General features: G+C 41.9%; 1 protein-coding gene and 2 pseudogenes across 1 annotated transcript; 1 reads left to right on the forward strand and 2 right to left on the reverse strand.

Moving 5' to 3' along the window:
• Positions 1-3,558: 3,558 nt before the first annotated feature.
• Smad4 (SMAD family member 4) lies at positions 3,559-56,509 on the reverse strand. The gene is made up of 12 exons (XM_051163640.1): positions 56,363-56,509; positions 38,768-39,140; positions 35,966-36,140; positions 35,400-35,429; positions 24,652-24,864; positions 20,880-20,999; positions 20,667-20,783; positions 19,242-19,292; positions 12,203-12,386; positions 11,029-11,197; positions 5,209-5,347; positions 3,559-4,031 (listed from the first exon to the last, which is right to left on the reverse strand). Exons 2-12 carry the CDS (start codon positions 39,014-39,016, stop codon positions 3,820-3,822), a joined length of 1,659 nt encoding a protein of 552 aa, XP_051019597.1. The 5' UTR covers positions 39,017-39,140; positions 56,363-56,509; the 3' UTR covers positions 3,559-3,819.
• Positions 5,693-8,096, forward strand: LOC127204728 (40S ribosomal protein S7-like; annotated as a pseudogene).
• LOC127204840 (uncharacterized) lies at positions 22,971-23,065 on the reverse strand (annotated as a pseudogene).
• Positions 56,510-72,089: the final 15,580 nt, after the last annotated feature.

Consider the following 72,089-nt stretch of genomic DNA (forward strand, 5'->3'; position numbering starts at 1 on the left):
TGTCCTGGGTGAACTAATAACCTCACCCATCTGGTTCCCTTGCCTAAGCAGTTTGGAACAATCACTTTGAAAACACTAAGGAGAGGTACACTAACAAACCACTCAAGAAGTGGGAGCTGTCAGAAACAAAGTTGGGAGAGGAGGGCTAAAAACTAAAGCACAGGATTCAAAACCACAGCAGTCTTGGGCATTTAGAAAAGGCTATCCATCTAAGAAGCCCCAGAGGTCCACAGACAGGAGAGAAAGAGACCGATAGGGAGAGATAGAGAGAGAGAGAGAGAGAGAGAGAGAGAGAGAGAGAGAGACAGAGAGACAGAGAGACAGACAGATATAGATAGCTGGATAGATAGATAGAGAGAGAGAAAGAGAGAGAGAAATTGTATACCCAGTATATTCTGATTTGTATGTTAATAAGCTCCCGCCAATAATGGCTAATTTTTAAAAGTTTTACTGCTTAATAAGGCAAGATGATGAAAATTTTCATTCTTCAGTAACAGCAGATAAGCAGCAACCTCCCTGCACTGAAACAAAGGCTAGGTCAGAGGCTCTGCCAAGGACGCTGCCACGGATAAGGCCACTGGCTTTTTACATGCTTCTTGCTGCTTGGTTATTACAAGGAAACTGGAAAGGCTTGAGTAAGAGTCTCACAGCTGTTTCTGTATGATCGTGCAAAGATGGACTCGAGGGGCGATTCACAGGTCACGGTGTGTAGCAAGATGTAGTGCAACCGCTAACTTGCACAGGCCCCGTAAGAGCTGTTCCTTGACAGGTTTCATGTTCTCACTCATCTCAGTGACCTAACTTGCTACTTCACCACTCTACCATTAAATAAAAATAGCAATGAAGACAACAGCTACAGAAACTACCAAAAAGAACTCTGGCCAACTCCAAGCAATTAAAAAAAAAAAAATCTAATAAGTGACAATTAGCTGGTTCCTAGCAGACCAGCAGCAAATACATTTTACCTCCACAGACACTTCACAAGCATTTCAGGAAGACTCCTTCTCCAGACTGTAAAACCTACAAGTTTACTTTGCCTTCAAAGTTGCTAATACAAACCACACCATTCTCCACAAAACTGGATTTTTAACTTTGAAAGACAGCATAGCTAATCATGTGTTGCTGGTTTTCCAGGTGTGTTCCCTAAGCCAGCACATCCCACCTGTGAACCTGCACTGTTTACAGGAGCAATGACTTAGGGCAATACAGAAAGATGGCGTTTGTAGAAAAGCAAGTTCACGGCAGTGCTTTGTCGTCATCTTTGTACAGCAGGGCAGTAAAGTACAACAATTAAGTAGACTCTATCCCCGAAAAGAATCCACTTCCAAACGAATGAAGGCGATGCTGCCAAGGACTCCCTTTAATCATGCACAGAAAGGCACAGGACGAAAGTAGAATGGGTTTCAAACTGGGTGGGCCTACTTCATCTCCCCTCTTCCACTGAAATTTCATCTTAGGGGACTTTTGAGCTATGAATTACAGCAAACCACCCACAACCACACCCACATCATAATCAGACTCTAAGAACTACAGAGATGATTTTATCCCAAACGGACACAAAGTTTTTAAATTTCGGGAAGTTTTAAAGTCTTATTCATCAAAGATGGCAACGACTAAGGAACACAAAGAAACAGTTTAACTGAGCTGTCAGGAAGTCTAGACTCCTTAAAAGCATAGGACAGTCAAATTACAAAGATCATCAATAACTAGAAGTAAGTTCTATGGCTCTTAGTAAAAAACCAAGACAGGTGGCTTGGCTCTGAAGAGATACTTCCTGGCAAATATTCCCATGTACTTTATGAAGATGACTAAACATGGAAAACTCTCCATAAAGTAAAAAAGGAAGCATCAAGTTGGACCACTGCATGGTCAGATAACCTGGATTTTAAAAAATCTGTTATACTAAAACTCATTCTTCTCACTCCTATTCCCCATAGTGAAATGGATCTAAAGACAAACATTTCTAGAGAAAGTATCTTTTTATAATTCTGCCAGATACAACATTTTAAAAAATCACCAAACTTATACAGATAATTAGGTCTATAACAAAAGTATTTATAAGTACTTAAGAGTAGAAATGAGCTACAGAGAAGCTTTTTACAGAACGAGATGTGGGCTGACACTTCAGTCACAGCAGCGCTCAGCGGCTTCGAGCCTTCGGAGCCTTCTGAAGGAAGCAGGCCGCAGGGCTTGCTCATGACCGCCGGCACAAAGAACTGCTGTGCGCAAGTGTTGCCAGCACTCAAATGCCTACTGTGTTTTAAAATTCACAGAAAACTTTCAGAGCAAAGAGTAAAAACATCTCGATGAGGATCTTGATTTTATTCACACTATTTATCCCAGGCCTATTTTTTTGCCACAGTAAAATAAAAGTTCAAAAAATAACCAACTTTACACATGATACATAATGTACATGGAAAAGTCCTGGTAGAGGGTGAAGGGAAAACCAGAGCTGCACAATACAATTGGCTGTTGCCTGTCATTTAGTAGAAGGTGTCTTGCCACTGAGATTGGACTCAAAAGTGCAAAAGGAAAGCATTTTAAAAACCAAACCTAGAATTCAACTTTGTATGTTGAGACTCAGTTTTATTTACGCTGCTGACTAGGTAAAAAGTATACATGTTTAGTCTGTGGTACAGCCGATGTATCTGCAACTTTTCTACTTCAATCTCTATACAAAGTCACTGCCGACTGATCAATGATGCCAAAGGGCTTAGAATAACCAAAAGGTATAAAAAAGTGTGCAGTCTTGCCCCAAGACACAAAAACTGAATTTTAAACAATGTCAAAACATACATGATTTAAACAGTATATGAAAAAAAGTCACACATCAAATCAAGTACAAAAATATCCAAACTACCTATTACGAACGGCAATGTTTTCATTATTCTGCACAGTTCTGAACATAGACTAGTCATTATTCTAGCTGAAGCACTGCCTCCTCAGAGCCCTGGAGCATCAGGCAGGGCAACACTGCTTTTAGTGTTTTATAAATACAAACCTTCTCCCTGTGAACTAAGGGAAAGGCACTCCTCCCCTAGGCTTTTATAATCAACCCTGTGCCTAGAAATATAGAAGAATTCATCTACTGTTTAACAGGGCAAAAGTACACATCTTGATAATGGTCATTCATTAGGGATAAAAAAAAAAATCTAACTTCAAATGGCATTTCTTTGACTGGTAATTGTAAAGAATTGTCAATATGCACACAGATTAGTGTTTTGTCTTGGAAAAAAACCCTGAAGTCTGCAAGACAGTATGAATTTAATTCATCTTCACTGTTAAACTTGCAAAAAACATTCTGGATAAAAGGTTTTTAAAACAGAGTGAAGTTGCTTTTGGTAAAAGTGACTCGCCCACGTGTCACCTGAGCAGAGTGTGTTCCACGGTAACTTGCTCGCTAAGTAACAGGTGAGTTCACTTTCAGAACTTCTCAGTCTTAAAATCAGCAACACTGAATTTATTCTGCAGAGTAACACACCAGTGTCCTGTGTGTAAGGAGCTCTTACACACTTAAAGGGCTGACTTCCCAGCACTGGAATGACTCCGTCATACATAACAACCAGTGAAGATTTAGTAAGAATTGGTTCTTCCTGATCTTCAAGCTCTGAGTCATGCCTGAAAGTTCTAAAATAGAAAAAAAAAAAAAAAGTTTTAATTCAGTTTCTGTCTGCTAAGAGCAAGGCAGCAAACACATCTTTCAACCCTTTATGAAAAGACAGAGCAGAACAAAAATGCAATAGATCTTCAGATTATAAACACGAGTATATTTCATTGTCCACCATGCTGAAATGGTTAGCATGTCCACGGTGAGAGGTCTCAGTCTAAGGGCTGTGGGTCTGCAATGGGCATGGTGTGGAGGACTTCGTCCAGGAGCTGGAGAGCTCGGTGGAGGTGAATCTCAATCCAGCATGGCGTTTCTTTGATGCTCTGTCTTGGATAATCCGGGCCCCAGCCCTTCACAAAGCTCATCCTGAGTATACACAATCGCCGGAGGTCGTCTACACCAATGCCAGCAGCAGCAGACAGACCTACCAGAAGAAGCATGGAGCAGTCAGCAGCGGGCCCTCTCTCCCCATCCCCCACCACGCCGCCTTCTTTATTGTTTTTCTCCGCATGCAACTTCTTTGTCAAAAGTCAAAAGTAACTACAGATCTAAACCCATCAATGGGCACTGAAAACCTGGTCAAGACAGTTGGCATTCCACATATGTATTTTAACTATTAGAGAGCAAGTAAATTTCCACACTCCACCAATAATTCACCCATTTTCCTCTTTAGAAGCTGGGGGACAGGAATAAGAACGGACTTCTCTGTAGAAGACAGGGCATGGCCACGGTTCTAAGAATCTCTGCGTCTAACCTGCCATACTAGAGTAAGACATGACTGGTAATCAGATGTCATGTGCCTGGCCCCACACAGACCTCTCAGTTGACTTCTATCTGTCTCTCAGTTTTGAGATAATATGGGGGGAAGGAATAGATGAAAGTAAGAAATTCAATACTAGTCTGAATTCTTAAGGAGACAGAACATGTCTGTAATATTAAAACTAGTAAGCAGTTCAGATCCCCAATCTTTTTTAACTGAATTAGTGATTATGTCTTATATATACATAAGTTGTGAACTTCTAAACTTCTAAACTTGCATGTGCTATGGAAAGAACTACAGGCCACTGCAGGTTTCTTAGCCCGTGCGATTTGCTTCCCACACTGAAGAAGTTAAGAACGAATAGTTAGTTATGCCTTCAGGTGTGGAAGGTGGGTGCCATGTGTTTCCATCATAAAAGCCTATAGTCAGGAATTTAACTCTGCAGTAAAAAATTCCCCACCAGTGTGAAACCTGGCACAGTTCAATTTTACCCTAAGACTAAAAGTCTACAAGTTATACCTGCCACCTTCATTCAGCTCTCTGTGCTCAGCACACTGTGTCTAATGGAGGTGTCCACTTCTGAGCCTGGCTGGTGAGGCAACAAATTTAACAAGCAAAAAGGAGAAACTAAGTATAAAAAAACCCACTGATCCCCTAATGGAAACAGGATCCCATTTCAGGCGAAGTGAAACTATTACAGAAGAAAGGATTTTTTTACACATTCAGATGTTATAACCCAGTTAAAAAAAAATTTCTATTATTGCTTAAAAGAATCAACTGAGTGAACCAAGATTAAAAGCCACTATTACATTTTGCACAGAAAAATCAAAAGCAGACATACTGATCGCTGGAGCTATTCCACCTACGGACCCAGGACCAGGGATGTTTCCTGCCACAGCTGCTGCCTGGGCAGCAGCTGCTGCTTGTGCGGTGGCCGCCTGTTGTTGCATCTGCCGGTGACACTGCCGCAAATCAAAGACCTTTCAAAAGGAAAAGTTAAGTTTAATATGATCCACTCATCAAAAGCCAAAAGCAATATACCAACAATCAAGAACTCCATTTCCATTTGCCTCTTACAAGAAAAGAGCTAATTAGCAAGTTTTAAAATTCAAGGCTTTTCCAAAGTACCCAGGTTTGATCATCAGCGCCACATTACAATTCACACTGTGTAGCTGCAGTGCCAGGGGATTTGGTGTCCTCTGCTAGCTGCCAGGGGGCTCTAGACACTCATGTGGTGCAGACAGGTGGAAGCAAAGCACCCAAACACATACCTAAGTTTTCAAATGACATTTAAAAAATGTTTTCGCAGAGTGTACAGTTTGGAGATGAGCAAGAGGCACACCTCACTGTCTAGACAGATCCCTGTGGGCCAGCGGTGCCTAGCTTGTGAAGAGCTGCCCATCCGTGTCAAGTGAACACGTAAGGAAGCCCATCCTCTCACAGTCAGACCACCATGTTTTCCTTAAGCTGCAAGGGACAGAACTGAACATCTGGCCAACATCTTTGATGACGCTTGCAATATTAAAGTACAGCAAACTGCACTGTCACCATATAAGAAAACACCTAGATTATGTGTGAGAGTATACAGTGTGTATGTGAACGGCCATGACAGCCACAAGAGGCTGGTCAATCCCCTGGAGCCAGAGCTGCAGGCAGCCATGCGACGCCTCATGTGCGTCCTCTGAAGATCAACAAGCACTCTTAACATGGTCCTAAAGCACTTTGCCAACTGACCCGTATTTCTAATCCTCAATCTAGAAAACCAGTTTTAATGAAATCCAAATTACTGGGTTTTCTAAATAAATGAAACCTTTGATGTTTTATCTAAAGTTATCAATAGTCATCTAGGTTTAATCCTGACCCCTGATATGAATTTCATAGTTTTGTGTGTTTTACATTACCTATATGTAATCACTTTTTAAAACCCACCATTGTGATAAGAGTAACATATGTATTCTTTTGCAGGGGAAGGCCTCACTATGTAGTCCGAGCTAGTCTGGAACTCACTTGTGTAGGTTAGACTAGCCTGCAACTCTTCCTGCATCTGCCTCCCAAGACCTGGACTACAGGTGTGTACCACCATGCCTAGCCCACGGGTAATCTTATTTTCTAAACATAGGCTCAACAATGCTCAAGATTCCTCCCCACCATCAACCAAAGAATCTTCACATAAAGGCACAGTAGAATTATGTTGTAAGTGGTCACACATCCAACTGACGGCATAGTATACCAGCAGCATATATTAAAAGAAACTACAAAAATAAAAACTGACAACTTGAATCGGAAGATGAATAAAAACAATGCACCAGGGAACCTTTCTTCCATGATCATTCTTGTAACCGTACACTAAGACTGGGAAACAAAGTTTTCAGCTAAGCCATACAAAATTTATGAGACTGTACATTTGCTGGCTTCACACAATAAATGGTTGGCTACACACACAACATAGTCTCTCTTACAGAATGGGAAAATAAGTACAATCATTGACACGAAACCATCTTCATTTCAGAATCATCTACGCTGACAGAGCAGTTCAAAGAAAGCAAAGGTTGTAAGTGTTCTTTTTAGTACAGATACAAACAAGTATTTCTAACCCGCCACTCATAAGCTAACGAACAACTTCACTGTGCTCCCATTTATGCTCCTGTCTTCTATAGTTGCTCTTATGTATGTTTATTACAAACTCCTTACATAACACACACGAGTACAGCATCTTCAGTATACTACCTCTTTCAATCAAGAGACAAATTTTGCATTTCTCTGATAAGGCTCAATTATAATTCTGCATCAGCTTGAATTAACATCAGGAAATGGCCTGGAGGAGAAAGGAACACAGTGGTGTACTACTATGTACACCTGCGGATTAAAACTGCAGAAAGCACTTACTAAGTTACCTAGCCTAAAAGTAGAGATCCCAATATGGGACTGGTTTACAGTGCATTGCTTAAGAACACTTGTTATTCTTATGGATTCCCAGAACCCACGTGGTGGCTCACAACCATCTGTGATCCCATATCCAAGGAACTTGCCATTGTCTTCTGACCTCTGCAAGCACTAGGCACACATGTGACACACACACACACACACACATATATGCTGGTAAAACATTCATACATACAAAAAACTTTTACAAAGCCATAAAGTACAGATGTTGGAAATAAACTAAACTTAATGAATTCATAACACTTTCCAACCTAGCTCCACATAAACAACTTTTTTGTCTTAAAGCCTCTCCTGTCTCTTTCTAACCCGGTACTCCGTGAAGGGTGAAGGTGCTCAGCATCACTGCAGCCAAGGAAAATGAAGGTGGTGGTGATCAGAAGGCTATCATAATTTTTGTACGAGTTCCTCAGCTGAAATCTTTCCTGAAAATCCAAGTTGGGCTACTTCGTGAACTGGAGAAAAAGTTCAGTAGGAAGCATGTGGTTTTCATTGCTCAGAGGAGGATTCTGCCCAAGCCAACCTGGAAAAGCCACATGAAAAATAAGAAGCACCCAGAAGCCGCACCCTGATAGCAGAGCGTGACGCCATCCTTGGGGACTTGCTCTTCCCACGTGAAATTGTGGGTAGGAAGATCCGTGTCAAACTGGACGGTAGCGGCTCCTAAAGGGTCATTCAGACAAAGCACAGCAGAGCAACGTGGAGCACAAGGTGGAAACCTTTCCTGGTGTGTTTAAGAAGCTCACAGGCAAGGATGTTAACTTTGAATTTCCAGAGTTTCAGTTGTAAAGAAAAGGACTGAATAAAGTATCATTCATAGTAATTTTTTTTAAAGCATCTTCTGCTTCATCCGCCAATATGTGTGTTCAAAAGCAAATCAGATTCAATATTAGAAAAACTGCATATCCATTAGTGTTGTTAAAAAATAGATGAACTGAACCCTTCACATACTAGTGGAAATATATGGCTTTTGTAAAACTGGTCCAGCAGATTCTCCTAGACAGGGTTGCTATTGCTGTGATGAAATACCATCAACAAAAACAACTGGGGAGGAAAGGGTTTATTTCATTCACACTTCCATATCAAAAGCAGTAAGGCAAGAACTCAAGTCGGCAGGAACTGATGCTTACTAGCCTGGTCCCCATGGATAACTCTGAGAACCTAGGACCACCCCATTTATTGCAAAAATATGTGATTACCATAAAAACCTGCCCACACAATGAACTATCAAAAAAATTTACCAAAACTTTAAAACAATGATTAAGACTAGCCAAAAAGCAAAACCAACCCATCAACTGGTAATACAAAAAAAGAAACAAACAAAACCTCACAGCAAACAGCTAAAACCGAAGACAAAGTTACTACCACTTCCAAGACCGTAAGAGGGTAAAGACAGAAATCCACTTCTTTGTACTATGAAAAGGGACAACAGTCCAGTGTTCAGGGATACAACTAGGCATCTGCCAATGAGTCAAGCACCAGCTAAACAATTTGATAGTCAGTGCAGATGTGCCCTAGGGTGCAAATGTAGCCCATAGCTGCAAAGGTGCCAGAGAAACATGCTCAAGGGAATTCAATTCTGTGCATACACAGAGGAGGAAACTAAACTCCCCCAAAAGACAAAGTCTCGCTACCTCCTCGTTATACAATTTGGTTCTGAAATATGGATTCCTGTGGCAACAAACCACCCTATAGAGAAAAGTTAATGAAAGGGAAAAAAATTAAGATAAAGACAAAGAAACAATTCTTTCAAAATGAACTTGCCAATCAAATAAAACGAAGCACAAGTCATATAAATCCAATGACACTACCAGATTATACAAAGCCCTGGTGCGATTCTAGCATTCCATTAAACTGGGTGCAATGTCTTATGCTTGTAATCCCAGCACTCAGGCCGGGGCAGGAGTGGAGGGAAGAGGACCAACCTCAGCCACTAACAAGTATACCACTGTCCTGGGTGGCGTGAAAGCCTGCCTCAAAACAAAACACAAATAGTAACACAAACAATAAAACATAAAAATTCCTCGTAGAAAAGTTAAAAACTGTAAACATTTCTCTTTTAAAAGTCTTTTTTCCCCCCTAAAACAAGGTTTCTCTGTATAGCCTTGGCTATCCTAGTCTTGTGTTGTAGACCAGGCTAGCCCTGACCTCACAGAGATCTGCCTGCTTCTGCCTCCCAGAGTACTAGGAACTGCAAAAATTTCTGAGTATTCTATAAGCAAACTATGCAATGATACAACTGTTGTGAAATTATTCCACACCAAAAATTAATAAATAAAGTATGGAGAGAACAAAAGACTGGCAAAATCACATGTCAAGGACCACAGGAACATAGGAGTGGCAATTTTCTCTATACTTGGTATGTTTCTAAGCTTCAAAAAAGAGCCAGGTGGTGGTTCATATGCATACTTAGGAGTTCAAGACCAGGAAGGGCTACACAGTGAAACACCATCTCTAAAAAACCCTAGGCCACAGGTAACCTTAAAAAAAAAAAAAAGACGGGGTTTCTTTGTGTAGCCTTGGCTGTCCTAAACTTTGTAGACCAGGCTGGTCTTAAACTCACAATGATCCACCTGCCTCTGCCTCTCGAGTGCTGGGATTACAGGCATGCACCAAAATGCCCAGCTACAGGCATCCTTTAATTGAACTAAGTGAAATGATACAGAACATGTGTACAACTATGAAGCATTTCCATTTCTGTGCCGGAATTGGGCTACATTCTCTGTAACAGAAGCATTTCCTAAACTCCAGTGGTAAGATACAAACTCAGTCCTACCACTGTGACAGCTGACAAGGAAGGTGCTCCTAGTAGCTGAAAAATCTGAAATTGAAAATATATTTAAACTCATTGTACCTATTTCTCTCTTCTCAAAGGAGCATTTGTTAAAAATAAAATTGAGGCCGAGTGGTGGTGGCGCACACCTTTAACCCCAGCACTTGGGAGACAGTGGCTAGTGGAGCTCAGTGAGTTCAAGGCCAGCCTGGTCTACAAAGTGAGTTCAGGACAGCCAAGGATACACAGAGAAACCCTCCCTTGAAAAACCAAAATAAATAAATATTATTATTATTATTATTATTATTATTATTATTATTATTATTATTATTATTATTATCAACAACAATAATAAATAAAATTGAGGTGTGCTGAATATGTAACAATCAATTTTTTAAAAATCTCTGGTTTCTCAGCATCTTAATTTGCAGTTTTATGAAGGGCTGAGGACATAGCTCAGTAGTAGAGCATGTGCCTACCACTGAAAGAAAAGATTCCATCCCTTAAAAAATATTAACTTTATATCTGTCTTCTATAAACTCTTAAACACCAGCTAAAAGGAAATTCTAGTGTGATTTTCCACCAATTTCATGTTGGAGACTTCAGTCAATGTTTTCAAGAATCTATGTACCACTCTAAGCAACTTCACAAATCTCAAAACACTAGGACATAAAAGTAACCACAGAACTAGCCGGACGCTTACAGCAGTGAAGGTTCTACAGTCGAAACACATGCATATTTTGTTGCTGTGGTGCTTATTTGTTGAGACAGTGCTCACTGTGCAGCCAAGGCCGGCCACTCCCCTGCTCACATCACAAGATGGCCTCACCACCTCCGGCCACAGCATACCAACCTAAGACAGGTCTCCACTCCCCTCACCTCCACTTCCAGGCGTCAGCAACAGAGAGCCCGTGGCGTGTGAAATACTGCCACGCACGTGCCACTGACCTTTATATATGCACTTGGGTAGATCTTATGCACAGCGTCACCAGGTGCTCGTCCGGCTTCTCTGTCCAGGTAGTAGCTCTGCACAAAGACTGCATGGTCACTAAGGCACCTGACCCAGACGTCACCTTCACCCTTACACTCCAGCTGCACACCCTTGCCTATGTGCAACCTGAGGAAGAGAAGACAGAATTATACTTCATCTTAGTTATAAGAAGTTTTATTTCAGGTGCATAGCAATAATAAAGAATAAAAATATAATATAATGTCTAAAATAGCCATTGTTAACAGCTTTTATATTTCTTTTCCTTTTTGTATATTAAGAAATAAATACATTCACCTCTATGTAAACAAATGCAATACTTACTATATCAGCACACAAATTTTATTTAACCTTCACAAATCAATGAGGTAAACGCCATATTTTTTTTTTTTTCCAGACAAGGTTTCTCTTGGGTAGCCTTGGATGTCTTGGACTTGCTTTGTAGACCAGTCTGGCCTTGAACTCATAGCAATCTGCCTGCCTCTGCCTGAGTGCCAGGATCACAGGCGTGCATCACCACACCTAATTAAATTCTATAGTTTTAAAAAAGATTGTGTGTGTGTGTGTGTGTGTGTGTGTGTGTGTGTGTGTGTGTGTGCGCGCGCGCGCGTGCGTGTGTTGGAGGTGCCCATGAAGGGCTGAAGTAGCAGATCCCTTGGAGCTACAGTTACCAGCAGTTGTGGGGGCTGGGAACTGAACCTCACTCCTCTAGAAATATAACAAAGGTTTTTAACGATTGAGCTATCTCTCCAAACCCATATAATTTATACTTTTTATAAGGAAATTGAGTCTTATATGCTACATTGCCCAAATCAGGCCACTAACAACATACAACTATTTGAAATACATTTAAAATTCAACTGCTCAATCACATGAGCCATATTTTAAGTGTTCAAAAGCCACATGTGGCTAATAGCTGAGTGGAATAGCAAAGAAATCATAGCTATTATAAAACAAAGAAAACTTGCTGGTTTTTTGTAACTATATTTAGCAATAGCTACAATTAGAATGGACTGCTTTCAAGGTCTAAATATTGAAAATGACTTTTCCTCCTTTATATTTAAGACTCATACATATAAAACAATGACCTTGAATAAAAGTTAATGTACTATTCGTTTTTCTCACTAAGCATACCTTGCTCTCTCAATAGCTTCTGTCCTGTGCACATTGGAGAGCTGACCCAAGCAAAAGCGATCTCCTCCAGAAGGATCCACGTATCCATCCACAGTTACAATAGGGCAGCTTGAAGGAACCTTAAAGGTCTCTCCTACTTGAACATCCATTTCAAAGTAAGCAATAGAACACCAATACTCAGGAGCTACAGAACATAAATGAAAAAGAACATTCATCTACGAAACAGATATTAGGGAAGAAGGGACTTTTTCACCCCACTAAACAAGGATGAAGGGATGAAGGGGTAATGAAGCACACAAAAACTGTACGATGACAATGTAACACACTGAAAAAGTAGCGGCTCCCTATCTTATTTGCAGTACCTCTACCCTGACACTCTAAGGGCCAAGTCAACTGAGATTTAAAGAACATGAGAAATCAGACTCTAGCCAGGTGGTGGTGGCAAATACCTTTAATTCAAGCACTTGGGGGGCGGGGGGAGGCAGAGGTAGAGGCAGGCAGATCTCAATGAGGTAGGCCTGGTCTACAGAGTGAGCTCCAGAGCAGCCAGAGCTACACAAAGAAAAGAAACCCTGTCCCAAAAATCAAAATAAATAGATTAGATAGATAACATAGACAGACAGGCAGACAGACAGACAGGGCTCTAAAATAAAATGTTCTATCCTGACAGTTCAGGTGATTGCACATCTGTTGTCTGAATTTTCTTTTCTTTATTTTCTTATTAAATGTATTTTTTTTTACATATAAGTTGTCTGAATTTTCAATTTTAAAAAGTACACCAAGCCTAAGGCATGGTCTATGGTATGTTATTACAGACTCCTAATTAGAATAAAGTTATAAATCAGCCAACATATTCCTACTTACATTTATACTTATTATGCACAGTTATTTTACACAGATATTATTAACTGTCTGTCAAAAAAGGTCATTTGCCTAATGTACATAAACAGTAAGGTATATTTTTAGAAGTTATTTTAGTGAGTCAACTAGTACAATTTTAGCTCCGAACATTTTAAATGACTAGCTAGAGGTGGGAAAGAAAAAGACAATGCTTTGTTTGGATTGTCAATATAAACAGTAAACTATTTCTGATTTTGTTTGCATTATTAAAGAAAGTTCAAATACATGTAATTTGTTTGGTTTTCCTTTTATAATTTATTTAACAGATACATATAGAATATCTAGGAATTTTTGGTAGTATATACAAAACAAGCAAACAAGAGAGTTTACAGTCCCTCACAGAGATTCCTAATGCAGGTACAGGGGCAAATGAGCAGATGAACATGAGCAACACTGCTAAGAGAATTAGGGAGAGGAAGAGGAAGACAGGCAGTGGAGGAGGAGGTGGAGGAGGAGAAAGGGGAAACATTGTAGGACAGAAGATGGCTGGAAGAGCACTCCATCACAGAAAGCTGAGGGACATTCTATCTAAAAACTCAAGACCTGAATGAAAAGCCCTGTTTGTACCACAATGTGTTATAAAGTCTGTATAATCTGAATCAAACTGTCAGTGAGGCCAAACATAAAAGTAATGGGTGCGTGTGAAATAATCTCAGAAAGAACCACAGTTACTGCTCACACTTCTCATCCAGGTCTATAGTAAAAGAGCAAACATGCCGCAGGAAAATATGAAAAACATGCAGCTGGACAACAACAACAGAAAAACATCAACTTGAAGTCACAGGCAAGTAAGTAACAGCAGCAGTCAACAGGAAAGAGATACCTAGATACCCAACATCAATTCTCTGGAACGGTAAGCTATAGTCTCAAACTATGAGCCAACATGAACCCTTTCTTCCTTCACTTGCTTTCTTCAGGTATTGTCATGACAACAAGAGAAGGAAGCAGCTAGACTTTTCAGGTAGCAAACTGTCTTTGTCATTTTTTTTCACTTTGGAAGCTGCTAACCTGTACTTCCTGTTTACTCAGGTAATTAATTGTATTCCTTGTCAAGTCTGATGGGGTTGAAGACCAGATAGTTTAACTTTGCAGAACTCTGTCTAGCAACAGAGCCATGCCCAGTGAGGGGTCACTAGGCCGCATGAAGGCATGTCTGTGAAGCCAGCACTCGGGGAGGTAACACATGAGGACTGTGAGTGAGGCCAGCCTGGACCAGCTAGTTCCAGGCTATACAAGAAGACTGTGTCTAAAACACAAAAAAGGGGAGGATGGGATAGGGGTGGGGGGAAGTAAATGACTCAAAATGTTTAAATACTTTGTAATATCAATCCAATCAATTCATTGCAAATATAACTCTTCCTTCTTTCTTCTTCTTTTTTTTTTTTGAAACAGGGTTTCTCCGTGTAGCCTTGACTGTCCTGGAACTCACTCTGTAGACCAAACTGGCCTCGAACTCCAGAGATCCGCCTGCCTCTGCCTCCCCAGTGCTGGGACTGAGAGTTTGTGCTACCATCCAGCTGGAAATACAAGTCTTTAAATATATTTGTTTAGGACATATAAAATATATCTAAATGATTGCTTAAACACTAGTTTTGAAATATTTGTGAAATTATTTTCTATAGTTAAAAAACTTTTTTAAAAGATTTTTTTTTTTATTTTGTGAGTATGTTTGTCTACATGTATGTATGTGTACCACATGTGTGCAGAGCCCAAAGAGGCCAGAACAGAATCCCCGATCCCGACTACAGCTGTGAATGGTTGTGAGCTGCTACATGGGTACTGAGAATCAAACCCAGACTCTTCAGGTGAGTAGCCACTGCTCTCAACTGCTGACCTTCTCACCAGCCCCGAACAGTAAAAACCTTTAATGAAGGCATCATATTAAGTTAGGGACAATAGCAATCAGCAAACAAGAAGCAGGTAAACTGACTGAAGCCAGAATTGAAGCCACTTAAAAATTACCCAAATTTCTAACAATAATAAAAACTAGGGAGCTGGAGAGGTAGCTCAGTGGTTAAGAGCACTGCTTGCTCTTCCAGAGGTCCTGAGTTCAATTCCCAGCAACCACATGGTGGCTCACAACCATCTGTAATGAGATCTAGTGGGTAGGCACACATGCAGACAGAATACTGTATAACAAATAAATAAATAAATCTTTAAAAAATAAAAAAATAAAAACTAATACCACTTACAAGATCTTTGAGTAAACAGTATAAAAACAAAAATGTAGTTACAAAATAAATACAATGCTGAGGGTGGGGCTTCCAATTACAATGTATTTCCCAGCTTCCACTGAACGCCAAAGCTTCACTTTAGGCCAAAGTCAACTCAAACAAGAAAAAGTTTTGTAGCCTCCATGTTTAAGAAAACTAAACTTTTATCATTATCCACTGAAGTATCTGCAAATGCACTACCCCTTCCATTACTCCCCTCTGACCACGTTCCTGCCTGGCTAATTTCCAGACACCACACGGCGGCGATGCCCGAAGAAACTGCAGCTTTCCACGGGGTGACACACAGACTGACCTGCTGAGAGCTGGAAAGAGTTTAGATGGGTTAAGAATGAAGCCTAAGTTGTACTGGGTTACATCATAGACCAGAAATGGAAACTCAAGGCCTAAGAAAGTGGAAGGAGAGAGTTTTATCTGTAAAGACACAGGCTACAGTGGGAGAGAGCTTGACAGTGTTGGGCTATGACATGAAAAGCTTCTTCATTCTCAGCACCCAGAAGGAAAGGTTTTATTTTAAAACTATGGAAAGCTAATAGAAAATGTCCTTTAAGCTTTTTGCATATATTTTTGCAATTTTGCCTCAAGGACCAAATGCCACATAATGACAGATAGCTCTGCAGCCTCTCAGGACCAACATGAACAAGAAGCTGGGATTATTCAGTCCAGAGAGCACTTGTGTTATGCCAGCTCAGCTGAAAGGCACTAACACTGGGCATGAACTTGGTCTCTGTGAAGGGTCTTTGCCAAGTTAACAAAACCAACCCCATGAAGTACAGGGGCAGCATATCACAACAGCCAGGAAAACCAGCTGTAAAGGAGACGTTCATCCGCTCATTTAGGAGGTTGTTTTGGTTTGGGTTTTACAATATAAGAACTCAGCGAAATATTGTTTGTAAAAGGGGAGTGGATCATAAAGCACTGGTTTTACAAATATTGCTCAATTATAATGGAAAATACATCTCTCCAAAATATTATCTTTAATTTCTGAAATAAAAGTAAGGTAATACCCACCTGGACAGAGACCTAATGGACTCACTGAATTACTTCCTCTCTTTATTACTCAGATCTGAACGTGATGCCCTGTACATCCTCTATGAGCACTGAACAAGCACTCTCGAAACACACCCAAAGTTGGTAAAGTTCAATCCATCAGTGTTTTAACACAAATAACCTCAAAAATACTGAAAAAAACAAATAATTGACCTTCTTAAGAATGTTTAGGTAGGGTATTGGTGGTGCACACCTTTAATCCCAGTAGTCTGGAGGCAGAAACAGGTGGATCTCTGTGAACTGAGGCAGCCTGGTTTAAGAGTTAGTTCCAAAACAGCCAAGGCTACATATGGGAAGAAGAGTATTTAACTGGTTTCATTTTTATTTGTTCAGTAAGGAAAGTGGATGCGTATGCTGGTTGCTGTAACTGGGTATGGGCAGCAGCAGGGGCGCAGACATGGCGGTGAGAGTGAGGTGATAAATCCAGCATTCAGAATGTTCTCAACATTTCTTGCCTCCTGATCCCACACCTTTGTGTATCTTTTTGTCTCAGGGGTTTTATTGCTGTGATAACACACCATAACCAAAAGCAGCTTGGGGAGGAAAGGGTTTACTTCATCTTGCAAATGTCAAGTCACAATCCATCCCCGAGGAAAGTCAAGGCTGGCTTAAGTCAGGAACTGAAGCGGAGCCCATGGAGAAACACTGCTAACTGGCATGTTCCTCTTTCAGCACCCAGGACCAGCAACCCAGGGATGGCACTAGCCACAGTGACTTGAGGTCTAAACTAGTATCGTCGCAGAACTAATCCTCTGCGATAGCTGGACAGAAGTCCCTTTAGGATGCACTCACCATTAAGCCACTTCTGTGTTCTACTAAAGAACAGGCTGCCGCAGATGTACCCTCATGTGGTCAATACTATTCTCTAAACAGTAGGGGCTATTTGGCCTCATCACCCTTTCTATTGAGAGAGGAATGAAGCAAATAACCCGCCATTATCTATCCCCTACACAGTCCACTCAGTATTACATCTTTCATCAGAACCAGGCAGTCCTTATTCCTGCAGATTGTCTCCTCCTGAATTACATCAAACACTGAGTCCCATAAGGCACATAAGCCAGTACTGACTCTCAACAATGCTGCCTCAGAGCCAGCAAGAGTCTTAATTCTTGCACCTCTCATTTTCTCCTTAAAATATATTTATCTAAACATAAACTAAGATCTTGATACAATGTTTCCAAACATGAAATTATTGCACTATACGTTCATTAAGAATTACATCTACAGCCAGGCACGATGGCACAGGCCTTTAATCCCAGCACTTGGGAGACAGAGGAAGGCAGATCTCTGAGTTTGAGACCAGGCTGGTCTACAGAGTGAGTTTCAGGACAGCCAAGGGTACACAGAAAAACCCTGTCTCATAAAACCAAAAAAAGAAAAAGAAAAAAAGAACCACGCCTACTGCAATTGGTGTCAATAAAGTCATTTTGTCTCTTGATCTAGGAGGTAGGTTAATCGCTATATGAGAAATGCTGTTAAACACAAAGATCTTCTATCCAATCACTTTTAAGGAGCTAGAAAAAAACTTGAAGTCAACATAAATAACAAAACCCCATTTATACAACTCTTTAGAACTCTAAGTTATCCTTTCACTTAGAGTCGAGGGTCATTGTAGCTGTATTTTTCAAGGCTTTACTGGAAACATATAGTTATCCTACATCCACAAAGGGTGGTTCTAGAAGAACCACCGAACACCAAAATCTGCAGAAGCTTCAAGTGTCTTATGTAAAATGATGCCATATTTGCAGTAATATACTAAAAGACGTATGTAAATCATGAGAATAAATGCTACATGGTTTTTATTATATAAAGTACTTGAGTATCTTTAGATCTGGGTATCCAAGAGAATCCTTGGAACAGAACCCTGCAAACACTGAGAGGCAACTAACTGTAAGTGCATCTTCTCAAGTGAAGAAAATCAGTTATAAACAGAATTAGAGCCGGGGTGGGTGGCACACTCCTGTAATCCCAGCACTCTGGGAGGCAGACGCAGGCAGATCTCTGTGAGTTTGAGGCTAGTCTGGTTTACAAAGTAAGTCCAGGAGAATCAAGGCTACAGAGAAACCCTATTTAAAAAAAAGGAAAAAAAAGGAATTAGAAAATCTCGGGCTCCTACTGTTTGTGTTAGAGAAGGCCTTTGGCATCTCAAGCTTTCAGGGTTTTCCTTTTTCCCTGCTCCTACAAATTTAACTTAATGTTTTCTGAATTTCAGTTAGACAATTTGTACTTTTCTTATAAAACAGATTATTTCCATTTTCAGCATCTACTTACTATTCTTCTGACATTTTAATTACATTTAATGTGTACACATTTGCACACATACATACACGGAGGTCAGGGAACAACTTGTGGAAGTCTGTCTCTCCTACCATGTGGATCCTGCGGAACACACTCCATCTTACCAGACTTGGCACAAACACCTACCTTCAGCCACAGAGCCATCTCACTAGCTGCTTCCCTAGATTTTTAAGTTTTAGTATTGAAGTTGTTTCCTTACGCTTAGTTCCAGTCTGCCGCACATTAATGTATGCAATGCCAAGACCTGGCAATTCTGTACTTAGTATCTAATTTTAAAACACAGTCTATGTGTGACTATCAGCAACTCTTAAACTGCTCATTAAGTCATAGTCACTATTACGCAGAGTTTCATTCCTGTGTAATATAATCGACAGGAGCACACATACCAATTATTCTAATAAAAATCTACATACAGGAAGCATACAGCTGTCAAAGAACAGTGTCACTGATATACTGCACATGGACTAGGAGAGTAACTTTCATATTTAAAAAAAAGTAATCCAATATAAAGATAAACATAAAAATAAACACACAGGGAATCAATATGGAAAAATACTTACCAGGGTGATTAGAAATGGGAGGCTGGAATGCAAGTTCATTGTGAACTGGCCCTAAAGAAAACATAATAAAAACCCCATTTTATTTATTAAAAGTTTTTCAATGTTAAAACTTTTAATAAACCTTAAATATAAATATCATAAACATAAATATTAAAACTTGCTTAGATCAAGTTTATGCCATGTCCAAGAATTTACAAGCTTTATTTCCTGAATTTTTTTGTGATATTAACAGCTAACCTTAGTGTTATCTGATAAATGCTATTTAACAATTTACAGCTATACAGGCAATACTTAATACAGATTATAAATTAATTATTCATGTAACAATAGTATTATTTATGATGCACTTAAAGTGCTACCCTTTCTAAAAGTAAATGCTTATGTTTCTTAAGTTAGGAACATTTATATAATAGAACAGTAGCTATCATAATTGAAAGCTTATTCCTTAATACACTGTGCTAAAAAGTCACAGATTTACTACATAGACTTCTTACAATATTGCTTCAAGCAGATAAAATTACAACCCTTGAAGCTTAATAAGTTTAAACAAGTGACCAGCGATCATAGAACAAACCCAATATTGTACACACTGGTCTAGGCAGCCACTAGAAATCACACTCTCTGAACACATGGAAAGATAGTAACGTAACTGTTATTAACAATACGTATATAGCATGACCTTCCCCCATATATACATATCACACACACACACACACACACACACACACACACACACACACACACACCCATTTATATGACTGGAAGGAATAATACTGAAGTAATATGCCTCGGTTATAAGATTCTAAGTAGTTGTATTAGTTATGCCTTTTGTACTTCCCTATATTTTTGGTACTATTACTCTTAAAATGAGAGGGAAAGAGATTTTATATTCATGGAAGATTTATATCCCTGATTTTTTTCCCTCCATCCCTATACTTGTGATTTTAATTTCAAATGAGTAATGTTCCTATTCTGTCTGAAAGTGGACTGTCTATAGTGTACCCTTCCCACGACTCCTTTATGGAGCATTAATAGATATCTATAGTATCTATGACATTGATTCTATGGTGAGGGAAACCTTGAGATCAGAGTACTCAAGGGCTTAGGTCGACTGTGGGTGGTATACACACATGACCTAAAAACACATATAAAGCAAACAAATGAATGGAAATCAATGTGGTGTTGATGAACCATCAGCAACAGAGGAATGAATGTACTTAGTGAACATTGGTACAAAACAAAGTTAGGATAACTATTAAAGGAACTGTTTATAAATAATATTGAAAACGTAAAAGGCACTAATCATTTAATAAAATTAAATAATAAGATGAATAAAAGATGCAAAGCCATTTTTCTTAAGAAAATAGAAATCAAAGTCCTAGCTAGAAAAGAAAAAGGCCTGCTTCCAATGAAAAGAGAGCTTACAGTAATGTCCGGGATGGGGCGGCATAGGCGGGTGGTGCTGAAGATGGCCGTTTTGGTGGTGAGGCAAGTTAGGTGTGTATGGTGCAGTCCTACTTCCAGTCCAGGTGGTAGTGCTGTCTAAAAATTAAGGCCCATATGCATTAATTTGCTTTTATAAAGGCTGCCTATTTATTTTCTCAACTATTTACAAGGTTTTAAAAAGCATGTACGTACTATGATGGTAAGTAGCTGGCTGACCAGTAAACCCGTTCTGCTGCTGCCCTGGCGGAGGCCCTGAAGCTATCGGCAACAGTCCTTCACTATGGCTGCCTGCCAGAATACTGGCCGGCTGACCTAGAGAAACAAGAAGACATTAACACAGCACATGTGTAGATGCAATGTTATGCTTTTATACAAAAATGAAGGGCTAATTATGTCTGGTAATTCACAACTCTAAAAGTGGGTCAAAGGGGAACTCACCAGTTACCTATCAAATAAAAAAACCTACAAGCATCTATACAACCTTCAGAAGTTGTTCAAAATGTCCCTTTCTTAAGCACTACCTTCCTAACATTCATGCCTATTTCTTCACAGATCCTCTTCCAATGCTGAGAAGCACAGCATTTCAACCCAGACCACTCTGGACTTCCCTGATTTGGATCTCCAAAACCCAGGCAAGAAAACGTTGACAACAGAAAGTTAATTATCATGGCACATATCATGGTGCTGGTAATGGCAGGACAGGAAGCACAGGAGGCAAGTGTTTAAATGGAATAGGATGGCAAAGGCGAGAAACTTAACAGAAAACAAAACAAAACATAACTAGCTCCACACCAAACCAATACAGCATTTAGCAAAACAGCCGATAGAAACCCTATCAGTCAATTTTGAAACTTTTTCATGTCCACTTTTAAAAATCAGAATTATATTAAGAATGTCACTATACACCCAGATTTATATTAAATTAGTTGCTCCCTCTGTAATACACCAAGAAAACAGTTTCATTTGGCTCCCATTTTGCTCAAAATATGTTTCATGTTTTATTATCTGTCATTTTAAAGTTTCATTTTGTAAGTGAAAAAGCCTATTTGTTCAAAGTAAGCATTAAGTCACGTTTATCCCATTTGGAAGACACTAAATGACATATGACTTACTGCTATTTGTCACTGACACCATTTTTCTTTTCTCATAAATGGAGTGCAATCAGATAAAGAAACTAAAAGTCACTGCGATCCACCTGCCAAGCATAGTGGTCCGGCTATAATCCCAGCCAGAGGAAAGCTAAGCAAGAGGATTCAAGGCCAGCTGAGCCATAATGGCAACTTGCTTGTCTCCAAAAAATAAAAAAATAAAAAATAAAAGAAATAACAACAACAAAACAAAAACAAGGCCTATTTCTCCCTCCACAGCGTAACTCCTTAAAACCAAGGCCTGCAAACCACTATACTCATCTACAGTGAGTGTTACCATCACAGTGGGTAACACAGACACAATATACAACCAGCTCATCTAAACAGCCTTCCCATTCTTCTATTTGTCTATTTCTTTTCTTTTAGTGCTATCAATGTATCTTTTTAGAAATAAGAAAAAACTTTTACCACATGTTCTAAAATCTACAATACATATTTCAACTATAAACATGTACTTTAAAAACTACTAAGACAGAATTGGATATATTTCATTCACATCTTTTTCTGGCAAGCACAACTCTTGCTGCATGGAGGGGAGGAAAAAATGTCAAGATGAAGTCACTCTGGAAATTCTTGAACAAAGTTTAATCTCCAGAGAATATAAAAGAAGCTCATGTCTGAGCCCCAGTAGTGATCTACATGTAAGCTGATGTCATCTAATTTTTCTTCATCCCTATTATTTCTGTCAACCACACTCCAAATGAGTAAATAAAAATACATTGGTAAGCCAGAGATGCAAGCTAGGTTGGCATGCTGCATACATGTTGTCCTAGCATTTCAGGGGCTGAGTCATGGAAATCAGGAGTCCAAAGACTCTTGGCTTATGGAGTGAAATCTTGTCTCAACCCCCTCCCCACCCAAAAAGGTATATACATACACACATATGTCAAATGTGCACACATTGTGACTATTGAAACAAACCTCCTATTTATCCCAAAGATTAAAAGTTCCATGTTGAGTCTAATTGATACTAACATAGATAAGTAGGAGTCTCTTCGGTAGTAACAAAATATCAATCCATATCAATCAACAACCTACTGCCAATATAGGTTTACAAACAATGTTCTTAATAATCAAAAGCAATTCACACTACTCACATGCTCCATAATTCATTAAAAACATTTTTTTCTTTTCACATCAGATGAGTAATGTACCCACGTTCTAACAAGGTTTAATGAGCGGCAAAGATGTGAATACTCAATCATCACACTTATGAACCAAAAAAAGGATCAACTCATTTAAATTTAAAAATAAGAATAATAATTAGGGCTAGGAAGATGGCTCAGTGGGTAAAACACTTGCTCTGCTAGTATGAGCCCCTGAGTTCTAATCCTCAGAAGCACATAAAGCTGGATAGCAGGGTGTACTATAATTCCTGCTAGGAGGTGGAGCCAAGGATCCCCAGAAGCTTACCAGACAGTGAGCCTGGCAGCTGCAGCTGCAAACAAGAGACCCTCACTCAAACAAAATGGAAAGAAAAGACAACAGCAGAGGTTGTCTTTCAACTTCTGCATGTGCTCCACAGCAGGCGCACCATCACTCACACACACACCACAGCAGGCGCACCATCACTCACACACACACCACAGCAGGCGCACCATCACTCACACACACACACACACACACACACACCCCACAGCACACCCACCATCACTCACACATACATGTACATCATACACTTTTTAAAAAAATTTTTTTAATTTAAATTAAACAGCAAATTACTGTACTTTGCAAAGCAGGAAGTTGTTCAACCCATGGTTTTGTAAAAGCAAATAACAATGTAAAAAAAAAACAAAAAACAGATTCCACTGCCTTTATCAGTCTCCCAGGAAAGCTGACCTAGGCTGGGGGTGTAGCTCAGCAGTCCAGGTTTGCCTAGCGTGGGTGAGGTCCTAATGTCAACTGATAGGATCCAGAAACAAAGACAGAAGAGGAAGTAAGAAAAGAGAACAGGACACAAACTAAACCTCCTATGACACCAGTGGGGATGGTGCAAAAGTTAGCACTTTTACCCCAAGAATCCTTTTCAAAGATTGGATTTTAGTTTTATACTGAAACTGGTTAAAAATAGTTGAATGTCTACCTGGGGCAATAAATATTAAAAACAAGTCAAGTTTAAGAGCCTTTTCTTTCCAAATAGTCACAACAGGAAATTAAGAAGACGGTTATAAAGTTAACCACTCAGATAAAATAAAGAATCAAAGAAGGCTTCAATTGCACTGACAACGACTTTGCTCAACATCTTGGCTGAAAGCTGTCTGTTGGTCCAGTGCGATGGCTCAATAGTAAAGGCTCTTGAGACAGAAGTTTGGTACCTAGAACCCATGAAAAGATGGACGGAGAGAAATGGCTCCACAAAGTTGTCCTCTGACGTCCACAAACACACTGTGCCCACATGTGCACACACACAATTACATACTTATATACATTAATAAAAAATTATATAAAATTTGTCAACTATTCAATATTTCTCTAGAATCTATGAAAAATATAGGAAACTTCTTATGCATGCAATAGTAAATAATGCTAGACTTCAATTTAAGATTATAATCAAAGTCATTACATTTGACTACATATCAATGTTAGAAACTTTAAATAAATTACAAATACCTTTCTCCCCAGAATGAACACAAGTACCAGTTTAACAAAAGCTTACCTCCAGGCTGAGTGGCATGGCTCAAGAATAAGAATCCACCCAGCACATGTCGGTCCCCACACCACACCCAGCACCATGAAGACCACAACAGCTCCAGGGACTGGACATAAATATTCAATGGTTAGAAAACCTTACAACTACATCTAACCGAAACACTCACTTGTGGAAGCCACAGGAATGTTGGGGAAGTTGGTGGTACTAGTGGCAGTGGACTCCGAAGGGGCTAGCAGAGCTGGGGCGCTGTATGTCTCCGTTGATGCACGATTACTTGGTGGATGCTGGATGGTTTGAATTGAATGTCCTTCAGTGGGTAAGGATGGCTGTCCCTCAAAGTCATGAACGTATTCATCCTTCACTAGCATACTTGGTGGAGCTACGTATTAAAAAAACAAAAAATAAAAAAAAAACAACAAAACGTACATTTATCTTTTTATATTCTTCCAGTTCCACAAAGACAATATACAAGTAATGTCACAGTATTTAAAAATCAACCACAGTATAAGTAATTCAAATTCAGAATTTTTCATATTACAGAAAAGCATACATCTTATCAGCTATAGGTACTTTGACTCACTGAAATTTGAAAAGATATTCTTTAATTTCCTAACAAATGTAGAAGTACATAATCATGTAAACAGGTAAACCCAAGGCCCAGCAAAATGTTCGCTTAGCTATGAAGAGCACTTATTCAAGGCAAGCCGTGGCTATATACTTAGCTCTGTCTTTCTGAACTTCATAATGTGAACATGAGCGGGAGTTGAAAGGTATTTAATGCCAGGACCTAGGATTATAATTAGCACACTGTTTGAAATTGCTCCATACTGAAAAGTTCCTTTAAAAAGTGAAACTGAAGCCAAATGTGTGGAGTTTGCCTGTGATTTGGCATTCAGAAGGTAGGCCAAGAAGATCACAAGCCATCAAACTGTTATTCTTTCAAAATTCTTATCTACATAAAAATGAGAACACTCAGGAACTAAAATCTTCCACACTTTATTGAGCAAAACTAGTGTCCAGGTCATGAAGAGTAATACCTTAAACTGGTGCTCAATGTGCTTTACTGCATCTTTTTAGTGAAACTGAACTGTATTCCTCTCAGTCCTCTGTTTAGAGCCTTTTCATGTGGTCTGGGCCCACTGGTTTGGCCTCTGCTGTCCACCTAGTGAGCCCATCCTTTAGTCTTCCCAAACTAATACCTGTAGATATTGTAAACTTTACAATCCAGGGGACCTGGTGCATTTTTGGCCTCAAGGGCACCTGCACACATATGCACAAATTTGCACAGAGACACAAAAAATACACACACACACACACACAAAATCTCAAAATAAAAATAAATCTCAAAGTAACTTCTATGAGAACCAATACAGTAAGAAGATGCTTAACACATTATCATGTTTCAGTAAAGAAGTCGAACCTACAACAGCAACCTGCTCACAAGCTACACTGGTGTAATAGTGGCACAAATGTTCTGAGAGTAACCAATCACATTATTATTATTGGATTTAAGATCCACTCCATGAGATGGAACCTGACACTATTAAAGTAGCCAAGAACTGAGACTAAATAGCTCATAGGCCCTAGAGGAAAACTTACTATTACTCTGCCAAAGTAACAAAGCAGCAAAATGACTTCCAAAGGCACACTGCTGTACTCAAAGAGGATGCATTTCTCAGCCCTCATCAGAGACGCTTCTCTTGCATTGGTGAGAATTACCAGAGATGCACAGCTGCACAGTGTGTACAGAGTGAGACTCTGGAGTGCCCAGGCCTAAATGAGATGTCTGCATCAAACCCTGCCCTCGAGGCTCGGCGCACTGAAGAGGGGGCGGGAAGATTTTAAAAGCCAGAGGTGGTCGATGACTCCAAGGGAACAACAGGGCTAATACAAATATAAACTCAGAGACTGGCAACATACACAAGACCTGCACAAGTTCAGACCAAACAAAACTCCCAGCACTAAAAGCAGACACAAAATTGTCCAATGGCGTCCCACTGGGAATGTAAACTACACTCCAGGGCAGGCCTCATGCCCAAGAGTATCTGGCCAACACAAAATTGATTACATGTTTTTGTGTTCTTTTTGTTTTTGTATTTTTCTGCCTTAATGGTTGTTTATTTAAACCTCTGGTTTTTTACAGGTATTTATTTTTTTTGAGTGATGGGAGAGGGCATGCACAAACATGAGGTAGGAAGGTGAGTACAGTGTGGAAAAAGTTAGGAAAGAAGAAATATTAACAAAAAAAATTACTGTATATAAAACATAATTTTAAATTTAAAAAGTTGACCCTAAATACTAATATTGAACAAATTATAGTAACAAAACAAGATCCTGTTCAGAGCATAAGCTGAGTGTGGCTAAGGTTTTTTAGTTTATTATGCTCTTAACAAAATTCTGGACTTTTCTTGGACACTTAAGAGCTTTGCTGATGAAATGACTGAGATTTCTTACCCCTACTGGCATTGCTAATACAAAAGGAGGCAGCTGTGAACTTGGTGGAACTGTTCTGAGAAGACCGCATGAGTGACTGACATCCAGAAGGATAACTGCTGTCTACTTTCTTTCTTTTTTTTTAAGATTTATTACTTATTACATATACAGTGCTCTGCCTGCATGTAGACCTGCAAGCTACAAGAGGGCATGAGATCACACTGTGAGCCACCATGTGGTTGCTAGGAATTGAACTCAGGACCTTTAGAAGAGCAAAGAGCAGGCAGTGCTCTTAACCACTGAGCCATCTCTCCAGCCCTGCTGTCTACCTTCAAAAGCTGAGCCTCCTAAAGTTTTCTTCCCTTCATGTTGACTAAACTTTTCTAAATAGAAGTCTGGAACTTGGACTTTCGCTTGCCAAGTCCCCACTTGCTTTGCAACAGGTCTTCTGTTCTAATGTGTCTGGTGCAAGTGTGTTTCCTTTCTAGACCTGCTGACTCTGTCTGCTAATGCTTACAGAATTAAGAGCTTCTTCAATGCCTCCTGTTACACTTGATTTTTCCTGCCTTTTAATTCTTTAACTGGCAGAGGGGAAAAAAACAAAAAAACAAAAAACCTCATCAAGACCCCTAGACTGCCCTTCTGGGACCACATCTTAGGATTTCTTCTGATGATCACCAATTCATCAGGAAGAGCATTAAGGAAAAACTTCCCAGTACTGAGTTTGGTCCTCCACCAGACACAGTATGTCTCTATCCCCTTCACCTGCTGAGAGAATTCGGCCTCCCTAGGAATCACTGAGGACATCTTCAAAGGCAAACTTGAGTTCACATGTTCAGCCTCATGCTCAATGCCATTGGAGACAAGACTGCTGCCAAACAAACCTGAGAAAATGCACCTCGAATCACATCTCTTATGATCATCAAACTAAAGATGCTGAGTCAGTCTACAAGCACAGCACACTCCGGCATCCCGTCTGATGAGGCCATCTAATGCCTCTCCTCAATCTCACACAGGCTTGACTCACTTGAAGCAATGATGCGACCCACATGGTAAGAGATCAGCAAGCAGAAACACGGTCTTATTATGTTAACCACCGAGTTAGCTGAACTTAAGAGCCAAGTAGCCCCAGACAAGTAGCTCTCCATCCAAAATATCAAAACTATGAGGAAGGATTAATCATCTTGTCTCTGATGTTGCCCAACTGCTCTCCAAATATGAGCATATAAAGGTCATCACAGGACCTGTAACATCGACACTAGCGCAACATGGAGCTATGGACTGTAATAGTCTTGTTTATCCTCTTCCCAGCTATGAACAGTTACAGAGGCTCAACAGGAAGCCCATCGGGCAACAGGAAACCATTCTCCACAACATGATCTTGATCCTGGGCTTTCAGAGATTTCTTACAAGCCACCTGGCTGGGAACCACAAAGCTTTCCTTGAGTTGAGCCGCTGAGTGCCATTACAGAGAGCAGGAGTTCCAACGTTTAAGAGGGACTGGATGAATCCAATCAAAGGCTAACAAAGGGTCAAGACAGGCTGCTATCCTGTCCATACCACTAGAAGTAATCATTTCTGAAACAGCCCTGCTTCCGTCAAGGATACTAAATCGAAGGGAAAAATACCCCAAGCCTGTCATACAAATCTGAGGGCTGTGCCCAAAGACGCCACCACACCAGGGAAAGGGTGGGTCTAATTCATGCAACTGCAAAGGGTATGACTGGGTTAAAAATGTCCGAGGGAGAAAGTTAAGCTTTGGATCTTTTCATTAGCTGTATTAGGTCATCATCTACATTATGAACTAAAGTTGTCATTTTGTCCTTTAATTGATTTGGCAAACATAAAGGGGAGAAAAACAGACTTTAGGCACATGAGAAACTGCTCATTGGTACACCATGGGTTTGAAAAACCATGCGAGGAAAAGAACTTGTATCGAGACCAGAACTGGAGTACATTAATGTGGATGATTTAGTTCAAGAAGCCTGATCATCTTCTACCATGGAGTCTGGCAAACATGCACAGATGATGGCACAAATCCTGAAGGATACAAAGATAACAGAATATGAGCTCAGGGTTTTAAATCAGATGGTGAAGTGTGCCTTCTGATATGCGACCACAGTTCTAGATGATGCTAAAATTCATTCAAGCCATGCCAAGAAAACTACTGTTGATACAGATGTGTTATTGGCAATACAGTGTTATGTTGACTGGTCTTTTACTTCTCTTCCTCTGAAAGATGTAATAGATTTTGCAAGACAAAGAAATGATGACCACGATAAACTATAATCTACCTGTGACGCACGTAGCAACATATACTTGGTCTGAAATCCATTGTACTGAAACTAAACAGCATGCTAGATGTGTTCAAGCTGTAGGTTAGAACATGGTATATTAAGTGTACTTACTATGCATTTCAATTAAAAGGCTCAGTTTTCTTTAATAGAGCTACTAATGGTTTTCCATGAACTTTTATGCATAGAAATAAAATTGCCATCAATTTTTTAAAATGGAGGAAGGAAGAAAGGAAGGAGAGGAGGGAAGGAGGGAGGGAGGGAGGGAAGGAGGGAGGGAGGGAAAGAGGGAGGGAGAAAGGAAAGGAAGTAAGTTAAGTTTGGAACGGCTGCCAGCCTAGCTGCTTGTTTTTTTAGTTAGTTCTAGATATAATCATGTTGGCAATCAATCAAGAATAGCTAACACAAGTCTTCTACTGTAGGCTCAATTTTCTTAACAAATATACTTTATTAAGAACTTTTTAACTGAGTGTATGTCACTTATAACCCGACTAACCTAAACAATAGGAAAAGAGGATTAAAGAATACAATAACAAAACCATAAGGATATCAGTTCTAAGGAACAATTCTCCTGGCATAATCAGCAGGATTTCTTCTGCTGGAACCTGGAGTAACCAGAACCCAGAACCTCAGCAGGAGCCTGGAGCCCCAAAGCCTTCCCTCGAGTGGTTCTCTCTAGGAGTGTCTCGAAGTGGAGCAACTCCCTGACCATCCCATCACACCATTGGCTACGACCAATCAATCGGTAAACAATCTCTTATCTGACCATTTCTCCTTCAAAGCAAAATTACAACCATGTGTACTATCTCAAACTCTGGCCACAGTGAGGATGTTTCTTCACTTGTGTTTTTCAGGATTGCCCTGGGTGGTGCCTACATTAACATGCAGGGCCAAAAGCAAACCAGGCTCTAGCCTTCCTTTCTCAGTCAGCCAATCATAAAGCACACTCCATGAGTCTATAGGAAGATGCTTGAGAACTGAAGACATTGTAACAGGAGTAGAAACCATAGGCATTTAGCTAACTTCCTCATGTAACCTACGCATGCCCTCAGGACCTGCACACTTCCATTTGATAATGAATTGCTACTGTGTATATGCTTCTTATCGCTTGATAATATCCAACTCATGATGGGCAGCTCAGGTCCCATGCTTACACTGTAGCGCATTGTTAAACATAGAAAACTAGATATCAAATATCAGTTTCCACTAAGGACAAGAGCTATCTCTCAAAAAAGGAATAGTTGTCTGAAAATGATGGGAAAGCCTTGCTCTAAAATCCTAAGGGTCTTTCTTCTCTGTGATTCACCTACAGGAGACAAAGGCTCGAAACAGCAGCCTCATCTGCCGCTGACAACACATCAAGCACCATGAAGTCTGCTGGATCATATGACCCAAATGGTGGAGCAGCATGCACCATAGCCTGGACATGTTGAAGATCTTCTCCTAACCCAGGCCCTACTCAAAGCTAGTTGTTTCCTGAATCAGTTGGTCTATTGACCGAAACAACACACCCAAAGAAGGAATGTGTTGTCTCCAGAATCCAAATAGGCCCACCAAACTTTATGCTTCTTTCTTGGTGGTAGAGGGAAGCAGCCAGATACAATCTTCATCTTAGAAAGAATATCTCTGCATGGCCCACACCACTGAGCTAGGAATTTCACTGAGGTAGAAGGCCCTTAAATTGTGGTTGTATTTATTTCCTATCCTCTGATGTGCATATGAGTCCTAAACGGTGGCTACCTCCTGCTCACTTGGTCCAATCACCATAATGGCATCAATCTAACAGACAAGTATGCTATTCTGTGGAAGAGACAGATGATCAAGATCCTTTCTAACTAAGTTAGAACACAGGGCTGGAGAGTTAATATATCCTTGAGGTAAAACTGTCAAGGTCTACATACTGGGGGCCTTGCCAACTAAAAGCAAATTGTTTCCGATGGTTCTGGAAAAATGGCATTTGCTAGGTCAACAACTGCATACCATATACCAGGAGATATCGTAATCTCTTCAAGTAAGGATACCGCATCTGGTACAGCAGCTGCAATCAGAGTCACTACTTGATTAAGTTTTCAATAGTCAACTGTCATTCTCCACGATCCATCTGTCTTTTGCAAGGCCAAACAGGAAAGTAAAAGAAAAATGAAGTATGAACCACCACCCTTATATCTTTCAAGTCCAATCCTTTTTTTTTCCCCCTTCTCTCTCTCTCTCTCTCTCTCTCTCTCTCTCTCTCTCTCTCTCTCTCTCTCTCTTTTGGGGGGTTTGGTTTTGGTTTTTCAAGATGGGGTTTCTCTGGGTAGCCTTGGCTGTCCTTAAGTTGCTTTGTAGACCAGGCAAGCCTCAAACTCACAGAGATCCACCTATCTCTGTAGTGCTGGGACTACAGGCATGTGCCATCACACCTAGCTTTAAGTCCAATCATATCATGAGGGCTTTGGTTTGATTTTTCTACAACTTGAGCTCTGTAGCTGCTAGAGAGGCAATTCTCTTCCAGGGCACACTTAGAAATCTTTAGACTATTTATGGGCATGTGGAGCTGTCCAGCTGCTCCGTTAAGTTCATTCTTTTCCTTTGCCACTGTATCTTGAGATACTAGAAGTTGGTTAATTTTATTTATAAGCTTATTTTTGTCCATTGTTAACTTATACAGAAACACTAGATATAACCAGCCAGCCTTGTTCTCTTCCTTATTATTCCACATATTACCAAAAGTTTTACATACAGAATCACTAAATTCCTTACTCCACACACAAGCTCTTTAAATGCTCCCACCCGTGGGCTTTGAGTGTTCTTCATACTGCCCGTGAAGTCTTCAGTAATCACAGCACTGGCAAGTGTCCAGGCCTGCTCCAGATCCTTATGTGCATCCTCACAATTCTGTCCTAGAACCACAATCTGTTATGAGTCAGTGTTATAGTCATGGCTTTATGAGAGTGGCGTGCACGCTGTGGTCAAGCTAAGCTAACGACGGCTATCTTCCAAAGGAAAATGCCAGATTCTATAGTAGCCCAGAACATGAGGCTAATAATTTAGCTGGTCTTTGGCATACATTGGAAGCCCAAAGAGGTAGGCCCTAAAATCTGAAGGAATGAACTGACTTACCAGTGAGAGCAAGGGCAAGCAGGAAAAAAACAAAAGCTTCCTTCTTCTCTGGCTTGTTTTACTTTGTTTTGTTTTAAATAAATCTGTGGCTCAGATTTCCTCACCCACCCACCCTGTGGCCCAGATTTAAGGTGAGTCTTCCAACCTCCAGTGATCTGGACTTAAGGTGGATCTTCCTACCGCAAAAGATCCTTCACAGGTGTACTCAGTTGCTTGGGTTTTTAGTGAATTACAGATGTAGTTAAGTCATTAACTAAAAATAACCATCACAGATACCAAATCATAAAATATTTCCCTTTTGGGGTCTATATTCAACAAATTCATTTACTGAAAAAAAAATGTATCAAGTATCCATGTCCAAAATATTCTTTTAAAAAATGAGATAGTTATATCATTAAAAACAAATATGACTCTCTAACTTCATGGAATCTGAGGGTTTAAAAAAAAAACACTTTGTTTAATATTTCATAGTAAACCCACATTACTCTGACTCCCAGCTGAGCAAGCTCCTTGATCTCCAGGCTCATGTCTGATCAGGAGAAGTGAAGATAGCCTTAGCTACCACAGAAAAGGATTAAATGGACAATGGTACAATATTCACTGTGGGGTATGAAGAGTAAACCCCACAGAGTCATATATTTGAACGATTGGTCTACTTTAGAGGGATTAGGAGGTGTGGTCTTGTTGGAGGAGGTATGTCACTGAGGGTGGGCTTTGGGGTTTCAAAAGCTCAAGCCAGGCCAAAATGTCTCTCTCTCTTCCTGCTGCCTTTGGATCTGGCTGTAGAACTCTCAGTTACCATGTCTGCCTGCATAGTGCCACACATCTCGCCATAAGGATAATAGACTAAAGCTGAAACTATAAGCAAACCCCAAGTAAAACGCTTTCTTTTATAAGAATTACTGTGGTCATGTTGTCTCCTCACAGCAATAGAACACTGACTAAAACACTCATAAATCACTTAAGAACTCAGCATCTTACATACAATGAACACTCAGTAACTGTTAGCTATTTTAAAGAGTATTTTAAGGGCAGTCATAAGACTGTAAAGTTTCAGAAGAGAGGTAAAGGATGCATTCTGCATAGCTGACCAAGAATAAACTTAAGTCACTGGGCATTCTGTCACTGCCACCTGATAGCATGCTACTCTCTAACTTTTTCTTTCCTCCAAAAGACTCTGAACTCTGAATGAAAGAAACGTGCCACGTTTTTCATAATATCCCTAAATCTTAGCAGAGTAGGAGGCAATAAAAAACTCACTAAATATTTGTAAAATACATGGGCCAGTATGGTCAGTTCCATGAAAGAGATGAGCCGTGCTAGAAATGGCAACCACAAATCCCAGCTGACAAGTAATGTTTCATTTTCAGCTTTTCACCTGTTGGCCTATTACTATTTTTTTAAATAATGAAATGAAATGTGAAAAAATCTGTTTTCTAAGCAATGAACCAGGCAAGACAAAACTACCACTAGGGGGACCCACAAGGCTGACTATAGCCTTAGTGTCCCTGAGGAAAGAATACAAAACCCATACAATCCCTATGTGGAACCTCACAACCACCCCATATTGAAATTCTGAAATTATCACTGAAGTTTTCTAAACCTAATCCCAGTGAGTAAATGCATCAGTTCTCAGAAACTACGGAGAGAGAATGGTGACGACCTGAAGGGTGTTTGTTTACAAGATGCCTTGAGTTGGCAGAGGCAGAGTGTTCAGTAACCCTAAAGCTCCTGTTCCCAGACCACCATGGCTTCCACTACCACCAACCCCAGTCCTCAGAACCCTGTAAGCCAAAGTAACAGCATGCCTCTATTAGCCTCTATTACCAAGCATATGGGAGGAAAGAGACTAACGCCAACCAGCCCTTTCCAAACTGTTAAGTTAGGTGGTATCTCTGGCCCACCTCTAAGATTCTACACAATAAAAGAAGACCCACATTACTACTACCTGCAATTGTAAGATGATAGTGGCTGTATATTGTAGCATCTCCACAAATTGGTTTTCTCCAGAGATTTTGGTTTGTTAATAAACCTATTAAGTTATTAGAGCTGAAGATTTTAAAAATTCCATTTTCACATATACTAAAACCAAGTGCATTTTCTGACCTCAAAACTTTAGCCTTTTGTTTCACTGTAATATTTTTCAAAATATTAATATGCACCAATTTAAATATCAATATTATCATTCATAAATGCAAATTAGGATGAAATGAAAACTAAAATAGTTCTGGGTTTTTTTTGTTTTTTGTTTTTTATAAAATAGGGCACACACCGAGTGGTGATGGCACATGCCTTTAATCCCAGGACTCGGGAGGCAGAGGCAGGCAGATCGCTGTGAGTTCAAGGCCAGCCTGGTCTACAAAGTGAGTACAGAACAGCCAAGGCTACATAGAGAGACCTTGTCTAAAAAAAAAAACAAAAAACAAAAAACAAAACAAAAACAAACAAACACAAAAAAGATAGGGCGCATGCAATTTCAAGCTATCACACACTATGGTTACTCGGCAATACCAACTTACACTGGCTATTTGATGTTCTTTCAAATAGCTGGTTTCTTTGTCAATTAAAAACCAGTTAAAGCTGAACATTAATGAGACTTGTGTCCTGATGCCTTCCTCTATCACACAGAACTTTAGGTCATGAGTGGCAGGCAGTTCAAACTCAGAGCCAAAGACTATTTAAATCCAGTGTTAGGGGCTCCAGAGATGTTTCAGTAGCTAAAAGAGCACCAGCTGCTCCTTTAGATGACCCAGGTTCAAGTGGCAGCACTCCAGAAAGAGTACCTAACAACTGCCTGTAACTCTAATTTTAGGGGACTTGATGCCCCTTCTAGCCTTCACAGGCACCAGGCACACAGAATACACTGTCATACATGTAGGTAAAACACTCAAATGAATAAAATAAATAAATTTAATAAATCAATTTTAAATGTCTATGCTTACTTCCCCCACAAAATCTGTATGTTTAGAGTGGCCATTTCTTTCTTAGTTTGACTAGCTCCTACACAACCATTTGTTTGTGAACAAAAAATAAACAAAACTTGTTAAAAGAAAATAGAAAAAGTTACAAGAAACCAGTTACTTACCATTACTCTGCAGTGTTAATCCGGAGAGATCTTATTTTTTTAAAGGGAAAGAAAATAAAACAAAATCATTATCATGACCGTATCTTCCATCACATTTTAAGCTGTAGAACATCAATTTAAGTCAAAGATTACAAAACTTCATGAACTAGTTCAATCTAAAAGTAGGGTACAGTTAAATTTACAATGTCTCCCATCTTATTTTCAAGAACAATGTAGAACGAAGGTAAAGAATCAATTTTATATACTCAGTTTTAGAAATAAAAAACCATCAAATTTGATCCGATTTAAGAATTTACATTTCATTTAAATTAACTGAGTCTTGAGCCAGGCCTGGTGGTGTATACCTCTAATTCCAGTGCGTAAGAGATGCAAGCAGGAGGATCGAGAATCATCGTTGGCTGAATAGCCACTCTCAACCAGCCTGGTCTTAAATTAAATTTGAATTCTGATTCTTTAACTTTATTTGAAGTCTTAAGCAGTCCTCAAATACAGGCTTTAGCTTAGAAAAGAAATATTACTAGGGTCTTTACACTCCTATGAAGGTTCTGTAACGACAGTCAACTTACCAATTCCAGGTGAAACAACGCGCTCATAGTGATACGGGTTCACACAGACACTGTCGCATTTTAGATCAAATGCATACTGACAATATTTAACATGTTTCAGTTCATTCTTGTGTAGATCAGGCCACCTCCACAGACGGGCATAGATCACATGAGGAAATCCTTTCCGACCAGCCACCTGGGGAAGAAACAATCATTTATTAATATCAGTTATGCATTATACGTTACACAAGGGACTAACTATATGTTCTCCTTTACTCTTTAAAATTCTACAGAGTGAGCATCTGTGACACTGCAAAACACACATGACTTTACTAGTGTTTCCTCATATACAACTAAAATCTTTTCGTTGTTTTTTTGTTTTGTTTTGTTTTTCAAGACAGGGTTTCTCTCTGTAGCCTTGCCCTCCTGGACTCCCTTTGTAGACCAGGCTGGCCTCCAACTCACAGTGATCCACCTGCCTCTGCCTCCCGAGTGCTGGGATTAAAGGTGTGCGCCACCACACCTGGCTTATACAAATAAAATCTTAGGCTTCTAAAAATAGTCTCTTTTTTTCTAAGGTCTGAGCAGACTGAAGGCTACAACTTCCAAGTATTATCAGAATGGGCCAATCTCAGGAAAGACTATGGCAAAATGTTAGCCCCACTCCACAACCTCATAGACGGGAAAGGGGCTAAAATATAGAGTCAATTCTAAACAATGACGTAAATTGTATCTAGGTAATGAAACCTGCAGGAGGGAAAAAGAAAAGAAAAGAAACACAGAACATGGTTTGGAGACTTTCGGGACAGCTGACCATGTGGCCGCCCTGGTGGCTGGTGTACCTGGAGAGGGCCTGGAGGGGCTGGTGTACCTGGAGAGGGGCTGGAGGGGCTGGTGTACCTGGAGAGGGCCTGGAGGGGCTGGTGTACCTGGAGAGGGGCTGGAGGGGCTGGTGTACCTGGAGAGGGCCTGGAGGGGCTGGTGTACCTGGAGAGGGGCTGGAGGGGCTGGTGTACCTGGAGAGGGCCTGGAGGGGCTGGTGTACCTGGAGAGGGGCTGGAGGGGCTGGTGTACCTGGAGAGGGGCTGGAGGGGCTGGTGTACCTGGAGAGGGGCTGGAGGGGCTGGTGTACCTGGAGAGGGCCTGGAGGGGCTGGTGTACCTGGAGAGGGCCTGGAGGGGCTGGTGTACCTGGAGAGGGCCTGGAGGGGCTGGTGTACCTGGAGAGGGGCTGGAGGGGCTGGTATACCTGGAGAGGGCCTGGAGGGGCTGGTGTACCTGGAGAGGGCCTGGAGGGGCTGGTGTACCTGGAGAGGGCCTGGAGGGGCTGGTGTACCTGGAGAGGGCCTGGAGGGGCTGGTATACCTGGAGAGGGCCTGGAGGGGCTGGTGTACCTGGAGAGGGGCTGGAGGGGCTGGTGTACCTGGAGAGGGCCTGGAGGGGCTGGTGTACCTGGAGAGGGGCTGGAGGGGCTGGTGTACCTGGAGAGGGGCTGGAGGGGCTGGTGTACCTGGAGAGGGGCTGGAGGGGCTGGTGTACCTGGAGAGGGGCTGGAGGGGCTGGTGTACCTGGAGAGGGGCTGGAGGGTTACTTTGCCTACGCAGCTTTCCATCTGTAGCCTCTGCACACCCTTCAGAATGGTAAGCAAGGTGTCCTCAGTTATGGGAGATGCCTGCGTAAACTACCTGAGCCGGTGGGTGGGACTGTGGGAACTCCTATCAACCAGATGATTATGACTGGCATCTCCAAGTAGACTAGGTCAGAACTGACTGAATTACGGGATGCCTAGGTGCATTACCTGCAGACGTGCTTATTTACAAGATAAAAGAAATCTTCACATCTTTTAAGGTCACAGAAGAGATATGTCTGGAGCATACAGTAAGAAAAACAGGTTTGAGAGTCCCACACACATTCCCAGCCCCACTGCTAATTTCAGACTATAACTATTCTTTCATAGATGGGAAATTCAAAGCTCAAAATAACTAGAGCACAGGAGTACACATCTGTAACCTCAGCATTCAGGAGGATGAGCTACAAAAAATAAACGACGTAGCCAGGATAACACATCAAAGCAATAATTTGAACAGAGTTCAATTTCAAGGCCTGCACTCAGGTTTTTAAAATCAAAAGGTGTGAATTTGTCAAAAACTGCCTAAAACCTAGAAATAAAAAATGTAAATCTAACAACATCACATTTCTATACTTCTTCACGCATATGGTATAGCTTTACAGGAAAAACAAGTGACCAGTGAATACTTCATAGCAATGGAAGTAGTATAACATACCTAAATGACAAGAGTCCGATTTATCAGTTTGGGTATTTACACTGGCAGGTGAAGGGAGTGTGAACTATAATGACAAATACCAAAGTGCTAGAGGTAGTTGTCAAATACAGGCTTCTTCTCACTTAGTTTCCAATTGTCTTCACTGAACTATTTTTGAATAACAACATTAAAAAGCTTAACATCCACCCTTCATGTATTCTTCCACACACTCCCAACCATGCACACTGGCACGGGTGCACGGAAGGTCAGGAGGCGGAGCTAAGGAGCTCCAGAGATGGCCCCGCGTTAAGAGTGCCTGACGCTCTATTACGAAGAGCAGAACTGGATCCCAGCATCTGAGAATGATCTCTTCTGGCTTCTTCCAGTATCTGTACATACACATGCACATATACACACGTAAGTAATAAAACTCATCTTTAAATATATGATATAAATATACAGAGATGGAGTTTACATTAAACTGGCAGCCACTTGAGAGGAAACGTCAAAGTATCTATTACTCTAGCACCACGGAAGACATGCAGAGCTCTCCGACTAACCTGAAGCCGTCCATCCAGCGTTCTCTGTATGGTGACACATTTGCTAGGATGAGCTCCGTTTGTCGTTATAGCTGTTATTAAAGAATCCAGCTCATCTTTCTTCTCTTTCAGCTTCTTTACCAAACTTTCAATTGCTCTTTTTGCAAACGTTTCACTTTCTCCACCTTGTCTATGACACATCAAACTATGTACAATGCTCAAACAGGCGTCATTACTTGTTGGTGTATTTGTTATAGACATATTGTCCATTTGTTCAAGTTTTTCTTTTAAATCAAGCTCTCCAATTTCTGGAGTAATTTTGATCTCTTGAAGGCAGTGAAAACCAATGGCCAATGTTGCAAGAAGAACTCAGACATCTGGTGAGCAGGATAATCTAAGAAAGAAAGAGAGAGAGAGAGATGACAATGCACTTCACAAGGTAGATACAATTATTTGGGGAAAGAAAAACTGTTCCACTTAAGTCAAAGGACTCAATGCTCACAGCTTTAAAAGTGTGTGAAGTTCGAAATGGTTTAACTATAAAATGGAGCTAGTTATATATTTCAAAATCATTAAAAATTCAAGCCTTCTCGTTAATACAAAGGCACACTAAATCAAGTCTTACCAAATGTACCATTGTCCCACACTTTAACTTAGCTATTTCTGCACCGTTTCTATTTTCTATGCCACTGCTGCAATTTTGAGTCTTCTGAGAATCCATACGAATCATTGGCATTTAATATTCACCTCCTCAGTCAGGCGTGGCGGCACACGCCTATAATCCCAGCACTCAGGAGGCAGAGGCAGGTAGGTAGACCTCGGAGTTTGAGGCCAGCCTGGTCTACAAAGTGAGTCCAGGGCAGCAAGGATACACAGAGAAACCCCGTCTTGGGGGGAAAAATAATTTCCTCTAGAACAGTGGTTCTCAACTTTCCAAATGCTGCAACCTTTTAATACAGGTCGTAACGCTGTGCTAGCGCCCCCAACCATACAGTTATTTCATTGCTGCTTCATAACTGTAATGTTGTTACTGTTATGAATCGTAATGTACATCTGGCATGCAGGATATGTGAAAGGGTCATTCAACCCCAAAAGGGATCCTGACTGTTCTAAGTTAATATTTTTAACTGCCTTTGAATTCATTATACCCTCACATAAAGAAGCCAATGTTCATGTCTGTCAATAGTTATCACTTACTCATGTGTATAAATATAATAAAAGGATAGAGGAAGACTTTGTTTTGAAGCAAGGTGCTTACTCTGTAGCTCAGGCTGGCCTGGAACTAACAGCAATACCTCTACATCAGCCTCCTAAGTGCTGAGATTACACTCAGCTAATAAACAGTCAATATAGAGACACTTTCCAGATAAAGATTATTTGCACAAGGGTGGGAGGAATCAGAGATCAGGATTAGGATTCCAGTTACACTAAGTAGTTGGACAAAGAGTTACTTAAACCCTGAATCTGGACATAAAAGGGGAACCTAACATAGAAAAAGCTGAATGAAGTATACTGCACATAGTTTCAGTACAAAGCACTGACTGTCTGAATCCTAAGATATTTGTTTTTACAAGAATATTATCCCCAAACACATTATTTGTTTGTTTACATTTCCTCCTAATAAAGCATATACTATAGAAAACAAAAGGCAGTGACAGGGGTTAGCCACCCTCAGCTCCAAGGCACATAGGTCAGCTTACATCCAGCTGAACTGGAAAACCATTACTTGCTTGCACAAGTGGGACTTGCTACTAGATTGTGAATTTATGAAGTGCTCAGTATGCAGTCTGTTAAGTAATGGTGATTTATTCATGAAGGAAAGAAGAAAAAAATCATTGTATGGTCCAAAGGAAAAGGAAAACAAAAAGATAAATCTTATGTAAATCTTGACTAGGCATGGTAGTGCACACCTGCAACCTCAGCTCCCTAGGAGACTGAGACAGGAAGACCATAAAAATCAATGCCTGACTGGACAACTCAGTAAGAGCTGCCTAACACACACACACACACACACACACACACACACACACACACACACACACACACACACACACACACTCTCTCTCTCTCTCTCTCTCTCTCTCTCTCTCTCTCTTTCATAAGTCTAGGATATGGATGAGTAATAAAATGCCTGCTTAGCATGCTGAAGACCCAAGATTCAATCTTCAGACTGTAGGAGCAAAACCAAAACAAACAAAACCCTCCAATCAGATCTAAGAACTAGTCTGATACCTCTCACTGCTGCAAATTTAATTTCTATATTACAACCCCCTGTTGTGGTGATTTGAATTAATATGTCCCTGGCCCCACAGGCTCAAAAATTTGAATGCTTTCTCACCAGGGAATAACACTATTTGAAAGGATTAGAAGGAATAGGAGGTGTGGCCTTGACAGAGGAAGCATGTCACTGGGGGTAGGCCATGCCCAGAGTCTGTCTCTGCCCGCAGAAGAGTGTAGCTCTCAGCTACTACTCCAGCTCTCTGAGTGCTGCCATGCTCCCACTATAATAACAATGGACTAAACCTTTGACACTATAAGCCCACCCCCAACTACTCTCTCTCCGGTCTCACTGACACCTGTAAACTGGGGCTGGGACTGACATCCTCGCCATTATAAACCCATTCCTAAGACAGCTAAGTCCCACATACTGTCCAACTAGTGCATTTCTGTGTTTCATATGTTTAACTCATAGTATTCCTAAAACATTCACCCCATTTTAGCAACTCAAAAATTAAGTCCTAGGCTTCCTTTCAAATTATGGCTTAAATATTTTAATTGCCCCCAGGAGTCCCCCACCCCCGACTATGCTGTCATCACCTTGACTCTCAATTCCAGAGAATTACTTCCCTAATATGTGTTTCTTACTGTGTTACTTGACTCCCTCCCTCACATTTAAGGCACACTTTTATTATACTTTACATATCATATTACTGTAATTTCATATTTGTCTTGCAGCCTTAAGAGTTAAAAAGAAAAATCCCACCACAAATTTAGAAGGTCAAGAAAATGCCACAGTCTCACCTTAGACATCTCTAACACCTTCCAGTTCCTGGCTGTGGAGATTTATTCTGTTTTGTTTTGAGACAGGGTTTCTCTGTGCAGCCCTGGCTGTCCTGGACTCACTTTGTAGACCGGCTGGCCTCGAACTCACAGGGATTCGCCTACCTGTGCCTCTCCAGTGCTGGGATTAGGCCATGTGCCACCACGCCAGGCCAACTGTGGAGATCTGACTAAGAATGACCCAATAGGGTCATGTTTGAATACTGGGTCCCAAGTTGACGGAACTATTTGGTAAGGACCAGGAGATGTGACCTTGTTGGAGGAGGTGTGTCACTGGGGTTGGGTCATGAGGTTCTCTTCTTGTTTCTGCTACTGCTTGAGTGCTTTGCTTGTCTGCTTGCACGCTCCCCACCACCATGATCCTGAAGTCACCCTCTGAAACTGCAAGCAAGGCCCCAATTAAATGCTTACTTGGTAAGTTGCCTTGGTCACGGTGCTTTGTTACAGAAGTGAAAAAGTATCTAAGACACTAACATATATCATGCAAGTATCTGTAGACTGACTATATCATTCTTATTCTGTGGAACTGTCTTAGGACAAATTATTCTATAATTAGTATAAATTTGTACCAATATATAATTTAAGTATTTGCATCTAACTTTCTCCACAGTGTCAACATTAAACGTCATTCTTCATTAAACTTAGGCTGTTTAGGGCCTGACAGTACTTCAAAGGCTGTATTAAGTTTCTTTGAACACAAAAATAACTTAGTTTTCTTAAAAACAGCCTTCTATCTTGGATTTTATTGTATTTCTTGGGTCATAAAGACCTTAAATATAGTCTAAAAGGTTTTTTTTTTTTTTTCACAAAGAAAATAATAGTATCAGCAGAGCTATATTTGGATTATGGAAATGTGACAGATACACTTGGGCAAATATTGACATAATATAAATAAAGCTGTATGCTCGAACTAAAGTTCTAGCAACATAAATGACTTCCATAAACCTCTCAATGGTCTCATCTATGCAATGGGCATATTATCTGTGTTGCTCACCTTCAGACTATCTGAGTAATAAAATGCAATGTGGGAGCCATAATTGGCCAAAGCAACAAAGATACATTTACAAACACTCTAAAGACACAGATTAGTAGCCACGTATCAGGCACCAATCAGTAGGAATGCTCGCAGACCAACATTCCATTTCTGTAACAGCCTAGAGCAACTCCTTATTTAATGAAATTAAAATGCAATCTATTTACACATTTTAAGAACTTTAACTATGTTCTAACCTTAGATAAAGGAAGAAAAGACACACATAGTAAAATCTTTATTTTGATGTGAGGTATACCAAATTAGACCATGTGAGTAAAGAAGTTAAGAGGACAGGATGTAGCTCAGCAGAATACATTTCTCACATGTAAACTCTGGAACCCATTTTTTAAAGGAATTAAGATGTTTGTATTATATATAGCCTTATAAGCACAACAGTTACAGTCATACTTGCTGTCTTTCAAAGCAGGGTTTTTCTGTGTGGCCTTGGCTGTCCTGGACTTGCTTTGTAGACCAGGCTGGCCTTGAACTCACAGAGATCCACCTGCCTCTGCCTTCCTGTGTGCTGGAATTAAAGGCATGTACCACCACACCTAGCCTTATATTCAGACTTCTTAAGACAAACATCATGTTGGTGATATTGATTTTTCTCAAATGGTGAACAGATAATGCTCCAAAGAAAAAAACTTCAATTAAGAAAAATTTAATTCCTAGAATTGGGCTATACACTAGTTATTACATGAATTTCTAGGATATTTTCAAGTCTTGTGAAATACCAAGATAATTCTTTATTGTCTCTTCCAGAATGCTGTCTCTTTGACCCACCTACAAGGCCTTCTCACAAAAACTTCTACAATACCCAGAACTACTGACTTCAGCTGGGTCTACACCCAGCGGTGCACACCAGTGGCCCCAGCCAATAGGAAACCACCTGGGTCGCAGTTTCTTAAAGTGTAATTTAGGATCCCATTGGGGATCCTGAAATAAAAATATGGAGGGGACACACACACACACACACACACACACACACACACACACACACACACACACCAGAAGAGGTTTCAAACCCCACCAAAAAAAAAAAAAAAAAAAAAAGTAATAGACCCAAGCAAGGTGGCTCTGGAGGTGCCTCCCGTACTCAGTAAGTGACCTCACCTAGACTGCTCTGTTACAAACTGTGGTGCTCTTACTGCAGTTTCTTGCTCTCACTATAACAAAACAGTTTAATTATAGAAGACAAAGGCTATTTTCCTGCTAACATTCTTCAGCATGCATCAAGTTAGTGTAATTTTGGATAATCTTTTTCTAAGATTTATTTATTTATTGTATATGAGTGCTTTATTTGCAGCAGAGGGCATCAGATCACATTATAGATAGTTGTGAGCCACTATGTGGTTGCTGGGAATGAACTCAGGACCTCTGGAAGAGTAGGCGGCGCTCTTAGCCACTGAGCTATCTTTCCAGTCCAATTTTGGATAATCATGTATTAGAATGTTTGATTTTTAAAACTGTCATTTGAGCTGAGTGAGTGCACGTCTTTGATCCAGCACTCCGAGAGGCAGAGGAAGGTGGATCGATGTGGATTCAAGGCCAACTGGGCCTATAAATCAAGTCCAGGACAGCCAAGGCTACACAAAGAAGCCCTGTCTTGAGAAACCAAAAGATAGATGATAGACAGACAGACAGACAGATGATACATACATACATACAGAGATAGATGATCGACAGAAGCCCTGTCTTAAAGAACCAAAAGATAGATCGATAGATCGATCGATAGATAGATGCTACATAGATAGATAGATGATAGATGATTGATAGATAGATGCTACATAGATAGATAGATGATAGATAGATAGATGCTACATAGATGATGACACACAGATGATAGACAGATAGACAGACAGATAGATAGATAGATAGATAGACAGACAGATAGATAGATAGATAGATAGAGCACTACTGCCATTTGTGTGGCTGACCTGAGTTTCATTTTCTTTTACTTATTTAATGCATTTGGGTTTGGGATTAGGACTAAATTTCCAACAATTCTTCTTTCACATTGTACTATATATTACGTGAAGCAGTATTCTCAGCACCAATGCTCCTAAAATCAAAATACTGATCAATTCTGGAAAATACTTAAGATGTTCTATGTCTGGTAATATCAAATATTCAGCAAAGGAACAGTTCTTTATGTAAAAATCAACAAGCACATTCATCCTATTAGTATGCAAATTTGCTTTGATCTTCAAAAATGGTAAAATTTTATGTACAGAAAAGAATTATTAAATAAATTATTCTTTATCAGTAAATGTTTGCCTTGTATACTTATTTTATGTGCTTCAATATCCAAGTCAATAAAAATGCCATGAGTACAAAAAGTTTTAAAAGCCTGAAATGTACAACACAGCAAGATTTCAACTCAGAAAATAAAACAAAGTAAACTATTCTTTTTTTTTTTTTTTTTTTTTTTTTTGGTTTTTTGAGGCAGGGTTTCTTTGTATAGTCCTGGCTGTCCTAGAACTCACTCTGTAGAGCAGGCTGGCCTTGAACTCAGAAATCTGCAGGCCTCTGCCTCCCAAGTGCTGGGTTCTATGGTTTGATGTTGTGATAAAACATGTCCCTATGTTATAGAATGAAGTACTGGATTCAATCCCCAGCTTGTGTGTGTGCACATGAAACACCTAAAAACGCCAAGCATATTACCAAAGAGCTAAAGAAATATGAAAGTGAGTAGGACAACACAGGAAATTTCTGTCTTGGTATGGGATAAACAACTCCCCAAACAGCTACAGTTCACAGATGCACCTTGTTCAGCTCTTCTTCATCTAGCACAGATCACTTGGTGGTACTTTAGAGACTGACAGAGGCACTATCTTTCTGTGTTGGGTAGAGGGGGAAGGCAAAGGACAGTTCCGTGTTATTAGCTAAAGGTTATTACTTATCCTTGCCACTGACTGGCCAAATCTGTATGGCAATATTAGTGATTCCCAACAGGGCAACTCAGTCTCAGTTGGCCACGTCTAGAGTAATTTTTGGCCTCTGGTTTTTTTTTTTTTTTTTTTTTTAATACTTTTTGCTTATTTATTATGTATACCGTGCACATCAGATCACATTACAGATGGTTGTGAGCCACCATGTGGTTGCTGGGAATTGAACTCAGGACATCTGGAAGAGCAGTCGGTGCTCTTAACCGTTGAGCCATCTCTCCAGCCCTGGCCTCTGGTTTTAACACCTCGAATGTGCCTGTTCTTTGATATCGGAAGTCAACAGGGTCGGGCCTGGCTAGCACTTAGTTGGATATAATTTTTGATGGCCAGACAAAGGTGAGAAGCAGAATACTACTGGTCATCTAATGGTAAATCTAAATAAACATCTAAATAAACATCCTTCAAAGGGCAGACAAACTATCCTTCAGAACAAAACTACCAGCATATAAGACAACTAGGCATATAAGACAATCCCCAACTTTTCCAGTTAAAATATAAAGTCTGGAATACACTTGCCGTATAAGACCTCTTCCAACGCACACCCTGTGCACCAAACTAGGGCATGTGTCTATTTACAAGCAGGGCACAACTAGCCAGAAGCTTTATTAAATGCCAGCAGGCAGCCAGTGCCAGGCTATACTATCCCTCTAAGGCACGCTCCACACTCAATCCAAAGACCTGTAGGCCTCTGAGTCTGGTGAAGAGCCAATCCACACTCACGTTCTCCTCCTTGGTACAGGAAGATGTATGCAACTTGTTCCTCTCTGCTTCATACTCCCTGTACAGAGCAGGGAATCGGCCAAGGCACCCCCACCCCCACTACACGTGCAGGACGTAAGAAACAAGGGGAAGCAAGCTGCAGGTAAGTACCCAGCATATAAAACGACCCCTGACTTTGGCACAGATTTTTCAGGGTTAAAAAGTCGTCTTATACACCAGAAAAATACAGCACCCAACCAAAATGACAAGAGTCCCTGGGCTATCACAAATTTCAATGAGAGGAAGTAAGAAAAGGGAAAAGAACAAGTCCATCACATGCTAGGAGTGCCAACAGAATACTTGGTAAAACAGTGCTGTCTGTGCACATCAGAATGGAACTGCCAGGCTAAGGGAGGGGGTGTTGAAAGGAACACAAGAAAAACACAGAGAAGCAAGAGTCACACATTTTGTTTCTAATGAGTTTATGTTAGGAAAGGGGATGAACACAGTGACAGGTTATAGTAAAGAAACTCTGGGAGAGGAGGACATAGTTCCATGGAAGCCTCGGCAGCAGGTTGGGTGAGAGGTGAGAAGGGACAAAGGGTACTACTACACTACATAAACTAAGCATAAAATCTTCTAGAAGTTATGTGTTTTGGTGAGTGATTATAAAACTAATACTTAGTGTGGAAATATCTTTTAAAAAGATCAAGAGGCTTGCTTTTGCAAGGAGAGAGTGGTGCTGGCTTAGAGAGATACAACTAGAAAGAAATTCTAAACATAAACTTCTCAAGCAAAAAAAGCAACTGTTGAGGCTCAACTCCCTGTAACAAGTAACAGCTTACATGCTACAGTTTACATGGAGTAGCTAAAGAACATCCAAGAGCAGAGAGCACTGAGGATACAGCCAATGTAGCAGAAAGAGGGTTTGAACAGTAACCTGTAGGGTGAACTGTACCAGACAACTGGGACACGTGCTTTTGCTTACTCACAAGTCTTAGATTTAAATGTTTTTCATGACACCAGCTTTAAATTAAATAATCTTATTTAGAGTAACATGTTCTGAGGCTAGGCATGAATCATCATGCATATATGTAATCTCAGTACTTGGGAGGCTGACACAGGAGGATTGCCATCAATTCAGAACCACACAGAGAACCTGTTTAAACATACTGCTTAAAAAGAATCAATATATACTATAGCTGACATCTATTTCATCTGCCAGCATAAACGTCCCCCTTTTCCAATGACAGTCTGGCTTTCCAGGAAACCAGGTGAGACAATTCCCAGCCAGAGCACACAGAACCAAAGCCTGGCCACACGGTAGCCCTGGGGATGGCAAGAACACAAGCCAGTGACATGAACTTGGATGGAACATGGGGAGAGGATGTTAGAAAAGAGAACAAGCCCTTTGAAGGCTGGGGATGAGACTGCAAACCACAATGCCCTGGCTTGATCCCTAGGCCCACAAAAACCAGGCATTGTACACATGCCTAAAATTCTAACACTGGAGAGCTGGAGGCAGGCTACAAACCTGGAATCCCCAAGATGCTCTCTAAAAAGGTTACAGGGGAGTCTCCTGTATGCTAGACCTAATAATGCTGGACTAGTTAGCTGAGAATTTATCAGGAAATCAAATCTAAAAGATAATTTTGACAATACTGGCTAAGAGCCTGGATCCAGCGACTAACTTAAGCCAAAGAAGTCCCTGCTACAAGCTCCTAACTGCACCAAGGTCTAGACCTAGTTTATACACTGTAACCATTTTAGAGATACCAAGGTAAGCCAAAGCTTATGAATAATACATCCCATTGGTAATCTCGTAAAAATGCAGAACTAGTTACACTAGAACTGCACCTGTGGGCTGCTGGGTGTGGTGCCACATGCCTTTAATCCCAGCATTTGGGAGGCAGAGGCAGGCAGATCTCTGAGTTCAAGGAACAAAGTGAGTTCTAGGACAGCCAAGGCTACATAGAGAAACCCTCTCGAAAAAAAACCAAAACAAAACAAACAAAAACCCCAACAAACCTCTAAAACAATAACAACAAAAAAACTATCTGTCAAATTGTTTTCTGATTCTCTGTATTTATGGATTTGTCTATTTTCTGACCCTAATTACTCAGAATATGGGTTATATCATTATAAATCTTATTACAGATTAAAACTAATTTTTAAATAAATTTTTATTCATTTTCAAAAGGCCCACTAATACTAACCTCAATAACTTTTATGAAAAATAATATTTTTGCAGAACATAAGTTAGTAATAAGAGTGACACTATTTTACATCTGTGCAAATTTCTTACTGTTAATAGAAGACAGCTGGATTCTACCTTCTTTAGTGTTCAATCTCCTGTAGATTTTAAAGTGCAAGAAGAAAATGTGACAGAGATATGTATAACTGGAAGGAATATCTTAATATTCTTTTCAGGTAACAATGGATAATCCTCTTTTATTCGATGCCAAAATTCAACAAATGGAGATTACTTCGAGTTACAAAGTGGGATCTGAACACTGAGATTCAGATTTGTTGTACAGAAACCCACTGGGTTGAGGCTGGGGAGATACCTCAGTCAGCAAACAAGCCTGAGACCTGAGTTTGCTCCCCAAACCAATGCCAAAAGAATGCTGAGCATGGTGGCCATGCTTCTAATCCTAATGCTAGGAAGTAAAAACAAGGCAGCTCTCTGGAGCTAAGGACTAAAAATACACTCAAAAAAAAAAAAACCAAAAAACAAAGTGGTCATTCCTGATAAACAGTACTCACGGTAAGACTGGCTCCCACCTGAAGCTGCATACAATACTGAGGAGCACGCGGCCCACACATGAGTCTCTGCGTCTCACTCTGGAGAGTGGTCCTTTGGAGAAACACTAATTCAGAATTACTCAGATCTTCCAAATGCTGGACCATTTCCTTATACAATATTTTGTTTGCTGTTTTGACACAGGATCAAACAATAGTCTAGGATGTCTTAGAACTCACTGTGTAGATCAGACTGGTCTCAAACCCACTACAATCTTCTTGCCTCAGTCTCCCACATGCTAGGATTACAGACATAACAACTATGCTCAGCTAGAGTCCATGTATATTTAAAAATCACCAACAATCTCACTAGAAAAATCTTTTGAAGTATTAGGAAATTAGCAAACTAATGCTGACAGACTCAAGTTTCCCAAAACTCTAGTTTTCATTTGAAAGATATGACTTTTTCATTGACAACTAAGTTATTTGTGGTGGGCTCATTTTATTCATTTTCACCAAATACCCAGGTCTAAATGACTGTAGGTATCTATAGGCGTCCTGTCACGTAAAATTAAAAATGATACTATAGCTAAAAAGTAGCACCCAGCCTGCAGATCAGTCATATAAGTAGTTTTGCTAAGGCATGCCCAAAACACCTGAACATGCAGAAATGCTTCTTACACACTTCCTATTTAACCAAACAAAATAAAGATTTTTTTAATCACATAAAAGCTTTTATTTAAAAGTTAAAACCATTTACCTCTTTATCAAGGGCATTCTTAAGTGAAACTGAAAATTTTCTTTTCAAATGCTCAACAGGTATCTGAATGTGAAAAACACAAAGACACTGTTTTAAATCATGCTAAGGAGCCCCTAGACTACCCACTACTGCTCCTGTACCATAGTGCAACTGGAACATAGGGAAAGACCAAATAGTGTCTCCGCCCTATTATGAAAATTATTTTGAGCTCATGACCTCTTTAATAAAAGGATTGTGGGGCTTCCCAGAAGTCTATAGAGCATATTTTGGGAACCACTGTTTTAAAAGATTGGAAATGAAGTTGAATTTTAATACCTGGCAACTGGACAAGGGCTGTATCAGAATTCCACAGAAGCTCCAAGTAGCTACAGCCTACCTTAAAAAATAAAAAGCACACGCCTGAAGGGCTGTCAGTTCTAGGAAGCACTAACTTACAGACTTCCCTTCACATCTTACCAAAAACAATGCACATCATTTCAATATCTACACACATAAAATTATTCTTTCTGACTAAGTTTATCTTTTTGGGGGGGTTGTTTTGAAAAAAGGATTTCACTATGCAGCCTTGGCTGGCCTGGAACTCAAAGGTTATCTAGAATGCTGGGATTAAAGACTGCACTACCATGCCAGCTTCAACTAATCTTAAGAGGGCCTATAAGATTAGATGCATTTACAGTTAGTGCTTACAGTTAACAACCCTGGCTTCAGTTAGCTTAGTAAGCACTAGTTCTGGCATCCTTTCACCAAATGATTCAACTGATAAAACAACTGTCCACCATATTAATTAGATCTTCTAGAATTAATTAGTCAGTCAGTTACCACTAACTAATACCCTTAATTCAGTTTACATTTACAACTATATTGTGAAGGCAGCTGTGGGGCACAAATATGTAATCCCAGTCTCAAGAGGCTGGGGCCAGATGCTCTGAAATTCAAGGCTATGTAGAAGGCCTTGTCTGAAAACATACACACACACACAAACACACAGGCACAAGCACACACATATACACACATTTAACCTGAGAAAGCCCAAGCTGAATACACTCATCCACAGTTACAGAAATCACACCTTACTAGGACAGCCCTGTTTATCAGTAGTCCTTTCTGTTTAATCATAAGAGATGCATTCAAAACACGTATACTAGAATTTGATAGGTTCTTATGACACTCCAAAGTACTGATGATTAAAAGGTATAAACAATTACAGAAATAAGAGTAAGTAATATAAATATCCAAAATCTTCACAATGGATGGGGCTTTATTTCCTAAGCAATTACCATGCCTCCTCCATTCCATTCCCCTTCCATATCGTGTGTGTGTGTGTGTGTGTGTGTGTGTGTGTGTGTGTGGTGGTGTGTGTGTGGTGTGTGTGTATGTGTGTGTGTGGTGTGTGTGTGTGTGGTGTGCGTATGGTGTGTGTGTGTGTGTGGTGTGTGTGTGTGTGTATATGTGTGTGTGTGTGTGGTGTATGTGTGTGTGTGGTGTATATGTATGTGTGTGTGTGTGTGTGTGTGGTGTGTGTGTGTGTGTGTGGTGTGTGTGTGTGTGTGTGTGTGTGGTGTGTGTGTGTGGTGTGTGTGTATGTGTGTGTGTGGTGTGTGTGTGTGTGTGGTGGTGGTGTCGTATGGTTTGTGTGTGTGGTGTGCGTGGTGTTGTGTGTGTTGTGTGTGTGTGTGTGGGTTGTGTGTGTGGTGTATATGTGTGTGTGTGTGTGTGTGTGGTGTGTGTGTGTGGTGTGTGTTGCGTGGCTTGCGGGCACCCCGTTATTATCTCTCATCGCTCTCCCCGCCAGAGATGCAGGTCCTGGACCCCATTCAGGTTGAGCAACTAGAGTCAAGGGGCGAGGGGATTAGCTCAGTGGCATAGCACTAGTTTATGTGTGAGGCCCTAAATTCAATCACCAACATCAGAGGAAAAACATAAAAAGACAACATGTGCCTAGAGGCCCTCTCTACAGAACTGCGAACTAGTTGGGCTAGTTGAGCAACTTTCTCACAATACATAAATGAAAGCCCCAACCGTACAGGCTTAATCAATGCAACCTTCCTTTACAGGACCAGTGAAGCTGTGGTAGAAAACCTCGTCACTTCCAAGCAGACTGACCAGTAAATATGGCCAAACTCCAGGGCCGAAGAAATGACTAAACAGTTAGGAGCAGAGTTTCTTCTAGAGACTGGAGTATGGTTCTCTGCACTTCCAGAGACACACAGACATATGTGTAGTTAAAAATTAATAAGGGCATGAAGATATGTCTCAGCAGTTAAGAGCACTGGTTGTTCTTTCAGAGGACCTGGATTCATTTCTCAGAACCTACATAGTTGCTCACCATTATCTCTAACTCAATTTCAGGGGATCCAATGCCCCTCTTCCTTGCCCCTCAGACAACAGATACACAAGTGATGCAGTCACACAAGCAGGCCAAACACCCATATACATAAAATATACTTTAATTAATAAAAATAAAGCTTCAAAAAAGAAACCAAATTCAACTGGAGTTTAGATACTAATTTAGAGACCAATTTCATGATCATCATCAGAAATGCAGCTTCCTAAAATTTGTTACTAAGCAATATAAATAAATTGAAAAAAGAGAAAGTGGGAAGCAGGAAGAAGGGGGTTGGAAAGGAGAGAAAGGCAGGGATGTAAAAGCAAAGCATACATGGCAATACCTTCAAAGGCCACTAAACTAGAGCTGCGATGACTGCCTGTGCATTAATCTACAGCTGCACTGAAGAGAATGCAAAGCCGAACTGAGCGTGGTGTTATACCAGGCAGAGGCAGCAGGACTGTTCAAAGTTCAAGGCCAGCCACATCTACAGAGACCCTGTCCCCCAAACAAATAAAAATGACAGAGAAAGGAGTGTAAAAATCAACAATGAAGCAGCTAAAACGGTGAGGACCCTAAGCTGTGGTTTCTAAGCTGGCTACACAGCCCAATCCAACTGACTCAAGCTTCTGAGAGTAGAGGCCAGGCCATCAGTGTTTTGTAAACTTCTCCAAGAACCTCAATGTTCAAGCAAGACTGAAAATCACTGACCCTAAACCTTGGGATTGAAAAAAGAACAGTAGAAAGAGCTGGGAGGACACAGCTCTGTGGCATAAACTGCCTAACATTCGCCCTAAGCTTTACCCTCAGCAATAGTGGGGTGCTGGAGCCAATAAAAAATTAAATTCCATAGGACAAGTTTTCCAAAAGCGGGAGAAAATTTTTATTGAAAGTATGGATAATAAAATGAGGTCCTTGTGTTGAAACAGATTTACAATTAACTTCAAATTGATTCGTACAAGTAAAAACAATTGTCTCTAGTAACTGTGTCTGACTTTATCAATTATGAGCATCTAAGTACCTTTCATTTTAGTTTTAAGTAAGTAAGCACCATCTAACTCTCCTAGTCCTCATTCACTTTCATATTCAAAATAACTTTTCCTGGATGCCCATTACACCATGTAATAGTGTCAAGGTGACACAATCTCAAATATCTTGTTTCTGAGAAACTGGTATTCAGCCAAATTTTCCATTACCGAAATTACACATTTTAAAATAAAGGGGGAAAAAATCCAACAATTCTAACTGTGACTCATTAGCATGAGCTGAGGATCTCCTGATGCCCGCAGCACCATAACAAAAGCTCATGTGCATGCTATCTATACATAGTCAGCAGTAGCTGAATGTCCATCTTATGCAAGTCAATCTTCAACTGATGAGGGGAAAAAAATAAACAATATAAGAAAGCTGTACTAACTGTGACTTTCTGGCCTAACTACTTTTTAACTTTTAGCACAGAAAACAATGAAACCATTTAGTTAAGTTAGTTTTTTACATTATTAAGGATCACCTGAGTCACTCTTCCTCATGGCATGTTTAAGGAGACAGTCACTCTGGACGAATGAAAAATGAAAAGAAAAACAAAAACCTAGGCATCAACTAGATGGGAACAAAATGGAACGGAAATAGCTAATATTTAAAACAGCAAGAAAAAAAGGGGGGTGTAGCCAGATGCAGTGGTTCACCCCCATTATCCCAACACTCAAGAGGCAGAGGCAGAAGGATCTCTGTGAGCTTGAGACTACCCTGGTCTACAAAGCAAGCCCTGCACAGCCAAGGCTACAAAGAGAAAACCCTATCTTTAAAAAAAAAACAAAAAACAAAAAACAAAAGAATGTATACTCTCACCAATAGAGGCAAACTTTTTAAGAGGCAAACTTTTAAACAAGTCCAAATATGCATTTTACATTTAACCAACTCTGCAGAATCTGAGCCTTAACTGCCCTAGTAGAGACCCCAGGCATGCATAGCTCAATTAGAACACTGTGTGCCAACATTACTATAACTCCAGCTCACCCAGAAAAAAATAGGTTCTAATTGAGAGAGCTGGCGTGTGACTGGTCTGCATAAATTAATTCTTCTCCCTCCTTCCCTCCGTGTGTGTGTGTGTGTGTGTGTGTGTAAGTGAAGGAATCCAGAGACAAAATCCACAAACAGAAATACTTCAACTGACATGGTATAATTGAAACGGTGACTTTAGGAAAAAAACCAGAATAAGCAGAACCATTTCAAAACCAAAGCCATTAGGACAGCTCAGGTCCATATAAAACACATTCCAAATTACTTCACTGACTTACTTAGCACAAATTTTCATTAATTCTGTAAGCACAATTTTAATTCTTCCCTCTAACTTAAAGACTTACAACAAAGGCATTTAATCAAAAGTATGAAGTACAAAAATACGTAATACCTCTTTAAACCAGACTCACTCAAAAGCCTAGAAAGCAAAGAAAAAAGCCACTTGTATTACGACAGTCACAAAATGCGTTATGTCGACTCTCTTCAGAAAGGACTTGTTTTAATCCCAGCAATTTAAGCCTGCATGATTCACCACATCAAGAACTGAAGCTACTTCAAGTCATGGGCATTAGTCCGCCTCTGCGCATGCTTGGAACAAGCTCATTGAGGAAAACAAAATCATGAGCATATGGGCATCACGTCCCAATCTTGTATTGCAGCACTTGAGAGGCCGAGAAACATGGGCAGTTGGAGTTCAAGAAGCCCGATAGGCTCATGACATATTATGGATGAAGCACCAGGGAGAAACTGTATTTTAAAAAATATTACAGCAATCACTTACACTTTGAAATAGCACGTACTAACCTATCAGATCTTTCAAGTAGAGAAGGTGTCTACAGTAGGGAAAAGTTCTTTTTGAACGTCCTAGGCTACATTTTAACGGCAAATACTTCAGGTCCTGAATGCAAGGTAAATTTGTGAAATCTATAATAAAAAGTATTCAGATGAAGTGCTTGAAATCTAATTGCTTTGTGGAATTCATACATTTTTGTACTTTCAGTTAAGATTCCACATGTTTTTGTTTTTGAACAAAAAGACCTGAACCTACTTCTTAAAACGTTGAAATAAGCTGCTACTGAGAGGAAAAGGGTGCTAAATGCGGCAAAAGTCAAAGATCGTTTAAAAAAAAAATTAAGCGAGATTACAAAGCTGCAAGAACATGAATTCAGGGTGCTTAAAATAACTCCCTCTTTATCTTGTCAGTTTATTTCTAAATAAGTGACAATCCCACCTTAAAACTGAAGGCAATGAGGCAATTTTAAAATGAATTATCTGAAAATCAACTTTAAAAGTTTAAAAGTTTACTGTGGCTTTCGTGGGGGGCAATGGGGAGGAGCTATCAATCAACAGGGCCTTTTAAAACCTCTAGCAAAGGAGCCTTTCAAGTTAACTAAACACGCCCATGTCTTTGAAAATCTGGCTTGAGAAATCATAACAGCAGTTTGGGGTGCTGAAGCCAACGCCCTCCACCAATTTCACGCTCCGTGCATGTAGCCCTAACAATAAAATAAACTACACCTTTTATTAGGAGACACGTTTTATTAGGGGAGGCGGTTCAGTTAGACGCTAAGAATGTTTCCCGCATGCGGCTATCACCCACAATTCCCAAAAAAGTAAACAAATCAAAGCTACAAACGTAAACTCAAAGGACACACCAGGAAGAGAAAGTGGGGACAAAGAGAAAACAAACACTTGCTGGGGAAAAGGCACGAGGGCAGAACCGGGGCACCCGGGTCACCACGCACCCCGGCCGCCCGGACGCGACAGCCGGGCCGCGGCCAAACTCCTCCCGAACAACAAAGAGCGGCGGCGCGAACGGCGCTCGAGTTCCCGGGACGCCGGGCGCGCCTAACTGCGAGTGGAGTTGAGGCCCGGGACCCACGCGCGAGCACGCGGAGCCGGGGCGCGCGGGGGGCGGCCCACCCGAGCTCCGCCGGGCCCGCGCTCGCGCCGGCCGCCGCGGGAGCCCGCCCCGGGGTGGGGGGAGCGCGGGCGCCGAGGCCCGGGGCAGGGGAGGACCGCGCGTTACCTGGGCTCCGCGCCGGGCCGTCGCTTCCCGGGTCCCGCCCGCGGCGTCCGTCCAGGCGGCGGCCCCTCTCCCCGCCGCGCCGCCGCTGGACCGCGCGGGCCGGGCCCCTGGAGCTCCGGAGCCGCCCCGCCGCGGGGGGCCTCGCTCGCAGGCGCGGGCTCCGTCACGCGCTCCCGCCCCGGGGACGGCGGCGGGGCCGAGCGCGGCGCGGGAAGGGCCTCCCGAGGACGGCGAGCGGGCGGGCGGCCGGGCGCGAACACGGGCTCCGCCGCCCGAGCCGCTCCGTTACCGCAGCGGCGACGACGACCAGGGCCGTGTTGTTGCTGCCAACTTGTCGGGAGGACACTGAGCATGCGCGCGCGGAGACCACATCCGGGTAATTTCAGGGTTTGGCCCTTTTCCCCCCGCAGCGCTCCTTTCTCCCGGCTGCCCCCGCCTCCCGCCCAGATCCGGGAGGGTCCCAATGCGCAGGCGCCCGCGGGCAGCAGCGGTCTGCGCGCTGCCCCAGTCCCGGCTGGGCCGGCCCAGGCTGAGTACGCACAGCGGCGTCCGTAGGGAGTTGCCTTTTCGCTGGTGCTGTCTTCCGATACGGGGTGCCATTTAAAGAGTACCCGAGCAGCGTGGGACAAGCTCAGGATGAGCGAGTGGCAGGGCTGCTGCCGGGTTGGGTTTGGTTTATGAAGACCTTGCTGGACACAGCAGCGCTAACTGCAGGTGTTTGTAGCAGTTTACTTTGGAGGGAGGTGGGGTGGGGAGGAAGCGTCGTCTGTCCCTTTCGTCACGCAGGCCTGGAGTCAAGCTCCAAAGGTTAAACGTGGATCACACATTCAGAGGCCTTGCCCTGTGTCGCCAAATGTGAGCAGCTGGAAGAGAGGCGGGAATTTCGAGTCGGAGTCGCCCTTCAAGACGTTCTTACCGTACACCTGCTAACTGGTCGTGCAGGCTGGGATGCGTAGCTCAGTTTCAGAACTTCACACCTTACAAAGCAAAGTCAAAATCGTCTCCCATTGCTTGGATGGCCCGATGCCTACAACTTCCAGGGTAACCTAAAGGGACAATTCAGTATTTGTCGTCTATGTATGAAGCCTTGGTTCCAGCCCAGCTCCACAAAAGTCAAAGGGTGGCAAAAGACCCATCTCTAATTTTGACTTCGTATTTACTCTTATAATTTGATGACTGTTGTACTCCGTGGTTTAGAACACATATGCTCCCTGGCTTTGAATCACAGCCCATGCATTAAAAAATCTTAGCCCTTGGGAAGCAGAGGCAGGAGGATCGCCAGCTTGGTGGGTTTACATAGCAAATTTCAGGCCAGAACTGAATAGTGAGACCCTAGCTTTAAATTAATTTAGAACCTATATGGTGCCTTTCTGTTTTGTTTTTCACCTTCCATCAGGCTTTTATGGAGCCTTTTTGCTTCGTTTTTCACCTTCCACCAGGATTATATGGCGTCTCTTTGTTCTGTTTATCACCTGCCCCCAGGATCCCTTCAAGACTAGTCCTTTAAAAAAAAGAAAAAAAAGACTAGTCCTTTAAGTCCTGTCAGAAAAAGGGTATACACACCCTGCCATTCCCGCCCTTCCCTTCAATGGTCAGTGCCTTCACAGCCTAGTCTAGCTCTCTTCAACCGGAAAGCCCCTAGCTGCCATCTACAAACTGATCTTTTCTTACCCCTGAGGCGTGTGAAGGCTTTTCAAGACCATTCCCAGAATTCTTTTACAGATCCAATGTTACTTACTATGTGTAGTGGTTTTTTTGTTTTGTTTTGTTTTGTTTTTTTAAGTTCCTCATCTTGATAAGGCAGTTGAGGGCAGCATCTCCTTTCAAAACTGTCCTCACACCTTACAAAAGAAAGTCAAAGTTCTGTCCCATTACTAAGGTGACCCAATGTGTAAAACCCCCAGGGCAAGCCAAAGGGACAATTCAAACACTGATGAGTGCGATGATAAAATGAATTACTTAAGTGAATCAGTATTAAATTCCCTTGCAAATCCAATATTTTGTTGTCATTGAAATGGAAGGGTGTAACACAAATTGGACTCAGTGGGTTATAAAAAGATAAAGTTGGGAAAGAGTGTGAGGGTTGGGGGAGTCCATGAGCTACTTACTGTAAGGAAGGCTGAGGGTGGATAAGATCTAAGTACAATGTGTACATGCATGAAACTCCCAAAGAATACAATTTAAAGATGGAAGGACAATCTTTCAGCCAGCAGATTATTAAAGCTCATTGGTTGCAGATCAGTTCATGACTTACTGAGAATATGCTCCTGAAAGAAGTATTTTAATAACAAGAATAAATTAATAATAAAAAATTAAGAAAAAAGAAGTATTTTAAAATTGAGTAGCATTGCTATCACTAAACTTCTTCTATTCCGACTGTATCAGGTATCTGTGTCTGTATAATATATTGCCACAAGTTTGGAAAGCTAAAGCAGTCCACACTTACTGTCTGTTCCCACGGCATCCAGGCACTGGTCCTCTACAAAGCGAGGCTCCTGTAGGAAAGAATTATTCACTCCCTCACACATATGTGGGCAGCATTCATTTCCTGTAGACCACAGGACTGAAGGCCTGCCTAGCAACTAGAGGCCCTCTCAGAACTCTACAGCAGCTGTCCTCAACCTGTGGGTCTCAGCCCCTCTGAGGATTGAGCGACCCTTTCCCGGGTCACACATCAGATATCATACATATCAGATATTTACGTTATGATTCAAATTAAAGCTATGAAGTAGCAGTGAAAATCATGTTATGGTTGATGACTGGAGGTCATCACAGGAGGAACTGTATTCAAGGTTTAGAGCCGTGTTGGAAGGTGAGAAACACTGCTTTATAAGAAGCTTACAATATGGCAGCTTGCTCCTTCAGAGACAGCAAAGATAGGAGTTGTATCAAGGTCATATCATTATTATGTTTTTCTCTCTCTCTCCTTCAGACCCCCGCCCCCCCCCCCGGTGAGTGTGTGTGTGTGTGTGTGTGTGTGTGTGTATCAGTGCACGGGTATGTGGAAATCAGAAACAACATCAGGCGTCTTCCTCTGTCTCCCTCCACACTATTATTTTGAGATAGGGTCTCTCGCTGAACCCGGAGCTTGCAGATTCAGCTAGAACAACTGTCTTGTGAGCTCCAGAGATCCTCTTATCTCTGCCTCCCCAGGGCTAGGATTGCATGAATGGGCCAGCACACTTGGCCCTTTAGCCCCAGTGCTACGCATTGAACCCAGATCCTTATGCTATGCGATAAGTATTTTACCAACTGAGCCACCTCCATCGTGTCTTTTTTTTTTTTTTTTTTTTTAAAGAGTTGTCACCAAAGCTGACCCGAAACTCCTATGCTCAAGTGATCCACCTAAGCCTTTTTAGTAGTGGGGACTCCTAACACCTGGCATGGCTATGGTCTTTTGTGACATAATCACATAGAATCACACAGGACCTAAGACACAGCACAGATTTCACTTACAATGGGGAAGAGACCACAGAGACATGAACACCAGGGGGTGGGGCCATGTTGAGTGAGGACCATGTGGATCTAGGAATATTTAGCCTCTTCTCCAAATTTCCCTGCAGGTGCCCTTCACTTTGTTCTTTAAGGCGAACTTAACTATTGCCCAGGACACTGCTTCCTCCCCATCTCTCGGCTGGATCTTCTACCATGAGCTTCTTCTAGACCACCTCCCCGACTGTCAACCATCTATTTCCCATCATGCCCTCCTTTCCCTTCGTCTGCTCACCATCTGCTTTTGTCAGTAACCTCATCACCACTTCTTTTCTAATCCGAGCAAAGTTATACACTTAGGTGGTCTTCCCAACACCCCAGCCTCTTGGTTCCTTGACCTTTTGCCTAACTCAGCCATGTCTTCCCATGGCGGCACTGATGGGAGTCTTCTCCAGCCCTCCCCCTTCACGACCATAGTTTCCAGCAGCTGACACTCAGATCCCCACCTCCTGTTCCCAGATCACTCTATGGACTACTCCAAGCGCAAACGACTCTTCAGCTCTCGCCTCTGCTTTCTCCAACCCTTCCCCAGCTCTAACTGCTGGCCAGTCAGTGCAGCCACTCTTGCACAGCCTTGGTTTTCTCCCTCTTCTGGTGAGTTCAGCAAAAACACAGTCCTGAGTCAAGCTGCCTGTCCATACTGGACATCAGGACCCAAGTGTCAGAAAATGGCTATAGAGAAACGCAGTACTTACTTTCATTTTCATTTTGTCATTGAATCTTGGGTTTCTACCTACCCACCCCCCATTCTCTCTAGATTCCGTGCTCTCTCTGTCTTCCAGCCTACACCTCTTCTTCTTCAAGGAATGACCTTGCTTCCTATTTTATTGATGGCATTGAAGCAATGAGACACAAATTATATCCACCCTAACCTAAATGGCAGCCCTGTCTCTACCTCACCCCTCACTACACAATTAGATTTCCACGTGCCCAGCTATTGGGTGAGGGACATTTTCTGGGGAGATATGACATACATATCTACCTCGCTCCAGAAAGGGAACCTGAGAATGGCCAAAGTAACTATTGCACACAACCTACCTTGGTGAACCGTGAGTTTGTACAGGGTTACTAACTGGAGCGTGGATGAGCGGTAACTTACAGGAGCAGCGACGCCTCAGAAAGCAGCCACATCTGGGAAAGCCCATCCCCCAACACCAGTGATGACTGAAAAGCTACAACCCTGGAACTCTGTACAGCTTGCAGGCAGCTCAACAGCTCCCCAAAATTTCCTGTCTGCAGCTCAGCTGGTGAGAGAACCCTCCACTAGTATCTGTATTCTCCTTCCATAAAGCTGGGAGGGGCCTTCAAGACCGTTCCAAGCAGGAAAGTTAAAAGGGATCTTTCAGCGCTCCGGGAAAGGCAATAGCAGGAGCTATGTGATTTGAAGAGGGAACTGAGAATCAATTGAGGAGGAAGAAGGAAGGTCAATACAGAAAGAGAAAGGGAGGAGGGTAAGATAACACTAAGGGTGTCTGTAAGTGCTATAAGGAAAAATTGCTCATATAGCTACATACACACGCACACAGTAGCCAAAGTCTGGCTCCGTAAGCCCCATTTTGACATACTTTTTATGACAGTTGACACCGCTTATCACTGGGTTGGGTTGTTTGTTTCTTTCTTTCTTTCTTTCAACCTATGGGTGTCCCAGGTTCCTTTGTCCCTGTCACTTGCTTGTTCCACCTCTTCCCTCAAACCATTTAACCTTGCACTGAGTGGCCCCAGGCTCATTCCTTAAATTTCATCTTTTTTTTTTTGTATGTATGTATATATATTTTCTCAGTGATCTCATCCACTCTCTTGACTTTCACCATGAGAGCTATATGACGTCATCATATGATGACAACCATCAAATTTATATCACCAGCGCAGCCCTTTTATCTGAATTCCAGAATGTGCTTATCTGCCACATCTCAAACTTCACACGGCACAAACTGAACGCTGTTCTCTCTCACACCATGACCTCATACCTGAATCTGTCTCCGTTCTGTCCTCTCCCCTTGTCAGCATAATAGCTAGAAACACTTCACTGCCAGTCAAGCACAGTAGCACGCCCCGTATAATCCCACCAGTCAGGAAGCTGGAGAGCGTAAATCCAGCCTGAGCTAAGTAAATGAGGCCGCCACAGCATAGGGTCTGCTTCTGTGTGTACAGCTCTGTGGTGAAGCACTTGCCTCCCACCCACAGGGCCTTCAGTTTGATCCTCAATACCAAAATAAGTAAATAATAAAGCTGTAGCTTACTTCTTCATTAATATCCTTCATTTTGTCTGGACTGAATATCTATATCCTTAGAGCAGAGTTCCCTAAAGCTAGCACCGCCACTCCTGACCAGTGCCTCTCTGCATTTGCCTTCCATTCATCAGCCCGCCCCAAGCTTCCTGGTAGAGGACGCCACACTTGTTCCCTCTGAACAGGCGTCCTCTGCCAGGTACACATTTTCCCCAGAGACCTATAGACCTACATTTAAACTTTTTACTGCCTTTAATCAAAAGTCACCTTTTCGGTGGAGGCCCTTGATGACCTTTCTAAAATCACAACCCATTCTCTCTCTCTCTCTCTCTCTCTCTCTCTCTCTCTCTCTCTCTCTCTCTCTCTCTCTCTCTCTCTCTGTGTGTGTGTGTGTGTGTGTGTGTGTGTGTGTGTGTGTGTGTAGCTGGAGTTCAGACCCAGGGCTTTGTAAATGTTAAGTGAGCACTTAATCACCCGGCGGTATCCCCAACCTTAACCCTGCCATCACCTTGCTTTCTCTTTTCCCATAGCATGTATGTTGTCTATTGGTTATTGTCTGTCATCCCTCTGCATCAGAGTATAAATTCCATAAGGACAGAGACGCAGCTGTAGGAGTGATGTATGCAAGTGCCATGTGCGGGGACATGCGTGCTCACACCATTCATTGCATGAGTGTAGAAGTCAAGGTCAGCTCAGGCTGTGGAGCTTCGTGGCAAGTGTCCTTACTCACTGAGCAATCCCTCCAGTGACTCTATGCTGTCATTTTTAAGGCTATGACAAGATTTGTTCACCACGCATGGTAACAGATGCCTGTAATCTCAGAATTTGGGAGGCTGAGTCAGGAGTCTTGTGAGCTTGAGGCTGTCTTGAACTACATAACTAGTTCCAGGTTACACAGGGAGATCCTGTTGTTGTTGTTGTTAAGTAATATTTTACATTGTTTGTACATATAAGGTATTGGTGTTGGTTTGAATCGTAAACATCCTGCCCGGGCTCACGTATCTGAACGCACAGTCTGTGGCTGCAGGGCTATCTGGGAAGGTTACAGAACCCTTAGCTGTGCAGCCTTGCTGGTGGAAGTGCATCACAGTTGGCAAACTTTGACAGTTTGTAGCTCACCCCGGTTCCAGTTCACCCGGCTTCCTCTATGTGGTTAGAGATGTGCTCTCTAAGCTTCCTGCTGCCGTACCTCCCCCCCTGCCCCCCCCCCCCCCCCCCGCCGCCCCATGACTTGTCCTCTAGAACTGTAAGCCAAAGCACAATCCTTCCGCGAGGTGCTTTTTGTCATGGTGTTTTATCACGGCAACAAAAAAGTCACCAATCTACATTGTACTCATCATACAATCAAGATGGGTTTTCTTGCTGGGCATGGCAGCTCATGCCTTTGGAAGGCAGGGGCAAATGGGTTTCTGTAAGTTAGAGGCCATCCTGAACTATGTGAGTTCCAGGACAGCCTGGGCTACATAGAGAGACCCTGTCTCAAGAGAGCGCTAACAACAGCAGCAGCAGTGATGGTGTTTTTGTTTTGTTCTGTTTTGTTTTCTTAACCTTAAGAGACTCTGAGACTCCATTTTATAAAGATTTTTTTCAAATCATAGAGAAATATTATAGGTGGATCAATAAAAGACTTTCCAGCCTAAAATATTACACTAAAATGCTCAGAAACAAGTGTAATGGAAATACAAGATCAGAGACCAAAGAGTGATATAAAATTTCCTTTAAAGAAAAGCTTGTTCGTGTATTTTTTAAATGGATGATGGATGAGTTATAACATTAGATCCCCTGGATATACTTAAGAAATGATGTAACAATCTTATTTTAAAATGCCAATGCTTATAATATGACAGAAATAATAAAGCTTACCATCATTTAAAGTTATGATGAAACACTTTAGATATGACCTTTAAAAGTACAAGAAACATAGTTTCTCAAGTTTCTTTTATGAGGCAAGTAAGGAATCCATTTTGAGGGCCACAGTTCCAAAGCAGGCCCAGGGAGCGAAGCCACCACTTTGCAGGGCCCTTCCGGGTGAACCACCTGTCTTCCCACTCACATCTCTGACCTGTGCAGACAGAGGGCTCAAAGTGTTGTGCTCCTGCCGTCACTCAAGGGATCCTCCATTTCTGAGGGACAGCAGCTTTCCCAAGAGAGAGGACTGTGGACCTCCAGCTCCCCTGTGAGGACAGAGACAGAGTCCCAACAGTGCCACTCAGCAGGGGAAGGGGCAAAAGTGAGCCATGCCATAGAAACATCCTAACAACTGGCAGCTGCAGGCATATCACTGACACATTTTAATGTTAGTCCCCCTGCCTCCTTTTAAGGCAGGGTCTCAATATATAGCCAGGCTGGCACTGAGCTTGAAATCCTCCATCTCACCCTCACAGAGTGCTGGTATAATGGGCACATACCACCATGCCCAGCCTTTCACTCAATGTCTTTAAAAAAAGGCCCAGTTTGCACTTCACTGATCAGCCTCAAAGGCAAGTGTTTTAGTAATCTTTGGCTTCCTGTCCAGAAAGTCTTCCTGAGAGTGACTTGTATATACATTTGACTGCCAAGCCATTTATTCGTTCTTTTAGTTTGGGAGGAGAAAAGAAAGATATGGGTGGAGCTAAGCTTCCATCTTTATGTTTCTTTCTAAAAGTCTGTTATAGCTGCTGTCCAAGCTGGAGCCAGCGGGACCTTCGTAGGCAGCTGTGGACAGAATCCCATGGGGGGAAAGAGGTGGAGCAGGAAGGAAGGAATTAGGAGGGGCATGGCGGGGGGGGGGGGGGGCCCCCACAGTCCATCTTTGGCAGTAACCCTCAAAATTCACAAAAGGCCACCAGCAGCACTGATAGGGAGAGGCGGCAGCACAGCATTGCTTTAGGGGCCTGGGGGGTCTCTTCTTTAGTGTGTTGAATGTCTTACTCGGTGCCTGCCGTGTGCCCAATATTGAGAGATTCAGAGATGGATCCACCAACTGACATTCTGGAACTGCTCCCAGGCTTGTGGGTGACAGTGGAATGATGGGTTTATTCTGAAGATGTAAGAGTGCAATCCTGAGATGCGAGGTGGGGGAGAAATCTAGAAGGCTTCAGAAAGAAAGTGACTCTTCTGCTGCGTTTTGTAAAGTAGTCAGTGGCTGGCGGAAGAGACTGGGGATCTTCACGGCAAAAGGACCCAGAAATATGTGTTTGTGGAATGGCTTTTTAAAAAATCAACAAGTAGATATGCTTGCCCATGTGGAAACAGCCAGAAAACAATAAAAGATGACGTACGCAATGGATTGTTTGCCACGATAAATGGAGACTAATGTTTGTTAAAAAGAAATTATTTGATTAATTATCATACGTCCACACAACAGAACATGCCAGACTGTATATCCCAGACGTGTGATGCCCAGTGCAGCAGGGTGATAGCAGTGAGAATATCATGCTGCCATCTGTGCTATAAGAGAGGACAAATAAGGGAGTTTGTTACATTGTGGCAGTCCACTTGGGTAAAAACAGAGCTGATGGAAGGTAGCTGGGAGGACATTTTTTCACTGTATAGTTCTTTTGAAACCATCTAAGTGTATTACCTGTCCCAAAACTCAGTTGTAAACTTCATTCAAACTTGAAACTCAACATGGCTGGAACCCGGACTCTCTGGGACACACTGTCTCAATCCTGTCATTTGGTGAGTCTCTAGGACCACACTGGCATTCTCCTTGCTGCATACAGACCAAGATGCAAGTTCCCCGAGGCTCTGCCACTGCCTCCAGTCCTAACACCAGCTTAAATACAGCAAGTGTCCCACAGAGAGGAACTAGGTGGGAGATGCACCTAGGACAATGGATTTGGAGCAGAATACGGAAAAAGGCATGTTCGTGAACTAAACTCTTAGGGACACATATGTTTGACTTTTTATCGTTTTATTGAGATATAATTTAGATACTGAAATTTTTTAGTAGACAGTTTAATGCACTTCTGTAAATGAACTGAACACTCCAAAGGGTTAAAATGGTGAATTATATGCTATATAAATATTATCTGAAAATTACATTTTAAGCAAGCACTGCAAGAGTACTTACTAAGTAAATTGTCTTTGAAGGTCAGCCAGCCTGAGTTCAAGGAAGAATTTCATCCAGACTAGCCTCAAGAACTGAGACAAAGGAGCCCATCTCAGTTCCTTCTGCAGCCCATCTCACAGAGCTGAGTGATAGAATTCAGGTAAAGCTTGGAGACCATTTAACAATCGGTATTGGCAACTGCTCCACTACCCATGCCTGCCTATGCTGACCAGCATGATGTGAGCGCTGCACTCCACCAGCAAGGGACAGTGCTGAACCATTAAAAAGGTGAGAAGCCGGTCAGGCCTGGAGGCACAGGCTTCTAACCCATGCTACCTGGGAAGCCGAGGCAGGAAAACCACAGACTTGAGGCTGCCTTTGGCCACAGAGTAAGTCGAATGCAAGCCTGTCATTGATACATTGAGCAACATATCAAGACATTGTATCAGAATGAAAAGCAAGGGCTGGGACCTGACATGGTGGCACTGATTTGTAATCCCAGCACTTGGGAGGCAGAGGCAAGTGGATCGCTGTGAGTTCGAGGCCAGCCTGGTCTGCAAAGTGAGTCCAGGACAGCCAGGGATACACAGAGAAACCCTGTCTCAAAAAACCAAAAAAAAAAAAAAAAAAAAAAAGAAAGAAAGAAAAAAAGAAAAAGAAAATTCAGTATCATAAAAGACAAAGACCAAAGAAGGCCCCCTATATATTCCCAGATTAAGAAGGATAACAGATGCGCCTTTTTTTTTTCTTTTGCTACAAGAGATATTATGGAATTGAGATTAAATAATGATATTGAACAGATTTCATTTTGTTTTTGTGTGTGTGGCTAAGGTTTGGACTCAGGATTTCAGTATATACTGAGCACATGCAGAAGTAATTTACATATACCCCAGCCCCAGCTCTAGGATTTGAATCATCTATAACCTCAGCCTTCTACATACAGTGTGTACATGTGTGTGTGTGTTTATGTGTATGTGCATGTGGGTGTGTACCTGTGTGTGCCTGTGTGTATGCACACATGTATTTGTGTGTGTGTGTGTGTGTGTGTGTGTGTGTGTGTGTGTGTGTGTGTGTGTTAGGGCGCTACCCTTTGCCCCAAATAGCTGTAGCATGAAGCCAAAGCTTCAGAGGATCTGAAAGGAGCCTTAAGCCTTTTTTTTTTTCTTTCTTTCTTTTTTTTTTTTGGTACCTCCAGGAGGCCTGCAGTCTTAAGAAACGTTTTTTGCATCCTTGAGCTGCAGTGTGCACAGGTGAGAACCTTAAGGAAGGGTTTGAGTCAGTGACTGTGAATCCAAGCTGGATGAAGCCCTTTCTAACAAACTCTAGTGAAGTTAATACTGCTAGTCTCTAGACCATAGAGTTCAAGAGACAAAAGTCCCGTCCCGAGTGACCCAGACCATCAGGGATTCGAACACAGACTTTGAAGGGAGCAGCAGAACAGGAGGAAACATGAGGCGATCTAGCGGACCGTCCACAGCGATCAGTTTAGGAGATCTAGCGGACCGTCCCCAGCGCTCAGTCTGCCTGCACCAGATGCTTCCCGGAAAGCCGAGCTAGCTTTCCTTCAAGCACGCTTGCATTCACAGACATGCGGAGTATACCCACTGGGTGCTACAGTTTAGAGCTCAGAGCTGGACCACGTAGACACTAACTGAAACAGGTGCCCTTCATCCGGCCCACCCTTCTCCCAGGAGACTCCAAGCCAGCCTTAAATCTAAGCAGTGTTGAATCCAACGGATAAACTTGGCATCCAAGTCTCAATGTCACAGGCACAGAAGAGGATATTGCAGGGAGGAAGTGCCAGAAATTTCAAGTTTATCAAAAGCAGGGAAAAAAAAATCAAGCAAGAGTTGGCAGTCTTAGTGTGGCATTTTAGTGATAAAAGTCTCTTCTAATTAATATTTGTGTTGTATGTTTTTAGCTTTCAGTCTTGAACTGTACTTCTAAACAATGCCAAATTCTTTTCATATTTAACATTTTCATTTTTAATGAACTGTTGGGAGTGTATGCATCTGACTACATGTGCCAGGGGTATTGCCTACGACTGGAGCTGGGATTAAAGGTGGTTATGAACCTGGCATAGGTGCTGGGAATCAAACTGGGTCCTCTTCAAGAACAGTATGTATTCTTATCTGCTTAAGCATCTTTCCAGGCCTGTTCACTTCACATTTTTTCCCAAAAATTATTCTTGGGATGGATACTTGAGGAAAATAATCAATTTCACCTAGGGGCAACATCAGTTATTATTTTAAAAATCTTGGGTTAAGGTAATAACTATCACATTCAAGAGGTGGGAATCCAGCTCAGCAGATGGTGCTAACAGAAGGCTAGATGCCTTATATTTCCTAACGAATGACTTGGCAGAACGGTGAGTGGGCCCACCAGCAGAAGCCTCACCTCCCCATGCCTCCTGGACACACCCACCTCCCCAGGCCTCCTAGACACACCCACCAGCTCCTGGAAATGTTCCTGTCCCTTTATCTTTGCAAGTGAGGAGGCTGGAGAGATAGCCCAAAGGTTAAGCTCACTGCCTGCTCTTCCAGAGGTCCTGAGTTCCCAGAAACCACATCGTGGCTCGCAAGTGTCAGCTGTTGCCTTCATGCCTTCTTCTTTCCCACATCTGACTTTGTCAGACCGTCACTTCTGACCGGTTTTATCCAGCTGCTGCCTGGGAACTGCCCATTTACTGCCCTCTTTACAGTTGCCACTGCCCTCACCATCCAGGTAGCTTGCAGTGCAGGAGACCGATCTTCAGTAAAGAAGAGGATACCTCCACGCAGGCAACCCCTCCTGCAGCGGGCTACCAGCTAGAACAATTTCCTTCCTTTCAGGAAAGCTGGCTCCCAGGCCATCTCCTACCTGGTTCAACAGTATCACTGATCTTCTTTTGGAGAGATGCCCTTGGGGTCTGGGGAGAAAGCCCTGGAGCACAAGGGCCTGAGGCCCATGTAAAATGAGATACAGAGATGCACTCTGGTAGTCCCACCGCCCCTACAGAGAGATAGATGATAGAAGAATCCCCCGGGAAGCTCAAAGGCCATTCAGCCTAACTCTAAAGTAATAAACAAGAGACCCTGTCTCAAACAAGGTAGGTGTGACACCTGCAATCCTCTGACTCTGCACTCACTGTGACACATGAGCCCCACTCCTTCTTTTTTTTTTTTTTTCTTTTTTAAAGAAAGATGCTCTAGGCAGTCTTCTCTGAGGCCCGGCCCTCCTTGCTCCGCAGACAGGCAAATAGCATTGCCTGAGAGTTGTGAAGTTCATCTGAACTTGCTCGAACTTGTCCAAAGCTATACCTGTTGGTTAGAATGCAGTCAAGACTCCAGTTAACCACAGTCTACTCCAGCTCTTTGGGAAATGCCTTCTCCTTACTGCTGGCCTGAGAAGGGAAGACTCAAACAGGGTTCTTCAGCCAAGGACAAGAACACAGTGGACAGTCACTAGCCTACAAGGGTCTGGGATGAAGAGGTGTACCTCCCTCCCTTCCTTCCCCATCTTCACAAATATCATTTGTCTGCAAGGCCCAGCTTGCCTCCTCCCAATGACTCCATCCTGATCTCATCCACGCCGCCACAAGCCACTTCTCTGCACTTGACTTTTACTGTCCTGTGTGTTTACATGCTGCTTAATTACGAGGCAGTAGCACAGCATCTTTGGGTTATAAATGATCTCTGAAGTCAAATGGACAAGGCATTAAAAATCCTAGCTCAATGTAGCTTTTTGTTCCTGGACAAGTTACTAGACATGTCCGGACCTCAGTTAAACCAGCCACATTTTAAAAAGCTTAAAAAAAAGCTTATATATGGAGATATGTATGTGTTGGGGTGGGAGTGAGGTTGCGGCTGTTGTTTTCTTCTACCTCCCAAGAGCTGACATTATAAAGATTCCTTACCTTGCCTGGTGGGTTTTTTGTTTTGTTTTTGTTTGTTTGTTTTCTGGTTTTTCGAGACAGGGTTTCTCTGTGTATCTTTGGTGTCCTGGAGTTGCTTTGTAGACCAGGCTGGCCTCGAACTCACAGAGATCCTCCTGCCTCTGCCTCCCAAGTGCTGGGATTAAAGGCGTGTGCCACCACTGCCCAGCATGTCTTTATACTCTCTTTTTTTCCTTTCCTTTCCTTTTCTTTTCCTTTCCTCTTTCTTTTGTATTATCACACTGTTTAATCTTTTCTTCCAAGAATTTCATAAAGACTTACATCCAATTAAAAACATACTCAGGGTCCACCATGTGTGAGGCACAGCCCTGGATAGGAACATACAAGGCAAATCCCTTTCCTCTGAAGGAGCTTACATTCTACACATGGCACATGATACACATGGCAACCATGTAGCCGAGGGAGGATGGGTATAATTAAACTGCTACTTTTTTTTTCTTCAGATCACAGTGTACAATGAGAAGTCAAGTACAGTGAGGCGATCAGGAAGTTCTCTGAGAAGCTGACATGTGAGGGACGCGAATGATGCTGTGAGCCAGGCATGATGGTACATGCCTTTAATCCCAGCACCTAGGGGATGTAGGGAGGCAGGTCTGCAGGAGTTCAAGGCTAGTCTGGCCCGTATAGCAAGTTCCAGGCCAGGCAAAGCTACAAAGTGAAACCTTGTCTGAAAGGAGGAAAAAAAAAGAATACTAATACTAAAACAAGAAGTGAGCAATGCACAAATATGAGAAGATATAAAGATCCTGAAGCAGAAGGAAGCTTGGTGTAGTCACAAAACAATCAGAAGGTCACCCGAGGACACAGCAAGAAAGCTGTGACTCTCAGCGGTGAAGGGAACCAGCGAGATGCTGTGTGAAGCAGCAGCTGGGAAGGCAGCAGGAACGGCAGAATCAACAGCTCCGAAAGGGGTTCTGCTTTCCTGCTGACGTTTCCTGCTCCTGTGCTTTTTGTGTTGTTTGGGATGTGTGTGTGTGTGTGTGTGTGTGTGTGTGTGTGTGTGTGTGTGTGTGTGTGAGAGAGAGAGATATTTATTTTTGTTTGTTTTGAGACCCCATCTCCTTTGTTACCTACAAAGACCTTGAACTTCTGGACTCAAAGTGATCCTCTAGCCACAGTCTCCGGAGTAGCTGCGATTACAGACGCTCGCCACTGGGACTGGCCAAATGTTCTCTTAAGCACAGTCACTTACTAAACAAATATGTACTGAGTGCCACCAGGTGCTAGGCATTATGCTACAAGGTAAATATGTCCTAGAGGATAGCATGGGTGTGAGAGAGGAAACCCCGTGAGCCGGGTGTGGTGCCACGACTGGAGCCCGCTGAGGCCATCGCCATCTGTTGCAACTTTATCAGCTGGACCTTGTGGCGCCCTGGCATTTGCCATTATTCTACAGTGTAGCACCACCTCCAAAAGTGCCCCATCAGGCACAGCTTGCACACTAGGAGATGGAGAACTGACAGGAAGGGTGTGAGGGTTAATCTTCACAGTCAGCACGACTGGATTTGGAATCAGCCAGGAGACAAACCTCGGGGCCTGTCTGTGAGGGTGTCTCCAGAGAGGTTAACTGGGTCAGAGGAGGACCCTCCCTGAACAGCACCAGAGTCCCCAACCAGAATAAAAAGGAAGGAGAATGAGACCGTGTCCTCTCTGTCCTTCCTGACTGCAGACACAGTGCAGGCAGCCCTCTGGCACACCTGCTGCCACAGAGGGCCACTCTCACTGCCACTTCTCTCTGGCTGTCACGGACTGCACCCTCAGAGCACGAGACGAGATAAACCTTCCTTCAGTGGCGCTTGTTAGATGCTTTGTCACAGCACTGAAAGAAGTAACACACATGGTAAACACAGACCTAAGGAACCCCAGAGAGGAGACCGCAGCGTCATTCGGAATAAGCCTTAACAGAAAACAACTGATAGAGAAAACGGCATTCTACAACGTTGATCCAGAAGGCTTAGGAAATATAAACGGTTATATAGCTCTAAAATATAAACCACCCGTGAATAGGAGAGTGGATTGACAGTAGTTTTTAAAAGTCTT

Source organism: Acomys russatus, chromosome 20, assembly GCF_903995435.1.
Source record: "Acomys russatus chromosome 20, mAcoRus1.1, whole genome shotgun sequence".
In the NCBI taxonomy this organism is placed as follows: domain Eukaryota; kingdom Metazoa; phylum Chordata; class Mammalia; order Rodentia; family Muridae; genus Acomys; species Acomys russatus.

Bases quoted from the DNA above. Each gene is read 5' to 3' on its own strand.
- Smad4 (XM_051163640.1), bottom strand. From the start codon at position 39,016: ATGGACAATATGTCTATAACAAATACACCAACAAGTAATGACGCCTGT. The intron at 24,865-35,399 runs GTAAGTAACTGG...TTTAATACGTAG, and splicing joins ATTAACACTGCAGAGTAATG to CTCCACCAAGTATGCTAGTG. The intron at 19,293-20,666 runs GTAAGCTCTCTT...TGTTTTCTTTAG, and splicing joins GCCCCATCCCGGACATTACT to GGCCAGTTCACAATGAACTT.